Raw genomic sequence first — 71,658 nt, 5'->3', positions numbered from 1 at the left:
AGGTAAGGGGACCCATATCTGAAAACATGGAAGAATATTGTCCTTGGGCTTTAGGATAAGTTCATTAAGGAGCAGACTCTTTTTAAACATTTATTTATTTTTATTTCATATGTAGCAATGTTTTGCCTGCATGTATGTGTGGACCAGGTGCCTGCAGTATCAGTGGAGGCCAGAAGAGAGCGTCAGATCCTCTGGAACTGGAGTTACAAATTGTTGTTAGCCACAATGTGGGCTCTGAGAACCCCAACCCAGGTCCTCTGCAAGAACAGCAAGTGGTGTTAACCACTGAGCCATCTCTCTACCCCCTAGGAACAGACTCTTACTTAATATCAGCCACAGGAGGTTTACCGGGGAGTTCTCTGGGATCACCTGTAGGAAGGAAGACATGGAGGAAGCAGGCCTAGAAGAGATAGGGGGCTGTGGTGCAGGTTCTAGCTTCTGGAAAGCTCTGAAGCCAGGACACTGGGACAGGCCTTTCCATTGCATCAGTGCTTGCCCTGTCGAGGAAACACTGCCTTGGGAAAGCAGTTCTCCTCAGCCAAAGCAATCCACCACACAGAGGAGTCCCATGGGGGTCTGAGAGCTGAAGGCAAAGCTCCTGAGAATGCAGGAACAGGAAGCATCTCCGCGTCCACCACAGGAAGGAAGAGGGCGCTCTTGCGCTGCCGTTGGTCTGGGACGGAAGGCTTTCATGCTGTTAGCCTGAATTCTGCTCTGAGGACAGGGAAAACAATCTTTCTGAGGAAAGCTCCGGTGTGCTGGCGGGGGGGAGGGGGGGGTTGAAATGTCTGCTTCAGGATACTGAAGGGGAGCTGACCAGGAACATAACAATGCGTTTGCCAAGCGGTGTCGGCATTTCTGCTGACTCCAGGGAACAAACGCTTCTAGCAAAATCAAGCTGTTTAAATTTCTAGGCCCCTTGCCCTTGGTTACTTAAGATTTGTCGCCTTCCCTCGGATTTCATTAGTTTGTACCAGGAAATATTCTATATTCTTTCAAAGACAATTTATGAGTCTGTGTTCCTAAAACCCCTCAAACTTTTACCTAAGCCATTTCCTGAACAAGAATTAAATAGAAAGCCATGACTATGGATTTTTTTGAGACAAGGTCTCCTGCATCCCAGATTAGCCCCAAACTTGCTGCTACGATCTGAGTAATGACCTTGAATTTCTCATCCTCCTGCCTCTGCCTGAGTGCTGGGATCACAGGCATGGAGCAGCAAGCTTTGTTTGATGCTGGAACCAAACCCAGGGCCTTGTGCCTGCTGGACAAACACTCTAGTGAGTCTCATCTCCAGCCCCATGATGATTATTTTTTTGTTACAATAGTTACTGATGGTAATGACAGAAATCTAACTGCTAGAAAACAAGACCTGCGTGGATATTACAATATTATAAACTGATTTTTAAAACTACTCCAGGCTTGCCAATGAAGAAGATAAACACTTGCCTAGTTGGGGGCGAATAAACATGACAGGAGTCAGGATTAAACGTACACAGATACGGCATACAGGGAATGACAAAGAAACACTAATCACAAAGCTACGACGAGAAAATGCACAACGGGAGGCTCGTCACCTACAAGAATGACAAAATCCAGGAACTCTGCCTAGACAGGACTTACGCACATGGTCATTCAAAGCCTCAATCTTCTGAGAAAGTTCCCCACATAAGGAGGAATTGTTTTAATGAGAATTCACTGGGATTGAAGCAGGGCCTGGGCACCCAGCTGTGCCTCTTTAAACTAGGTTGTTAGCGGGGTTGTGGTGTCACATGCCTTTAATCCTAGCACTCAGGAGGCAAAGTTGGGTGGATCTCTGTGAGTTCTAGGTCAGCCTGGTTTACACAGCTAGTTTCAGGACAGCCAAGGCTACACAGAGAAACCCTGTCTTGAAGAACCAAAGCAAACAAACAAACAAACAAAAAAACTAGCTTGTCACCCATGAGGAGCTATGAGCAAGTAGCAACAACTTCTTTTTAAAGTATGTGCTGGGCGGTGGTGGCGCACGCCTTTAATCCCAGCACTCGGGAGGCAGAGACAGGTGGATCTCTGTGAGTTCGAGGCCAGCCTGGTCTACAAGAGCTAGTTCCAGGACAGGCTCCAAAGCCACAGAGAAACCCTGTCTCGAAAAACGAAAAACAACAACAACAACAAAAAATAAAGTACGTATGCGTGTTCTGCCTGCATCAATGTCTGTGCACCACACACATGCCTGTTATAATTCAGGCAGTCTGGCCTGCAATGTTCATGTTCTGAGCCCTCATGTTCTGCATCTAGTATGCCAAGGGATTGGTTTAATCACTGCCAATGGCACAGTGAACAAGATAGATATGGTCTCTGCCTTTGGGGCATTTATGATTAAGAATGGTCAATGGACAATTCCATCATGGCATGAGGAGTTCCATGACAGAGGCCCTGGAGGCCGTGCTGAGGCTCCAGAGCAGCCTGAGAGCTGGGCTCGAGAGGAAGCCAACAGCTTGCAGGGATGTATTTCTTGGGCACTAGATAGAGCAAAGATGCCAATCAGAGCCCAGCATGGTGTTGTTGCACACCTGCAACCCCAATACTTTGGAAGCTGGGGCAGGGAGATTATGTGTTTGAGGCCAGTCTGAGTACACAGATAGACCTGTCTGGACTTCTTGGGGGCTCATCACCCTGAAGCAGAACGCATCAGAATGCGTCAGCTGGGGGGAACGAGACTCACTAGCTCCAAATAGGGTATACTAAGGTTTTTTCTTTATTAGAAGGGAAAATTCACGGAACAGGAATGGGGGTCCAACATCCAGGTGTGGAGTGCAGGAAGAGAGGGGACCACGGTTTTTTGGTACCCAAAGCCACGCCCCAACCTGGTCCAGCCTCTCAAAGGTCATTGCTGAAGGAGGGTCCCATCACCCCCTCTCTGTCTCTGTCTCTTTTTGTCTCTCGATCTGTCTCTCTCTCCTAAACAGGAGTAGAACCAGTCCCACCACAAGTTGGCTCTAGTCAGCTCCCACTATTGAATCCTGGAACCCAAAGAGCTAGCCATGACTGTCTCACAGGGATGCATGGAAGTATGTGAGTGTGGCTGCCAGTAGCCAAGGTATCGGAACATCAGACCCACAACCCTGTCTCCTCTTCCTGGAGAGACTGTGAGCTCGCTGAGGGCAAGACTGAGGCCTGAAGCATTCTTCCCTTTATTCTCTTTGAATGTATTGACTGCTGGATAATTACACTTACGGAGGATTGATGCACTTCAATACATATTCTCAAATATGCAATGATCAAGGTAATTAGCATGCTGGGAACCTTCAAACTCCACTCTCAACCCGCATCTTTCTCCAGCACACAGATCACTCAGCATCTGTCTATGGTAGGCAGAGTCCTAGAGTCAAGAGGAGTGGAGAATCACATCACACTGTGTAGCACAGGGAAGGTGCTGCTGCACCTCATTGGTCAGCCATCAGTAAATGTTTCATTCATTCATTAATTCATTCATTTAATATTCATTGAGCATCTACTGCATTACCAGGAACTCTACTAGGCTCTATCTACACACACACACACACACACACACACACACACACACACTAATTATGTATACAGCATCTGCCTTATGTGTATCCCTGAAGGCCAGAAGAGGGCACCAGATCTCAGTACAGATGGTTGTGAGCCACCATGTGGTTGCTGGGAATTGAACTCAGGACCTCTGGAAGAACAGTCAGTGCTCTTAACCCCTCAGCCATCTCTTGGCCCTACTCTAAGCTTTTAAGACACTGGGAGAGCCAGGTAATAAATGACGTGAGCCAGAAAAATATGTAGGGTCTTATGTAAGGAAAAAAAAGCAAGAGAGAAAGCAAAAATAGGAGGTGATGAAATTTTAGATATAATGGTCACCAAAGTCCTCTGCAAAGAAAATCAAAACCCAAAGAAGTGAGGGAGCGGGCCGTGCCAATCGATACCTGTGAGAAAAGTGTTCTGGGCAGAAGAAGCAGCAACTGCAAAGGCTTCATTCTTTTTTATAATTTATTTAACTTTACTTTATGTGTATTGGTGTGAGGGTGTCAGATCCCCTGGAAGTACAGTCACGGACAATTATGAGCTGCCATGTGGGTGCTGGAAACTGGACCTGGGTGGAAGAGCAACTCTGCTCTTAACCACTGAGCCATCCCTCCAGCCCGCATCATTCATTCTTACTTCCCTCTTGGACTTTTTCATTAGTATTCGAATATGCTGTTCTGTCTGTCTTACTTCTCTCTCCACATGGCACTCCATTTCCCTCCTTTCCTTTACAGGAATAAAAATATTTAAAAATCTGTAATCAAAGCTTGCAACTCCTCTTTGCCCTTCGCTCTTGAACTCAGTTCTGTCCAGCGTTGCTGACATGGCTCAATTCCAACTGTTCTTGTCCAGGTCACCAACTTTTTCCTTGCTGCTAAATGCAACAGGCATTTCCAAGTCCTCGTCACATTTCTCTGTGGCGCTTGGCAGCCAGTTATTTCCTCTTCCTTTAAGCATGGGCTGGCCATTTGCCTATGTGCCTCTTCCTGCTGTGTTGAGGGTAGCAGACAATGACATTTCCCAGGCTCCTTTCTTCTCTGATTTCCGGAGATGTTTGGCTGATGGGAGTTACTGGCAGGAGATTGGAGGAGAGAAGGGTAGAAGCCTGAGCATTTCCCTTCCTTTCTCTCTGTTATTAATGTTATCTCCAGCAGTGACTATTCCTCTGGGGTTTCCGCTGGGTAGCTGCTCCCTCCGTGGACCAACTTCCTAGTGGACTGGCATTTCTGCTATACTGGGTAGTCCCTGATCCCATGCTGGCATCCATCCCCCAAACTTAGCCACAGCTTCTGGCCATGAAACAGTCCTAAAGGACTCAATTCTCTAGGACCTTTGCTAGCTATACCTTTATCATTGGCAACCTCATCCTGTCTCATGGCTTTCATTGGCATCTATACACTGACAACTCAAGTATTTATTTCATGTGTATGGGTGCTTGCCTGAATTTCTGCATATATGTGTCACATGTGTACCCATGTACATGTGTACTACATGGCCTGGTTCCTGTGGAGGCCAAAAGAAGTCACCAGACCTCCGGGAACTAGAGTTACATACAGTTGTGAACTGCTGCATCGCTGGTGGGAACTGAACCCGGGTCCTCTGCAAGAGCAAGTGCTCTGAACTGTTGAGCCATCTCTCCCCAGTCACAGACAACTTCCAAACATATCCATAGCAAGTCTTCCACAACTGGGCTGATCAGTCTTGGCTTTCAGTTTGATTAGACTGAGAGATGCTTGGAAGATTAGTAGAACATCCCCATGGCTGTGTCTGTGAGGTCACTGGTTTTAAAACAGGACAGTAGTAGACCCTCGAATAGGAAGGTAAGGGCAGTTAAAGGAGAAAAGTCATTGGGAGCATGCTCTTGGGGCTGTATCTTGCCTGTATGTAATCTTTTTTTTTAAATTTATTTATTTTTTCTTTTTTAATTAAAATTTCCGCCTCCTCCCCATTTCCCATCTTTAAAACTGTTTCTCTCCAGCTTTGGCTTACAGTGACAAAATAAGTCAAGTGTTCATCTGACATCACCACTCAGACAGCCAATAACCATTTCAAAAATATGTCCAGTACATAGTCACTGGCTTTCTTACCGCGCTGTTGCTCTGCATCGAAGAAAATGGCACTTCTGGCCTGGCAAGATAGCTCAGTGGCAAAAGGCACTTGCTATGCAAGCCTGGTGACCTGAGTTTGATACCCAGTAGAAAGAAAGAGCTGACTCCACATGCACACAATGACACCCCCTGAAAGAGAGAGAGAGAGAAAGACGGAGACAGACACACACAGAGAGATAGACAGAGACAGAGAGGTTTTTTAAAAAGAAAATCACTAAATTATTCTATACACATAATTCAAGGAGCTATTCCTTTTTTCTTTTCCTTCCTTCCTTCCTTCCTTCCTTCCTTCCTTCCTTTCTTTTTTTGAGACAGGGTTTCCCTGTGTAGCTTTAGAACCTGTCCTGGAACTAGCTCTGTAGACCAGGCTGGCCTCGAACTCACAGAGATCCACCTGTCTGTGCCTCCCGAGTGCTGGGATTAAAGGCGTGCGCCACCGCCACCCAGCAAAGGAGCTCTTCTTGATTCTTCTCTTCCCCTCACTTCCCACATCTCATCCAGAAACTGGTCTTGAGAGCCGCCCCCCCATCGGTCACATCTCAAATGCACTTTTTTTCCTTTCTCCAGTTTCCCCCTTACTCTTACCTGACACTGGATTGTCTAAATGGCCTACTAACTGGCCTCCCTGCTTCCATTCTTGCCGCCCTACAGGTCGTTCTCCACATTGCAGTTATGACTTTAAAGCAGGAGTCAGGACTACAGAGGTGGCACAGCAGTTAAGAGCACAGATTACTCTCCCAGAGGAAAAAAAGCACCCAAAACCAGCAGCCCACTGTGGCCTGTAACTTCAGGGTATTCAACATCTTTGACCTCCATGAGCTCTTGCACACATGTGGCACACCCACACATAAACATGTGTGCACACACGTGATTAAAAATAAATAAGAGAAAAGAAAACCTGAGTCAGGGGACCCAGGGACACAGGTTAGTGGTGCAGTGCTTGAGCAGAATGTGTAAGACGCGAGGACCAATCCCCACCAGCGCAATTTTTGAAAGTTTCTTTAAAAATTATTCCTTTTATTTTTGTGATTAATATAAAAAGGGCATAACAAGGGCCAAAACAATAGACAAACTAAGGTGAACAAGGGAAAGCTCATGAGACCTCAACTCTATGCAAAGAACTACAGGCAACTAAGGAGCGTTGAGAATGTGGGAAAGTCGTCCCCAGGGACGGGCGCTCCAGTTGGCGCTCCAGTGCCAGCGTACAGCTCTGAAAACAGGCACATCTTACAAAATGAAAGCCATAAAGTGTGCAGTGTTCCACCTTGACTTTAAAGCTTCTAACGGCTTCCTACCATATCTATGATTCCAAATCCTTATTCTGGTCTGCAAGGCCTACTGCGGATTGGCTTCTGTGAACTGGCTTCCGTGGGCTGGTTTCTGTGGACTGGCTTCCGTGGGCTGGCTTCTGCTTGTGCCTTAAGCCTTACTGCTTGCTCTCCTGTATGCAGTCCCACTTGCCATCCTTCTGGTTTCTCAAAGCTTCTTCCCTCTGTGTTTTCCAATGCCATCAGCTGGAATGCTGCACGAATAGCAAAAACCCAGAGACAGATATTGGGGTCAAGCTGAAGATCAGAAAAGCATAGTCAGCCAGTGCCTCTTACTGCTACCTCAGACGGATATGGGCAACCGTGTGTCCATGAATCCTCAGACTGAGACCTATCTCCTCCTGTTTTATAGTCCTCTCTAGTACTGGGATTAAAGGTGTGCACCGCTGCCTGGCCTGCATGGCTGACTAGTGTGACTGCTTGGCATGCTGGTCTTCAGGCAAACTTTGTTAAAATACAATATACCACTATACTGAAACACTTCCCCTTGACCTTTATGTGTGGGCCCATTCCACTTTTCAGATACCACATGGCTTAGAAATAGGCCCTCCCCAGAGCCCATCTCTGATGACCCATAATTCTCTATGATATCACACTAATTTTTAAAATCTTCGTGTGTATGTGTGAGGAGTGTAGGCAAACGCACATGGAGGTCAGAGGACAACTTTGTGCTCTCTCCTCCCACCACAGGTTGTGGGAAATGAACTCAGGCTGGCGGCCTTGCTGAACCATCTTACTGGCCTTTCATTTCATTCAGTAGTTCCTGTTGCTTTGAAAACTGTGAACCACTTTGTTCACCACTAACGTCCCCTGCTCCACAGTAGGGGGAGTTACTAAAAGGGAGTGGATTAGCCTTGAACTTGAAGACACGCATCTTTACCCCTGAGACAGCAAAGCCAAAAGGTCAGAAACATCTAACTATATTCCTCTGCTCTTGGTGCTTTGGAGAGAGAAGTCCTCTGCTAGTGGGTAGGGGGTCTTGCAGGGGAAAATAAAAGTTGGGAACAAAGTGGTCCTGATGTGATATGGTGGGAACAGGAGAGCTAGAGCTGCTAAGTCCAGAACATCGCATTGAGCAATTGACCATCTGTGGTGAGATCCCATCTAACACAAGAACCATACATTCAGCCTGGCAGTGGTGGCGCACGCCTTTAATCCCAGCACTCCTGAGGAAGAGGCAGGCAGGTCTCTGTGAGTTCAAGGCCAGCCTGGTCTACATAGTGAGTTCCAGGACAGGTTCTAAAAGCTACACAGAGAAACCCTGTCTCAAAAATCTAAAGCAAAAAAAAAAAAAAAAAAAAATTAGAACTTTAAAAAAAGAACCATACATTCATGGCACCAAACATTCATCATTTACATGATGAGGTCACTCGACTATCGGGCTATGAGATCACAGAAAGCAGACTGACTGTAAGGCTGACTCTAAAATTGAGAGTTTGCAGGATGGATGCTGTCATATAATCCAGTCTCAGGAAGACAGAAAGACAAATACCACATTTTCTCTCTCATATGTGTATGAGACACATATATATGTATGTGTGTGTGTGTGTGTGTGTGCGCACATGTGTGATGAAACCAGAAAATGGACCGTGAGAGGGGGAAATTGTTTTGAGGAAGGGGATAGAGTAACAGAACACATGCGACATAAAACCAAGAATGAGATGGCTGAGAGTTGAATGGTACAGGAGGAGCAGGGGAATGGAAAAGAAGGGACAGGGAAGATCAACAAAAATAAATTATGTAGAAATGTCATAATGAAACATTACATCTTGCTTGAATTTTTAAAAAACAAGCAAAAAGCCAGGTGTGGTGGTGTGCATACTTAATCTTTACTTGGGAGGTGGAGACAGGCAGGGACAGAGGTTTCAAGGTCGTCCCTGGCTACACAATGAACTTGGGGTCAGCCAGGGCTCCACGAGATCCTGTCTCAAAAAACAAAACAAAAACCAAACAATTGGGCTGGAGAGATGATGGCTCACTGGCTAAGAGTATATGCTGCTATTGGAGAAGACCTGGATTCCATTTCTAGCACCACACGACGGCTCATAACTACCTATAATTCCAGCTCCTGAGGACACAACACCCCTTCTGGCCTCTTTGGGCACCAGGTATGCATGTGGTGCATATACCTACACGCTAGAAAAATACTCATATACATGAAAGATAGAAAATTAATTTTACAAAAGAGAAAAAAGTGACATTTATAACAGCATCAGAAAAAAAATGAAGAACCCAAGTATGCATTTTAACCAATTATCTACAAGATCTGTACATGAAAAATAAAGCACTAACAAAAAGAACCAAACACCTGTACAGATGCCAAGTTTCCATAAAATGATCTTCAGATACTACAAAATCCCAAAATCCCTAGAAAGAACACTGAACATAGCAGCAAGCTGATTTTAAAATACGGGAAAGACAAAAGTCCATAATAGCCAAAAATAACTACAAAACAAAATAAAGGTAGAAGAATCGTGACCAAATGTTCAAAACTGTCCCTAAAGCTGCAATAAGCCAATCAAGACACTCTATATAGCTAGGCAGAGTGGCATATGCTTATAGTCACGGTTACCTGGAAAGTGAAGCAGGAGGATCACTTGAGCCCATAAGAAGTTTACAACCAGTCTACGAAACACAGCAACACTAAAGAAATGAAAACTGGCAAGGTAGTAGAGACTGGGGCTCAGTGGTCGAGTGTAACATAGGTGAAGCCTTGGGTGTGAACCTCACAATTAAAAAGGAAAACAAGTACTGTGTGGGTAAAGTAACAATGGATGAAACATAGTGAGCTGGTGGGTTTGTTGTTGTTGAGACAGGGTCTCGATTATGCAGTCCTGGTTGGTCTGGAACAGGCTGGCCTTGAACTCACTGAGATGCAAAGTGCCTTTGCTTCCTGAGTGCTGAAATTCAGGGTAGGTGCCACCACACCCAACCATGAACTGACGTCTGACAGAACTATAAAAGAGATGAAGGAAAAATAGTCTTGTTAATAACTAGGTGTCATAGATAGGCGGTGGTGGCGCACGCCTTTAATCCCAGCATTTGGGAGGCAGAGGCAGGAGGATCTCTCTGAGTTTGAGGCCAGCCTGGTCTACAGAGTGAGTTTCAGGATAGCCAGGACTGTTACACAAAACAGTTTTGTCTCAAAAAAACAATAATATAATAATAATAAGAAGAAAAAGAAGTCAAAACTAGACATGTTTTTTAAAAATAAACTGACATACAACTTATGCATTATACAAAACTACTTCAAAATAGACGACTACAGATGTAAATGTCAAAAATACAATGTTCAGAAGTATAGAAGATATTCATGATTGAGTCAAGAAAGGCACAACAGAAAGGCTGGAGAGATGGCTCAATGGTTTAACAGCATTTGCTCTTGCTGAGGACTCAAGTTCAGTTGCCAGCACCCACAGAGGCTCACGATCATATGTAATTCCTCAGGCAGATCCATACAAGTGACAATACACACACATACACATAAATTAAAGGAAATAGAAATCATTTACAAAACAAAACAACAACAAAAATAACCCTCAAAAAAGCAGGTTTAAAATGTGTCGAAGATGACAGTGGTGGCGCACTCCTTTAATCCCAGCACTCATGAGGTAGAAACAGGAGGATCTCTGAGTTTGAGGACAGCCTGGTCTACAGAACTAGTTCCAGGACATCCAGAGCTACACAGAGAAACCCTATCTTGAAAACAAAAACAAAACAAATAAATAAAACAAAAAATTCAACATAAAAAAATGGGTAGAAGAGCTGAATACACACTTTACCAAAGATACAGATGGAAAATTAACATATACATATGTGTATTGCAAAAAAGAAACCAATTCAAACTGACAAAGCTCTTGCATAAACATTTCTCTAAAGATGTTATCTAAAAGGCCATATGCCTATGAAAAGATACTCAACATCACCAGTCACCGAAGAAATGCAGTAACAAAGTAACAATACAATAAAATTTCAATATGGGTACAGAGAAATTTGAGCCCTTATTTATTGTTGGCTCGTGACTGTGAGAGATTTTGAAACAGTACATCCAACAAGCTAAGGGAAACAGAATGGAATCTCCTGCAAAAATTACAAATAGCCAGAGCTGGTGGTGCAAGTCTGTAATTCTTGGGAGGCAAAAAAAAACCAGGAAGATCTTGCATTCAAGGTCTGCTTGGGCTAGCAAAACCCCGTCTCAAAAAATTATTTAAATTTTTTTTAGGGCTAGGGATACAGTTCAGTGATAGAGTAACTTGTATAGAATGTGGAAGACGCAAGACCTAATGCCCACTACAAAAACAAAACATACCACCCAAAACCCTAAAACTATCATACTTCTGAATACTTATCCAAAATAACTGAGACTAGGGTGTCCCAAAGTTATTTTTTTTAAAAAAATATTTATTTATTTATTATGTATACAATATTCTGTCTGTGTGTATGCCTGCAGGCCAGAGAGGGTACCAGACCCCATTACAGATGGTTGTGAGCCACCATGTGGTTGCTGGGAATTGAACTCAGGACCTTTGGAAGAGCAGGCAATGCTCTTAACCTCTGAGCCATCTCTCCAGCCCCCCCCAAAGTTATTTTTACACGGCCATGGTAACTGTAACATTATCCGAACAGCGGTCTGCTGACGCGAGTGAATAAACTGTATACACACGCAGGGAACTGTTACACCCTAAAAGGGAAGGTGATTTAGCACACACCTGGACGAACACTGAGGACTTGCGGCATGTGAAGTAGGCCCCTCGCAAAAAGAAGCGCTATATGATTTCACACACAGTAAGTATCTAAATTAGACAGATTCACTAGAGCAGAAAGAACATCATGGTTACCAGGGCTTAGGAGTCCCTTTGTGTCCGGGTTTCAGATTTAGAAGCTGAAAAGTTCTATAGATTTAACTCACAATCATGCAGATTAACACTGTTGAACTACACAATTAAAAATGGCTAGAGGGTCAGGTGTGGTGCCTCTGCTCCCCCAGGTGCCCTTAATTCTAGCACTTGGGGAGCAGAGGCAGGTGGACCTCTGAGTTTGAGGCCAGTCTATTCTACATAGTGAGTGAATTTTAGGACAGCCAGAGCTATAAGTGAGACCCTGTCTCAAACAACAAAAAAATTAAGGCTAGAGAAACTGGACTTGGCAGCCCAAGTCGAGAGTTCAAGGTCACTGCTCAGTGGTAGAGCACTTGAGCCATTAGATACTAGATTCAATCTCTGCTAGCAGCTAAAGAATAAAAATTCCACAGCCATCAGGTTTGCCTCTTTCTAAAGATAGGGGCCGGAGAGACTGCTTAGTATTAAGAGCATTTTTTTCAGGGTTGGGCATTTAGTTTAGCGGTAGAGTGCTTGCCTAGCAAATACAGGGTCCTGGGTTTGGTCCTCAGCTCTGGAAAAAAAATAAAAACTCAGCTTTTTGTTGGGCCCTGTCTTGAAAAAACAAACCAAACCAAACAAAAAACACTTTTTGCTCTTGTAGAGGACCTGGTTTCCATTCCCAGCACCCACCCATGACCTCCAGTTCCAGGGCATCTCATGCCCTCTTCCGACCACTGCAGGTACCAGGCACACGTGAGATACACATACATATAATGCAGGCAAAAGGCTCATACAAAAATTAAAATTTAAAAGATCTTTAAAAATCTACTAAAAGACACTAAGCATTTAATCCTAACACTCAGGAGGTAGAGATAGAAGACTCTGGAATTCAAGGTCAGCCTCAGGTACATAGGGAATTTGATGTCAGCCTGAATTATATGGGATTGTGTTTCAAAAATCTAAAATTAAAAATTAAATCTAAATTAAAAATCTAAAATTAAAAATAAGAGTCAGCCACTACATGAGACCCCATCTCAAAAACAAAAATGGTTAAGATAATAAATTTTTTTAAAACTGTAATAAAAGGGGGCTGGAGAGATGGCTCAGAGGTTAAGAGCACTGGCTGCTCTTCCAGAGGTCCTGAGTTCAATTCCCAGCAACCACATGGTGGCTCACAACCATCTGTACTGAGATCTGGCGCCCTCCTCTGGCGTGCGGGCATACATCGAGGCAGAATGTTGTATACATAATAAATAAATAAATCTAAAAAAAAAAAAAACTGTAATAAAAGCAGTATGTTCAACATCATCTATCACTTGGAAAATTAAATAAAAATCAGTAGATAACTGAGAAAAGCACAGGACATATGGTCCGTGGCAATATGAATCTTAAGATGATCAAAGCAAGCTAGCTTAGTTTATTCAATTCTATTATTTATATTATTTTATTTTATATTTTATTTTTCAAGAAAGTCCTGCTTGCTATAGTGCCCGGGTTGGTTTTGAACTCCTGAACAAAAGTGATCCTAAATGTTAGAACTAGATGCGCATGCCAGCACACCCAACAAGACAGCTTAGTCTTTAAAAAGCTTTTCAAATTCTCTTAAATGACAGTCACAATTACAAATGCCACCATCTATTAGAGTGAGAACATTTCATAACATTTTCATATTTTTGCCACAGTTGATCATTTGCAAAAAGAAAAGAGAGTATGACTTTCCAAAATTTCAATATGGCTCTTTTTATTAAAATTAACACATTTGCTTATAAAAGCATTAGAAATTAATAGAGAAAGTACATCATATTGTTTCAATAATTTTTAATAAAAAGAGAAAAATGAAATGTACACACTCACTTGATATTAATGACATAATGTTTCATGTCTTTATAGAGGAAGCAAAATTTGTAACTTGAGCCAGAAGTTGAAATAGTTGGGATTTATCTAACAGCAAATATTTCAGAAAATATGTAGAAGTATAACCACAGAATTGCTTTAGGGGGTTCTCTAGCTGAATATTTTTACATTGCACGTCACTTGATTTTTCAAAATGATTATGTTCTGATCTAACTATACATACATAGAAATAAAGATTCCACAGGAGAAGCAGTTCAGCATAGTAGAGCTTGAGTTTTAAAGTCAGATTTTTGGCTTTCCCGATCCCTAGCCAGTGGCTCTTGGGAAACTTGAAGTCTGAGCTTCAGCGGTGTTCATTTGAAAAAGGTGAGGACAAGAGTTAACTATCATAGGAGGTATTGTCCGAGAGAGCCAATACCTCTAAAGTGCTTTCCACAGCATCTGACACACACCAAGTACTCAGTGGAGAGTAATGAGTATTAATGCTGCTATTACTATTAGGTTTCATTATTACTAACAAAATAAGCGCCCCTCAAGTCTAAACACACACCTAAAATGGTCTCCAAGGAAGTAAGTCCGTGAGACTAGCAATAATCAGAGGCTGTGGCCAGAGACTTGAAGCCTGAATGTCTGAGGTGGTGTAAGTATATCCAAGCTGTGCACATAGGAATTTGGGGATAAAGTGGAGTAAAGGCAGAGGTCATTGTCTGGTGGACACAGTTGGTTATTCATACAATGTTAATTCTGTCTCACAACTAGGAGAGGAAAGGAGGTGAAGAATTAGCCAAAGGCAGATCCCATTCACTGGCTGCGGAGTCACTGGGAAGGTGACAACATGGTACCAGTCTGTGCATTCCCAGCAGTCCCAATCCTCTTTGGCCCAGTTTTTGCTAGCTCAACTGTACCTCCACTCTAGCCTACTTTTCCCTGCAAGTAATGAAATCAGAAAAGGCAAAGAAAATGACTTCCTGGCAGCACCTCACAAACAAGTCTTAAAAGTGCAATTGGTCAGGAGGGCAACACACTCCATGTTTCCTCACGCCTTGCAATACAGGCAAACAGATAGGAATATGGGAAGAACCACGTGGATACTGACGTCACTGAAGGAATGACACACTTCAAACAGGCTTCTGCAAATAGCAAATGGAAAACAAGACACCCAACAGATAATCTACTCTCACTACGCCCCCTCCTGTGTACTCACACAGTAATTCTCCCAGCTGACTGACTAGCTCCTTTGGGTTACTTAGCAAGGCCATATTTTCATTCAGACCTGAGCTACCCTACCCCTGCATCTGCAATCTGGCTCTTTCTCTTATTTTTGTTTTTGGTGCTGGGGATGCCCTCACACATGCCTAGCATGTACTCCATTACTGAGCTACACCCCCAGCCACATGGCTTTTCCTTCTTTAATTCTGTAGTTTCACGTGGCATGGCTCACATATAACTCTACTATTTTAAGTAAAGAAATACTTCTGCAGATTCGAGTTTCTAACTAATTTCTACCGACAAGAGAATGATTCAAACCCTAGTTAATTCTAACGACAGTTCGAAGATCAGAGACAGAATCTCTTAAAAGGATCCACCTTTTAAGAATTAGAAGGAATTAATTTTAATTCCTCCAACTTTCCTCCCATACCATATTTGTTTTCAAAAAATTTAAACCAGTTATTAGCTTTGAAGAAGAAATTAAAAATCATCAACCTTAGAAACTAGAGACTTATCTAGCCCTAAAGATATCACAGAAGAGGACTGACAGGGAAGCCAGGCACGGCGGTGCATTCCTGCAGTTACAGCACTGGAGGGGCTAAGACAGGAGAATCACAAGTTCAGGGCCGTCCTCCAGTGTGTACCAGGAACTTGTCTCAAAGACAAGTAAGAAAGAAAACTTACTTATACAAAGATTTTGAAAACAATCTACCTCCTAGAAAGCAAGTGAAATGGAGTCAAGGATTTTAGTGAAAGACAAGAACAGCAATGCAGGAAACTCAATGGGATGGTCAGAAAGATTCTTCCTGGGACATAGAAACGAGACCATGAAATCAAGAAGCTCTTTCGTCTTGATCTAAGTGCCGGCCTCCAGTCTCAACTCAGAAAGATCTGAATTATTTGAACTGGTTGTCGATCAGAGTCCCTTTCATTTTTGCTTTCTTGGCTTCCAATTCAGCCTGGAAAGAAAAAAAAGTATGCCCTGATACATCACAATCACATGAAATTCTTAACATTTCTTCTTTATTCTAGTTGTCCCACTTGCCCTTAACTGCTCAGTGTATAAGCCAACTGTGGTTTTACAATCCTTATCCATCAATTCAAAACTCTGGTTCATGAAAACTAGATATAAAATTACATGTGTATGTGTGTGTAGATCATCAACGGGAAGGAGGGATATGTGTGCTAAGAAAGCAGAAGGACAAACAGAATGGAGACCTGTAATCCATGAACTAGGGAGCTAGAGGGAGGAGGATCAGGAGGAATTCAAAGCCAGCTTACATAGCAACTGTCAGGTCAGCCTGGACTAATCCTGTCTTGAAAAAAAACCAGAGAGAATGAAAACAAAAAAGCAGAGGAGGGATAGTATGCAAAGAAGTAAGGAAACCAACCAGAGGGGGTAGGGACATGGGGAGGCTGTGGGGTAGGGACATGGGGAGGCTGTGGGGTTGGAGCATGGGGAGGCTGTGGGGTAGGGACATGGGGAGGCTGTGGGGTAGGGAGAGTGTGGGGTGGGGAAAGAATGAGAACAAAGATAATGAGACACTTCTTATGAAGTGCCATGAAGAAACTCACTAAATATGCTAACTAAAAAACTGAAAAATGTAGGTCCCACCCTATATAGAGATATCATGCTCCAAGTTAATCCCATGGATAAAGCAGAAAACTAGCAGTGCTTTAAAAGCAATCACAGCCCCAATTTGGGTATACTGAGGTAGCAGAACTGTATGCCATCAACTTGGGTATACTGAGGTAGTAAAACTGTACGCCATTAACTTGGGTATACTGAGGTAGCAGAACTGTATGTCATCAATTTGGGTATACCAGGTAGCAGAACTGTATGTCATCAATTTGGGTATACCAGGTAGAACAACTGTATGCCATCAATTTGGGTAAACTGAGGTAGTAGAACTGTATGTCATCAACTTGGGTATACTGACGTAGCAGAACTGTACGCCATCAATTTGGGTATACTGAGGTAGTAGAACTGTACGCCATCAACTTGGGTATACTGAGGTAGCAGAAATGTATGTCATCAATTTGGGTATACTGAGGTAGCAGAACTGTATGTCATCAACTTGTGTATACTGAGGTAGCAGCACTGTATGCCATCAATTTGGGTATACTGAGGTAGTAGAACTGTACGCCATCAACTTGGGTATACTGAGGTAGTAGAACTGTATGCCATCAATTTGGGTATACCAGGCAGTAGAACTGTATGTCATCAACTTGGGTATACTGAGGTAGTAGAACTGTACGCCATCAACTTGGGTATACTGAGGTAGCAGAAATGTATGTCATCAACTTGGGTATACTGAGGTAGTAGAACTGTACACCATCAACTTGGGTATACTGAGGTAGTAGAACTGTATGCCATCAATTTGGGTATACCAGGTAGCAGAACGGTATGTCATCAACTTGGGTATACTGAGGTAGCAGAACTGTATGTCATCAACTTGGGTATACTGAGGTAGTAGAACTGTACGCCATCAACTTGGGTATACTGAGGTAGAACTGTATGCCATCAATTTGGGTATACCAGGTAGCAGAACGGTATGTCATCAACCTGGGTATACTGAGGTAGCAGAACTGTATGTCATCAATTTGGGTATACTGAGGTAGTAAAACTGTACACCATCAACTTTGGTATACTGAGGTAGCAGAACTGTACGCCATCAATTTGGGTAAAGTGAGGTAGTAGAACTGTATGTCATCAACTTGGGTATACTGAGGTAGCAGAACTGTATGTCATCAACTTGGGTATACTGAGGTAGCAGAACTGTATGCCATCAATTTGGGTAAACTGAGGTAGCAGCACTGTACGCCATCAATTTGGGTATACTGAGGTAGCAGAACTGTATGTCATCAATTTGGGTATACTGAGGTAGCAGAACTGTATGTCATCAACTTGGGTATACTGAGGTAGTAGAAATGTACGCCATCAACTTGGGTATACTGAGGTAGCAGCACTGTATGCCATCAATTTGGGTTTACTGAGGTAGTAGAACTGTATGCCATCAATTTGGGTTTATTAGGTAGCAGAACTGTATGCCATCAATTTGGGTATACTGAGGTAGTAGAACTGTACGCCATCAACTTGGGTATACTGAGGTAGCAGAACTGTATGTCATCAATTTGGGTATACTGAGGTAGTAGAACTGTATGCCATCAACTTGTGTATACTGAGGTAATAGAACTGTATGCCATCAATTTGGGTATACCAGGTAGCAGAACGGTATGTCATCAACCTGGGTATACTGAGGTAGCAGAACTGTATGTCATCAATTTGGGTATACTGAGGTAGTAAAACTGTACGCCATCAACTTTGGTATACTGAGGTAGCAGAACTGTACGCCATCAATTTGGGTAAACTGAGGTAGTAGAACTGTATGTCATCAACTTGGGTATACTGAGGTAGCAGAACTGTATGTCATCAACTTGGGTATACTGAGGTAGCAGAACTGTATGCCATCAATTTGGGTAAACTGAGGTAGCAGCACTGTATGCCATCAATTTGGGTATACTGAGGTAGCAGAACTGTATGTCATCAATTTGGGTATACTGAGGTAGCAGAACTGTATGTCATCAACTTGGGTATACTGAGGTAGTAGAACTGTACGCCATCAACTTGGGTATACTGAGGCAGCAGCACTGTATGCCATCAATTTGGGTTTACTGAGGTAGTAGAACTGTATGCCATCAATTTGGGTTTACTAGGTAGCAGAACTGTATGCCATCAATTTGGGTATACTGAGGTAGTAGAACTGTACGCCATCAACTTGGGTATACTGAGGTAGCAGAACTGTATGTCATCAATTTGGGTATACTGAGGTAGTAGAACTGTACGCCATCAACTTGGGTATACTGAGGTAGCAGCACTGTATGTCATCAATTTGGGTATACTGAGGTAGTAGAACTGTATGCCATCAATTTGGGTTTACTGAGGTAGCAGAACTGTACGCCATCAATTTGGGTATACTGAGGTAGTAGAACTGTACGCCATCAACTTGGGTATACTGAGGTAGCAGAACTGTATGTCATCAATTTGGGTATACTGAGGTAGTAGAACTGTATGCCATCAACTTGTGTATACTGAGGTAATAGAACTGTATGCCATCAATTTGGGTATACCAGGTAGCAGAACTGTATGTCATCAACCTGGGTATACTGAGGTAGCAGAACTGTATGTCATCAACTTGGGTATACTGAGGTAGCAGAACTGTATGTCATCAATTTGGGTATACTGAGGTAGTAGAACTGTACGCCATCAACTTGGGTATACTGAGGTAGCAGCACTGTATGTCATCAATTTGGGTATACTGAGGTAGTAGAACTGTATGCCATCAATTTGGGTTTACTGAGGTAGCAGAACTGTACGCCATCAATTTGGGTATACTGAGGTAGTAGAACTGTACGCCATCAACTTGGGTATACTGAGGTAGCAGAACTGTATGTCATCAATTTGGGTATACTGAGGTAGTAGAACTGTATGCCATCAATTTGGGTATACTGAGGTAGCAGAACTGTACGCCATCAATTTGGGTATACTGAGGTAGTAGAACTCTACGCCATCAACTTGGGTGTACTGAGGTAGCAGCACTGTATGTCATCAATTTGGGTATACTGAGGTAGTAGAACTGTACGCCATCAACTTGGGTATACTGAGGTAGCTGAACTGTATGCCATCAATTTGGGTAAACTGAGGTAGCAGCACTGTATGCCATCAATTTGGGTATACTGAGGTAGCAGAACTGTATGTCATCAATTTGGGTTTACTGAGGTAGCAGAACTGTATGTCATCAATTTGGGTTTACTGAGGTAGCAGAACTGTATGCCATTATGTACTGGAAAGCACTAAAAAACCTGGCCCTTAATCCTGACCCTAGAGAGAAAGTAGCAGGTTTAACCATTACTCAAGTTAGGCCTGGCAAACAAGATTTCTAATTTAGTGCTAGACCCCAGTCACTATTTACCAACACAGTCAGAGCCTGGTGTGAGGAAGCTGGCAGTCAACTATACTAGTAACTTCCAAGAGCCTTTGCAAATCATTCAAAGCAAGAAATCCAAGCCAGGACGTGTGCGCCTTTCCCCATGCCACTCACCAGCTCTTGCAGTCGCCTCTTGCTCATGCCTTTGCGCTCCAGCTGTTTTTCAATCACTTTGGCATTCTGTGCATAGGAGTCGGCAACTTCCCTCTACAGGGAAAATGAAGGGCCTTCAGACCAGCGCACTTACCAGGAACTACAATCAAGACCTCAGGAGTTATTTGTACTACTCAAGCCCATAAATTGGAACTCAAACAGCAGGCCTCCCTACACTTCCAATTCTTCATCTTCTCAATAACCCAGGAGACTTCAGGTTTCCATGGTGATCATTTGATAACATCCCTCCATAAAAAACACTTGGCTTGAAATACCAGAAAAGTAACTGCTGTTACTGCTAAGGACAGATTCAAACCATTAGAGCCTGCCTGAGAGGGACTGAAAATTATTCAGTCCAGTACCTTATTTTTTATTGGTTTTGGAGATAGGAACATGCAGACCCTGAATGTAAGATAGTCCCATCTAAACCTCCAGAGTACTGGGACTATAGGCGTAAACTGTCAGATCTGAATCCAGTTCAGTAGTTTTAAAATTAAAAAGTGATGAGAGGATCCACATTCTTTGTTCTCATTTTATAGTAGATGTCCCTCCCATTCAGGGAAACAGGTACTCCCAATAGCACCAAGTTTCTTACTAGGTTTCACTAAGGTGTGAAAGCAAGGCTGCCAACTGTTCTGCTCTGCAGAGGCTCTGACTGAAGTCCCCTTACTCCCCGCCCCCCCCCCCAATTCCAATTCCTGTGAAAGCCGAAGCACTTACAGCCTCTATCTCTTCTTCTTCCTCATCAATGGTAGACACAGTAACAGAGCTGAACTTGCCCATGTCTTTAGTCCGTTTGGTCATCATCACCTAGAAGAGAAGGAAGAGGTATCAAGCTAATCAAGCTAAGGTCACCTCACAAGGATCCATGAGCCGTGTAAGCACATGCATTTGCGTGCCTGTCTGTGTATAGGAACGGTGTGAGAATACCTGCCTCTTAGGGACAGGACAGGCTAACTATCTAAATGTCAGTGTTTTCAAGCATTTCCTTTTGAGGTTTTCGGTTTTTGTTTTGTTTTGTTTTGTTTTTTTGAGACAGTTTCTGTGTAGCCCTGGCTGTCCTGGAACTCACTCTATAGACCAGGCTAAACACAAATTCAGAGATTCGCTTGCTTCTGCCCTCCTCCTGATTGATGGGATTCAAGGTGTGTGCCACCACTACCTGGCAAAAGGTAGCTGGAGAGACAGCTGTGGGTTCTGGGAACTGAACTCTTATATTTTTGGTTGTGAGGCTAGCCTTTAATGGCTGAGCTATCTCTCCAGTCCACTATTGAGGGATTTTTAAGTATATTTAAAAATCATTCTAATTCATTGAGGATTTAATTGTTCCCACTCTAAAAAAAAAACTGAAAAGAGGAAAATAAAAATTATACAATTTGTAACCTTACAAGATTACTGCATATGAAGCAAATAATAAATATCATAGTTCTATAATATCTGGCTATATACAACAATTGCATTTTCTTAATAAATAATATTATAGATGTATAGGTGAAAGTTGCTTTATTTTAAAGCTTAGGGGGCAGTGCTCCAGCTCAGTGGGTCTTGCATAACATGTTCAAGTCCTGCGTATGACCCCCCAGCACTAATGAAACCTGGGACTAAATGTGTAGTTGTATTAAGTCGCCTGTGCCCTTGGATGATAATTACCTTCTTAGGAGGCTCTTGCTTCTGAGTATATATATTGGTTTTCCCAAAGCCTTGACCAAATTTCACTACTGCTCCATTCACGATGAACGTCACAGGCGCATTCTTCGGCTGGGACTGGTAGAAGAGCGGCAGCCCACACCTGCAAATGGCGGAGTGAATCTCTGCAAAGCTCTAGTTCTACTCCCCAAAGCACGACTTACAAAGGAGACTTGCTTTCTCAGAAGACCTTTGTTTGTGGCATAAAATGTTTTCCTTTCCCCTAACGGACTGGGCAAGAATCAATTAGGATGCATGTTGAAATTTCCGATCAGGTTCCTAGGCCTCGCCCATAAGATCCTGGTTTGGCAAATGTCGGGGGTGAGTAAGGCCTGGGACTCTGCTCTTTTCAATGGCATTCCATACGATTATTTTTGACATTAGACAAAATTTGGGCAATGCTATCTAATGCTACTAGTGGCTTTGTAGTAAAAAACTGCTACCATTATACTCAGGTGTCTTGGCACTGGTTTGGGCATTTGGTCCCCTTTGCTGTTTCATTTTATCAGCATCAGAGAAAGTGGACACTTTCTTTGGCTGACCACTATGCTTTTTGAGCTAAAAAGTAGACCTACAAGATATGATAAACCAGCCTCATCAATGCGGTATGGTGAGGAGCTCAAAGCCTTCCTATCTTCTACTTGTTTTCCTCTACTTCAGTGCTCCTACTCTGAGTCTTTTGAGAGCTAAGACACAATTGTCCTTACGAAAAGACTGAACTTAACTGTCAGGTGTAGAGGCTGGCCTTTAATCCCAGCACTCTGGAGGCAGAGGCAGGTGAGTTCAAGGCTAGCCTGGTCTACATAATAAGTTCTTGGATAGCCAGGGCTACACAGAGAGACCCCGTCTCAAAACAACAATAACAAAACTTGAACTCACTAATATTCTTACTATTAATAGCCTAAAGCTGGAAGTTTTCCTTTAAATAACATCCTTTAAGATTTTTAGCTTTATAGTCTACATAATAGATTTTATACATAAACCTGGAACTAAATTATATTGTGTCACATTTTCCATTATGACTCAGCCAATTCATTCCAAAAGAAAATATATATTGACAATAAAATCTATCTAGAATATTCACAGCAACTTTACTGATAATAGCCTACACTGGAAACAACTCAAATTAATTGTAAATGGGTAAACAAACTGATACAATGGAATGCTCAAAAATAAAAACCACTGTGAATGAGTAAAGAACTAACAGGATGGGATAGTCAGCAATTTTAAAAAGATCCATATAACACCTTGGATGAGTCCCTAAAATAACAGACTGAGGAAAACCAGTCCAGAGGCCAGTGAGATGGCTGAGCGGTAAAGGAGTCTGCTGCCAAGCTGGAAAACCTGAGTGTGACCCCCAACACCCACATGCAAGAAGGCAAAACTCTTCTGCAAGTTGTCCTTTGAGTCCGACATGTATTCCGTGCCACGGACATGCGCAGAGAAGAAAGAGACAGGGAGGGGGGGAAGGAGGGAAGGGGGAAAGAGAGAGAAAGACAGACAGGTATAAAGACATGTATTTGTACAGAAGTATTAGGAACAGTGAAGGCACTATGACATAAAGCAGGGGCTACCACGGAGAAGGGTGTTGGAAATGTTTTCTATCATGACGGGGGTGGCATTATTTTATTGTATTTTTCTGTCAAAACTCATCAACTTGAATATTCAGATGGGTACATTTTACTGCAGACATATTACATCTTGATCTTTCAAATTATACTATGTTAAAAAGTCAAGTTTTTGCCTGGTGTGGTGCTGCACGCCTATAATCCTAGTACTTGGGAGGCTAGGGCAAAGGAGCAAAAGCTCAAAGCAAGCCTGAACTACATATCAAGACCCTGCCTCTGAGAAAAAAAAAAAGGCCCTCATTTTCCTTACTTTTGTAATCAGCTGGTCAGGGGTGGATTTAACTAGCATCTTTGGAAAGCATATTAGCATTTGGTTTGAAGGCCTTAGAGATTACCGAGATCAAAAAGAGATTATTTTCCTAACACAGTATGCTTTTACTGACCCATGCTCAGAAAAACCCACACTGTTGATACTTACTTTGCACACTTCTTTCTGTATTGACGTTCAATGCCCTCAGGCCTGCACAGAAAATGGAAGTAAAAATAATGAAAACTTACAAGCAAATCTCATAACCAATTAACCTCCTAGCTCCTTTTTCCCATCATTCATCACTTATCATAACTCATGGTAAAAGTTCAGAAGTTCTTCATTGCGTAGATCGACCAGCTGATTAAGCATGTATGAATGTATAACCCCAGCACGCACTCCGTCTCTCACAAGCATGTACAGAGCAACTAAGAGGGTTGTGAGCAATTAATAATAATGCCAGCTAAGCAGAGAAACGGGAAGTAGTATTAATAGTTAAAATCGTCATTGGTCTTGTAGTATCAGCAATGATAACCACAATAATATAGCAGCAACCAATTATACAGCCAGCAATTTGCACCCATGGCTTCTGAAATCTGTGGACTCCACCAACCATGGACAGAAAATATTAGACAAAAGTTGTGTCAGGGGGTGGGAGATGACTCAGTGAGTAAGAGTGCTTGTTCTGCCAGAACAAGGACCCAAGTTAGAATCCCCAGTATCCACATAAAAAGCCAGCCTTGGCTACGTATGCCTGTAACCCCAGCACTGGGAGTTGATATGCAAAGTCTGATAGCTCACTGGCCAGCCAGCCTAGTTGAAATGGCAAAGTTCTGGCTCAGTGAGAGACCCTGTCTCAAGGAAATAAAATGCAGAGTGACAAAGACACCCTAGCATTCGGCTCTAGATTATGGATGTGTATATACACCCATGCACCCATGTGTATGCAAAACACATACACACACTGCACAAAGTTGTATTAGTACTGAAATGCACATGTTTTCTTGACATTATCCCCTAACCAATGCAGTATTAATAGCATTTCATTGGCTAGGGTAGTATAAATAATCTGGGCCTGGTGTTAGTGAAAACCCATTCCCAGTGACATACTTCCTTCAACAAGGCCACACCTCCTAATCCTTCCCAACAGTCCACCAACTGGGACCCAAGCATTCAAAGAAGCCGATGGGAGGCCATTCTCAGTCAAGGCACCATACTCCGAAATCATTCTCTAGAGAACTTGCACCACTTTACACTAGGAGCAATGTACTAAGAGTTCTGTTTCTCTACTGCCTCACTGATAGTGTATGGTAGTTAAGTGCATCCCAGTCAATTTCACATATGAAAAATTAGATCTTCACGGGTGCAATAGCATGTACCTATCTATAATCATGGTTACTCGGGAGGCTGGGGCAGGAGGATCATAGTTTGAGACCCACCTGGGTAACATAGCAATACGCATCTCAGAAACAAAGGGAAAAGAAAACGAGACCTGTCAATCTGCATTCCCTTCTCAAAACTGAAGGTAGGCATCTTAGCGCCAAAGTGACAGCCATTTGTGCGTTTTTGTTTTATTTTTGTGAACTGTTAGTTCATATCTTTTGAGTCACTTTTTTTCTTTTACATTAAAAAGACTTGCACTACTAATAAGTCTTGCAAGTATTTCTTTCTGTTTCTTATTTGCCTTTAATTTTTTGTTTTGCAATATGTGGAAATCTTTTTTTTTAAAGATTTATTTATTTATTATGTGTACAGCATTCCTTCCATGTGTGCCCGCATTTCCAGAAGAGGGCACCAGGTCTCATTATAGATGGCTGTGAGCTACCATGTGGTTGCTGGGAATTGAACTCAGGACCTCTGGAAGAACAGTCAGTGCTCTTAACCACTGAGCCATCTCTCCAGCCCCCAATATGTGGAAATCTTAGATTGTTCTATAGTGTCAGTACATTTCTATAGTCATAACTTCTTTCTCTTTGCTCTCACTGTCTGCTATGTATGTTAGAGCATAGACAGGACTTCTTCAATCTGAATTCCTACTGGAAATAAAAAATTCCAACCACTTATTCTAGAATCTGCTCCCATTAGTTTCTTCCTCCAAATCACTCTCTAAATAGAGGCAGAAGTGGCTTCCCTGGTCCCACCTAAGAACACAACTGGTTTCTAGAGCATCTTATACAGTCTCCCTCTTCCACATTCCTGATTACACTTTCTTTTTTTTAAATATTTATTTATTTATTATGTATACAATAGTCTTTCTGTATGTATGCCTGAAGGCCAGAAGAGGGCGCCAGACCTCTTTACAGATGGTTGTGAGCCACCATGTGGTTGCTGGGAATTGAACTCAGGACCTTTGGAAGAGCAGGCAATGCTCTTAACCACTGAGCCATCTCTCCAGCCCCCCTGATTACATTTTCAAAGAAGTTCTCATGTGACTTTCTCTACCAATCCTTTGTTTTGTTCATATGGTTTTAATAATCATAATTACTTGCTTTTCCTATTTATTAATTTTTCATCATTTCCATCATCCATTCCCTGAGATCAGACAGACTCTGCCTTATCTCTCTATCTCCAGAGCTGAGCAAAACACTAGATATAGGGACTGGAGAGAGGGCTCAGCAGTTAAGAGCACTGACTGCTCTTCCAAAGTAACTAGGTTTAATTCCCAGCACCCATATGGTGGTTCACAACTGTCTGTAACTTCAATTTCAGGGATCCAATGCCTTCTTCTAACCTCTGTGAGGTACACATGTGGTAAAGAAATAGACATGCAGGTAAAATAACATACACATAAAATTAAAAGAACTGTACACAGAGAAGATATACAATAAATAGTAAATGGATTCATCTGAATAAGGAAACTAAACTGATCATCAAGAAGCTTTTTCTGAGATAAGATCTTATTGAAGCTGCCCAAGATGATCTAGAGTTTGCCTATGTAGCCCAGGCTGGCCTTAAACTCAAAGCAATCTTCTTGCTTCAGACTCCCACATGCTAGGATAACAGTTGTAAGCCACTGCAGCTGGTTGACAAAGTTAAAAGTTTTCTTTTCTTTTCTTTTCTCGAGACATAGTATCTCTGTGTAGTGCTGGCTGTCCTGGACCTCACTCTGTAGACCAGGCTGTCCTCAAACTCTGAGATCTACCTGCCTTTGCCTCCTGAGTATTAGGATCAAAGGTGTGTGCCACCACTGCCCAGCCAAGCTAAATTCTTAAGTGGAGCAATCTCTAATAGCAGCAGAGGTGGCAGCACCACACTCTGTCTGAGAGAGTCACAGAAATTTCATGAAGAGATGGTACTCGAGCCACAGTTCAGATAGAAAGTGGGATTTCATTTGAATGAAATACTCCATATATACATGGTGTATTCATGGAATTGCTGCTATATAGAGAGAATGTCTGATCATCAGGACTTAAAACCCTAGAATTTCCTACCAATATTATAGACATAAAAACACTGCCAGGTTATTCTTTTTTTTTTTTTTTTTTTTTTTTGGTTTTTCGAGACAGGGTTTCTCTGTGGTTTTGGAGCCTGTCCTGGAACTAGCTCTTGTAGACCAGGCTGGTCTCGAACTCACAGAGATCCACCTGCCTCTGCCTCCCAAGTGCTAGGATTAAAGGCGTGCGCCACCACCGCCCGGCAACTGCCAGGTTATTCTATGAACAATTATAAGACAATAAATCAGGTTACCTAGAAGTCCTATAATGAAAAACAAAGACATAGCTGGGTATGGTGGCACTTGCCTGTAAACCCAGCACATGGTAGGCTGAAGCAGGAGGATTGAGTTGAAGGCCAGACTAGGCTGCATAGTGAGAACCTATGTCAAGAAAAAAAAAAAAAAAAAGAGAAAAAAATAACACAAATTATTATTCTCACTTAAGTAGGTGGGAAAGCTGTGTGCTCAGCAACTGGCAAAAAAGAGGAACACTAAGAAAAGACTAGAATTCTGCCTTGGCCAGCCAAAGAGCACAGAGTAAGCCCTTGGAAAAGCTGCACATGACTAGAGCACGAACTATGTCAAAGGGGAGTGTGCTTGCTTATTGGTAAGTTCTAGAAACTCTGAACCGCAAGAGTGCTTGGCTACAAGTCCCTGGCCTAGGCCCTGCCATTAAATAAAGTACTACTTGCTACTAAGTAAGGTTAGTACTATAGCTGATTCATCCTAAGGGTAAGGCTGATCAGATTACAGGGTTTCTACTTCAGTCTAGGGTCACCCAGTAGTTTTCTTGACCAGGTTTGTGATGTTACAGGAGACTGCAGACTAGTTGTATTAAATTGCTGGTGGTTTGAAAGAAAATGGCCCCCAAAAAGAGCGGCACTATTAGGTGTGGCTTTGTTGGAGGAAGGGCTTTGAGGTCTCCTATGTTCAAACTACACCCAGTCAAACAGTCCTGTTGCCTGCATATCAACATAACAGCTCCTTCTCCAGCACCATGTCTGCCTGCAGGTCATCATGCTCTCTGCCATGATGAGAATGAACTAATCCTCGAAAACTGTAAGCCCCTACCTCAAAGAAATGCTTTCCTTTATAAGGGCTGCCATGGTCATGGTGTCTCTTTATAGCAATACAATCCCTAACTAATGCAATTGTTTTCTGTACTAACTGAATAATACATATTATTATATGCATAACTTTCTATAAATATTATATGTAATTATTACAGCGATCCTAAAGCTAGTTGATAATTTTCTTTTTTTCTTTTCTTTTCTTTTTTTTTTTTTTTGGTTTTTCGAGACAGGGTTTCTCTGTAGCTTTGGAGCCTGTCCTGGAACTAGCTCTTGTAGACCAGGCTGGCCTCGAACTCCCAGAGATCCGCCTGCCTCTGCCTCCCGAGTGCTGGGATTAAAGGCGTGCGCCACCACCGCCTGGCTCTAGTTGATAATTTTCAAAACCAGATTTCTAAATAATGGGGGAAGATAAAACATAGCATAAAGTGACCCATGTAATCTGAGCCCTTGAGAGATACAAGCAGGAGGATCAGGAATTAAGGTCATTTTCCACTAAGTATCTTCCTATTCCAGGCCCGTGCTACAAGAGAGACTGTCAGAAAAACAAATGAAAATAAACAAAAAGTTAAAATAATAAGAGAAGAGGGACTGGAGAGATGGCTCAGAGGTTAAGAGCACTGTTTACTCTTCCAGAGGACTAGGGTTCTATTCCCAGTACCCACATGGCAGCTCACAACCACCTGCAACTCCAGTTCCTGTTCTGGCCTCTGTATGCACCAGGCACATAAATGATACACAAGCATGCATGCCGGCAAAACATCCACATACAGAAAATAAAATTTATAAAAACTAAAAGGCACAGAAAAAGTCACATGATACAGGCAGATAATGGAGTGATGCACCGATAAGCCAAGGAACACTGGCATTGCTGGGGAAAAACCCATACGAGAGTGAGAGATGGCTCAGAAAGTGAGGCATTTGCCACCAAACTTGATGACCCACGTTCTATCCCTGGGACCCATAGCCTTCACCTACATATAACCTAGGCTACATGAGCCCCTTTATATAATACATACATACATACATACATACATACATACAAACATACATACACACACATATACATACATACATACAAACAAGAGAAAGTAGATGAGAGAGAAAAAGAAAGGACTGAAGAGTTACAAAGAATTGGACAGAACCAAAAGAAGCTAATAATACAGAGTTAGAAGAAAGGAAAGAGGGGGCTGGAGAGTTGGTTCCGCAGTAAAAGCACTGGTTGCTCTTCTGGAGGACCCGGGGTTCAATATCCAGCACTCACATGGTGGCTCACAACCGTCTGTAACTACAGTTCCAGGGGATCTGATGCCTTCTTCTTCATACATACATGCAGGTAAAGCACCAACACACACACACACACACACACACACACACACACTTTTAAAAAGGAAAGAGTTCTAAGGTGTGTATAGAAGATAAAAGTGGTCATCGCCAGGTGTCCAAAACCACAGAATATCTGTTCCCCAGAATAAAGTCCATTCACTCAATCAGCAAATATTTCATTTTCTGAGCTCCTGTTGTATGCTGGGCACTTAAGACATTTGGAATACACTGGTGCATCAGCATGCTAAAACTGCTATAGTAAAATACCACAATCTGGGTAGCTTTAAGCAACCAAAATTAATAGGCTCAGATTTGGAGGCTGAAGTTTTGAGAGTTGTCAGCTGAGCTATGCTCTTTTGACTTATCCCTTCTCACCTAGCATCTGTGTGTGTGTGTATGTGTGCATATGTGTATATGGAACACAGAGAGAGATGGGGGGTGTCTTACTATGTAGACTAGGTTGACCTGGAGCTCATAGAGATCTGTCTGTTTTTGCTTCTCAAGTTCTGGGATTAAAAGCATGTGCCAGCAGGCCTGGCGTTTTTTTGTTTGTTTCTTTTAAATTTTTGGGTTTTTTTTGTATTGTCTGTTGTGGGCATGGATGGAGCTGCCATGGCCTGCCTGTCCGGAGGTTAGAAGACCAGAAGCTTCTGGTACTTAGTTTTCTTCTTCTACCATATGGTAGTTTCCTCACTGACGTCTTTAATATAGACTGTGCTCTATTCATTCACAGACCTGGTACCTAGCTCAGTACCTGGTACATGTCATGCATAAGCTTATAGACTGGGGATGTTAACTCTGTAGGAGAGTGCTCATCCTGTAAGACTAAGGCCCTTGGTTCCTTCCCGAGCCCTGCAAATAATACCGATAACAACAACTAAAGCTGTAGGTTGTACAAACTCAGTCAAACCTGTAATTGGAACATCACAGCTACCAAATGCCAAGAGAATCAAGTTTCAGTACCATTTTAACAGAGTACAAGAAAGAATTTGCTGCATTAACATAAGTTAGACTACTAGCACAAATGTCAAAATATCAGACCTAACTATGTGAGCTGATTAACACTACATAGAATAATTTACATTCTTCATAAACAGACCTCAACACAGCAGGGAAATAGAGCATTAAGCCCTTACCTCCGAAGATAGGTGGTCTCCTCATCTTCCGTGTTACAAAACTTATGAGCGTGTTTGGCAGCATCAATCACGCGAGACCGGTCCCGAGGCCTCATAGGCAATTTCTCTAATTGACAATCTAAAGGAATGAAGAAAGATTTCGCCGCTTAGAACCACTTAAAAATATCCTGAGCTTAGAGTGGTGGTGCGCGCCTGTAATGCAGGAGGATCACGGGCAAGTTCGAGGCCATTCTAAACTACATAGTGAATTCAAGTTCGACCTGAGCAACTTAATGAGATCTTGTCTCCAAAAAAAAAAAAAAAAGCCCGACGTCTCGCTGCAGCAGTTTCCCGCCACTCACCCAGCACCAGGACCATCTGGCCGCACAAACAGTAGTAGACATGGAGGGGCTTCTCGCCGTCATCATATTCCTCGCGATCCCGGGTGTCAGAGCAGACCACCGACCGGGAAACGACTTTCGGCATTGCTCAAGTGGAGCAGCCAGAGAACTCTAAGGAAATGAAGAGTCGCGCCGAGATGGCGTCACAGAGGCACGTGTAGGACCATGGCTCCTCCCTGGTCACGTGCTGGTGCCGGCCTGATTAACTTCCGGAACGTCCCATCTGGCTGCGATGCAGGGGGAGGCGGGGTAGGGTTGTTGACAGACGCTCCTCTGGCTAGGCAGTTAGTTGGAACAGCTTTAGTTGTCAAACCGCTCAGTATTATATTTAAATTATTTTGATTTCTATACAATCATCAATATTTATCTTGTTTTATTTGTTAGCGCGCTAGTGTGTGTGTGTATTGAGGTCAGAAAACAACTTTCTGATTTCTGTTCTTTCTTTGCACTTTGTGAACCTCAAAAGGTACAGCTCAGGTCTTAAGCACTTTTTTTTTACCTACAGAGCCATTTCTCTGGTCCATAAATATCCATGAATTTATGTAAAACCTGACATAATAAAGGACTATACATCACACACACACACACCCTAGATTCTAGATGTACCTGTAAATATTTTTATTTTATTGACAATATTCAGAATGAGTATCTAATGAAGTAGAAACTTTTTTCTGCTGTACTGGGAATTAAACCTAGGACGTTGCACATACCAGACAAACATTCTATCTCTGAGCTATCCTCCAGCCCTATTTCTTGTTTGTTTCTTTAATTTAGTGCTTTGCCTGCATAGGAAGGCTTTGGAGCCTCTGGAGCTGGCATTACATAAGGTTATGAGTTGGCCTGTGTGTCCAATAGAACCAGAGTTCTCAGGAAGAGCAGCCAGCACTCTTAACTGCTCAGCTATCTCTCCACCTTCCTTCTGTCCTTCCTTTCTTTCCTTTCCTTTTCTTCCTTCCTTTCCCTACCCCTTCCTTCCTTTTTTCTTCCTTTCCCTCCCTCCCTCCCTCCCTTCCTTCCTTCCTTCCTTCCTTCCTTCCTTCCTTCCTTCCTTCCTTCCTTCCTTCCTTCCTTTCTTCCTTCTTTCCTTTCCTCTTACTTCCTCCTTCCTTTCCTCTTACTTCCTCCTTCCTTTCCTCTTCCTCCTTCCTTTCCTCTTACTTCCTCCTTCCTATCCTCTTACTTCCTCCTTCCTTTCCTCTTACTTCCTCCTTCCTTTCCTTTCCTTTTCTTTCCCTTCCCCTTCCTTCCTTTCTTCCTTTCTTTCCTTTCCTCTTCCTTCCTTCCCCTTCCCTTCCCCTTCCTTCCTTCTTCTTTTCTTCCTTTCCCTTCCCATTCCTTCCTTCCTTTCCTCTTCCTTTCCCTTCCCTAACTCTTCCTTCCTTCTTTTCTTCCTTTTCCTTCCCTTCCTTCCTTCCTTCTTTCCTTCCTTCCTTCCTTTCCTTTCTTCTTCCTTCCCTTCCCTCCTTTCCCTTCCTTCCTTTCTTCCTTCTTTCCTTTCCTCTTACATCCTCCTTCCTTTCCCTTTCTTTCCCTTCCCCTCCCTCCCTCCCTCCCTCCCTCCCTCCCTCCCTCCCTCCCTCCCTCCCTTCCTTCCTTACTTCCTTCCTTCCCTCTTTCCTTCATTTCTTTTTATCTAATGCAGTATTTCATTATCTAGTATGAGGTAGCCTTGAACTCATAACCCTCTTCCCTCTGTGTCCTGTATGTTGAGATTGCAAGCATGTATCCAGGTGACCAGCTGAAGCTTCTTTATTTAAAAAGATACAATTCAAATTCTTTAAAAAAAATTCAACGTGGGCACTGAAGGAGCTCAGTGGCCTACCACAAAGCCTGATGAACTAAATTCCATCTCCAGGACCCACATGATGGAAGGCAAGAACAATCTAACTCTATTAAGTTGTCATCTGACTTGTGGGGCACAGAGAGAGACAGAGACAGAGACAGAGACAGAGAGACAGAGAGAGACACACACAGAGACAGAGAAAGAGTCAGAGACAGAGACAGACAGAGAGAATAATTTAAAAATACTAAATTTAAATAATATGTAATCCATTTTTTGAAAGTGTATTAATAGGCAGCCATGGTTGCAGGTCTTCAATCCCAGTACTTGAAAGGCAAAGGCAGGTGGACCTTTCTGGGTTTCAGGCCAACCAAGTCTACACAGTGAGACTCTGTCTCAGAAAAAAAAAATTCAATTTGGTAATAGTTTAGTCAAAACTGTGCAACCAATGCCCTTATATCATTCTAGAACATATCAAAAGGAAATCTCATACTTATTATTAGTCATTACCTGCCTCCTTTCCATTTTGTAAAAAGTAATTCCTTTTTATAGTTTAATAATATCTCATTGTATGGATATACTATTTTTTGTTTATCCTAGCATGACTGGTTTTACCTTGTTTCTACTTTTTTGGCTTTTATAGATAAAGCTGTGGTGGATATTCACATACAAGTTGCAATGGTCATGTGTGTGTACAGGTCATATTCAAGATGGTTATTTTCAACTCTTTTAGTTACATACCTAGTAGTGAAATGGCTGCATCAGGTGCAAGTCTATATTTATTCTTCTAGAACCTACCAGAGTTTTTCAAGGAGTGCACAATTTTACATTGCTATCAGCAGTGTACAATGGTTTTTACTCTTCTCCAGCCTTGCCAAGAATTATTGCTTTCTGTCATTTATTGTTATTATTTCTTCATGTGCATGTGTGCATGTGGATGCCTATGGAAGCCAGAAGGGTGCATCCAATGCCCTGCTCTTCAGCTGGAGTTACCAGCAGTTGTAAATTGCCTGAGATGGATGGATGTTGGGGATTAAACTGGGCTCCTTGGCAAGAGCAGTAAGGGCTCTTAACAGCTTAGCTATCTCTCTAGCCTCCATTGTCAGTCTTTTTTTTCTTATAGCCATCCTGGTCACTATGAAGTGGTGTTTCATTGTGATTTTGATTTGTATTTTCCTGATAACTAATGATGTTGAGCACTTTTTTCATACACTGATTGGTCACTTGTATATCTTCTTTGGATGAATGTCAACTCACATCCTTTGCCCACTTTTAATTAGTCAATTTATTATTGACTTGGAAGAGTTCTTGCAGTGCTGGAGAGCAAACCCAGGTCCTCATGAATTTGGGGCAAGGATTCTATTTTTGAGTTCCAGGGTTCTTGACATGTTTTGGATACTAAGCTTTAATCATGTAGTCATAATCATGTAAATGATTTGTGATTAGAGAAATCTTGCTTGTCTTGTTTGTCCTATGTGTGAGGGACCATCTTTCATCATTCCTTCTTTAACCCAGAAGGCTTCCCAACATTCTCTTTCTGGTGGGTAGATGCCTGGGGAAACACATCGAGACAATTCACATTGCATAACTTCAATAATTCAAGTATCAGTACTGAAATATTTTATTTTAAAGAGAGATCTGACTGAAGACTTCAGGGTTTTGTGACCAGAGGAAAACAAGATATACACCAACTGGAATTTAAAAAGCCATTTACCAGCCCTTCCATAAAGATGTACTATTTAAAATGTAAGACTCTCCTTTTCACAAGCTTATCGGGGTGTGTGTCTGCGAAGAGATGGGTCAGTGGTTAAGAGCACTGGCTGCAATTCCAGACGACCAGGGTTTGATTCCTAGAACCCACATAACCATCAGTAACTCCCATTTTAGGAGATCTAACCCCTCTCTCTGGCTTCCAAGGGCACTAGGCACACATATTGTGCACAGGTATAAATGCAGGCAACACTCTAATGCACATAACAAAAATTATTTTTAACTTTATTAACATACATGAATTATGCTTAGTTACAGATTTCACTGTAACATTTTCATATATGTATTTAATGTGTCTTGGTTCACATTCCTCCATCTTGCCCCTCTCCCACTTCCACTGGAGCTCTCCTTCTTCCCAGAGTTCCAGGAGTGTGTTTGAGAGGTTATTTACAAGAGTATGGGCAATTGACAGTGGTTATATCACCGAAGAAAAGGCCTCTCTTTCAGCAGCCATTACGTGCCTACATGTCCTCAAGAAAGTGTGCGGTCTCATGAGTCCCTTCGCACTCCATGACAGGGTGATGAGGGGCCCAAAATCTTGTGCAAGTAACCACAGCTTCCGGGAGTTCAAAAGCATGCTAAATGTGCCCAGAAAACAGCATGCCAATCGCCCCCAACCCTTCTTTCAACTCTTATATTCCTACCCCCTCTTTGGGGATGTTTCCACAGTTCTGAAGTGGGTGGTTTAGATGTTCCTTTTGGGACTGGGCCGCCAACATGAAGACTCTTACCTTCAGCAGATCACTAGTCACTACCCACAGTAAAAAGAAGCTTCGCCGACCAAAGCAGACAGCAGCTTTACTCTACGGCAGAAACAGAAACATGTAGACCTCGATTAGACAGGCGCCCTGGACCTATGACCTCTCCAGTCTCCAATTTTAAATTTTAAAAAATATATATTTATTTATTTTAGTGTTTGGTGTGTGTGTGTGTGCGCGCGCGCGCGCACGCACTTTCTACCAGGTAGGACTCAGGAATATAACTCAGATTGACAGGCTTGGCAGCAGGCTCCCTGTCTAGCTCATGCTAGCTTTGCACTCAAAACTCCTCTGCTTCAGCCTCCCCAGTGCTGGGAACGCAGGCAAGTACCACATACAAAACAAGGCTGGGCCGTGGTGGCGCACGCCTTTAATCCCAGCACTCGGGAGGCAGAGGCAGGTGGATCTTTGTGAGTTCGAGGCCAGCCTGGTCTACATAGAGCTAGTTCCAGGACAGGCTCCAAAGCTTCAGAGAAACCCTGTCTTGAAAAGCAAACAAACAAACAAAAAACCCCCCAAACCTCAAGACCATCCATCTTTCTGGTTCTGTTGGGTCTCTAGGAGCCCAGAGCTTCCTGCATGTTAGGAAAGTACTCTTGTTACACACCTAGCCCTAAGCATAAGAGAAATATTAATGAAAGTCTTAGAGAATCATTATCTTTTATATTTTTGTTCTGGAGCCCAGCCTTTGATGGCCGAGTCATCTCTCTAGCCCATGAATCACAGTATTTGATCTTGGGTCTTAGACCAATACCGCCCCTTTCATTCCACACTATTTAACACTAGCCGGCCTGTGCTATAGTAATTAATTCCAAGTGCTCTCACTCCTTGCGTGGCTTAGTCTAGCGCTGGAGTTAGCAAACTTTATCTATAAAAAAATAGAGAATGAATCTCTTTGGGTCGGGGAGGGGGGCATGAAGCAAAATCAAGAGCATAGTGTAGGAATTTATATAAGAGGAAATTGTTTTACATAAGCACTTCATTGAAAAATTTTAAAATATAACACTATTTCTTTAATATGCAGATTTAATAATGCAGGCCTACTAACTAGAAAGATGGCATGCTTTTATAAAAGTGAATGGTATTTCTCATATTTAGGGTTCAGAATGAGTATTCTTGATCAGTAAATTGAGCTGCAGATAGTCATAGTTTAACATTTATCTGTAATAAGATTTGTGAATTTGATCTTTGAAATGTTTTTCATAGAGATAAATACTACCATATATCTGTATCAGTCAACAAGGTATTATTGTAATCAAACATATTAATATCTAAGAAGGCATTTAAACAATTCTATTAGTTTATACTTTTAAAAAATTTTATGTGACTGGGTGGTGGTGGCTCATGCCTTTAGTCCCAGCACTCAGGAGGCAGAGGCAGGCAGATCTCTGTGAGTTCGAGACCAGCCTGGTCTACAGAGCAAGTTCCAGGACAGGCTCCAAAGCTACAGAGAAACCCTGTATCGAAAAACCAAAAAAAAAAAAAAAATTATGTGTAGGGGTGTTTTGCCTGCGTGCATGTCTATGCATCACATGTGTGTGGTGCCCATGGAGGCTAGAAGAGGTCATCAGACCACCCTAAAGGTTGTAAGTTGCCTTGTGGGTGTTGGGAATTGAACCCAGGGGCCTCTGCAAGAGTGCCCAGGGCCCTCAAATGCTGAGCTATCTCTCCGGCCTTTATATATGCTCTTGGTGTTCGTTCTTTTTCTTCAGGGTAGGGAATCAAAGACATTCACTTCGCAGCATGCCTCTGCATTGCAGGTTAATAACCTTCAGTACAAGTTTGAACAGAAGTTCCTGAACTGTATGGTTACATTAAATTTTGAAATACAGAGGTTTTTGCACTTGCATTATGACCTGGAAAAATGCTGTTGGAACTGAAATCTGGGCCTGGGAAATAGATCCACTGAAAATTTATAGAAGAATGCAAACCTTTCAAAAACAGTTAAGTAATATTTTATTTATTCTTTGAGAATATTATACACATACATATCCAATGTATTTTGATCATAGTTAACCCTCAGTCCCCCAAATTCTCCTCCCTCCCAACACATCTCAGCCATGCTCCTGCAGACACACACACATATACACACTGAAAAAAATGTTTAAAAAAATGAAGACACAAACATCATAAAAGATCATTTATCAAGTATATAGCAGAAGATAATTTTAAAAACCATTGGGTGTTCTTAAGCAGATGTGGAGGGTGGTGCCTCTCACTCAGAGAACTTTCAGTCTCATCCTGAGCTCGAGGAAATTTCAACTGCTAAACTGTAGGACGGCAGCTGGCAGGGCAAATCAGAAACACTGTTTCCATCTCTGATAAGAGTCGGTGCTGACGATGGTTCCATTCACGAGAGTGACTGAATGACCTGCTCTCAGGGAAAGTTGACCCCTGGGCTGTGAGGAGGTCATTTCTCCAAGATGTCCAGGTGAGGTGGGGGGGCGGGGGGGGGTGAAAGAGTACTTGGCTAACTGTGCTATGGATAAGATGGCCTAGCCTGCTAACTCATCTGTGCTGGGAAACGATTCCATGTTACCACTTGCTGTGACAACGTTGCTTGGATGAGGAGTGTGGTGGACACAATGTCCCCAGGATGCAATTCCATTCCTCAGAGGACACTATTCCCAGACAGGTGTCTTGGGTTTGCAACCTAATTTAGTTCAGGCCCTTGAGTTGTCTTGATTATATAGTCCAAGAAAGGAAGTGAAGGGAGAAAAATAGACAAGACCACAGAAAATGTAAACATGTCTACTGTATCTTCTAATTACTTTCAGACACTTATCTCAAATCTACCATTTCACAGATCCTCCAGGAGAGCTCCCTAGCTTTTCCCCCTCTCTCCTTCTGCTTTCTCCTATCCCCCTCCCTCCTCCCTCTCTTCTCCCCAGTCTCACTCTGTAACCCAGGTTGGCCTTGAACTCCTCCTGCAGCAGCCCTCCCCAATGCTGCATTCATAGGCACTATTCGCCACGGCCAGCTTGCATGGTGTTTCTCAATACGATATACTCTGTACCTCTTTCTCTCTTGGGCTCAACCTCTCACAAAAGCTTGCATTTAATCAACCTTGCCACTCTTGATTTTCCCAGCTGAGGCTTCACTTCATTATTTCTCTGTGGAGAACCTCTCCCTCGCTGGCTGCGATGGTTCACACCTGTCATCTCAGCGCCCAAGAGGTTAAAAGGCGAAGATTGCCATGAGCCTGGCACCAGCCGAGGCTGGGTAACAGTGATTTCAAGGACAACCTGGGCTATAAGAGTAAGACCTGGTCTCACCTCCTGCTGCAAACAACAGGAACATAGGAACCTCTTCCTCTAACCAAGCCAGCCTGCCCGCTGCTCCAGAATATAGATTTGCTGCATGCACTTGCTTGTGTTGGCATCCTTAGATAAACATAAACCATTTGAAGTTTGACTCTTTTACAACAAAACTGAAACGGGCTTGTTTGAGGAACCTTGTCTTGAGCCCACTAGACTAATGGTCCTTAGGTAGAGTAACTTCTCTGCCCGGAGGGCTTCCTAAGCTCCCACTAGAGATCCCACTCTTGCTGTGGAAGGTAGGGGTTGTCTAATGCCGCCCTTTACAAAGGCACATGGTCCTTGATAAACCCACATATCTTTGTCTGGCTATTATGCCAAACATTTAAACTAGAGTCGACAGTGAAGAAATTGACCAAATTTTATTTATTTAGGTACTGGGGGTGGGACAGACAGTCTCACATATGCTAGGCAAGCCCTCAGCTACTGAGTTAGAATACTCCAGTCCTCTGAAAAGAGTAACTACAACCTGAAGCTAGATGTTTTTAAATTTAATCTAATTTTTGGTTTTCCCAAGACAGGGTTTCTCTGTGTAGCTTTGGAGCCTGTCCTGGAACTTGTTCTGTAGATCAGGCTGGCTTCAAACTCACAGAGATCCACCTGCCTTGGCCTCCAAAGTGTTGGGATTAAAGGTGGGCGCCACTACAGCCCGCCTGAGGATTTTTAAAATATAGAGATCATCAAGGTTGGGTCTGATCTAATCAGACAAGGTAAAAAAAGTACACTGGGTTCTCCCTGAAGAAAAATGTTCAAAATGTGAGAAGGAGCAAACGAAATAGAAATAGTGTTTGTGCCTAAATGGAGAACAGGTCACATAGCAAAGAATGGTGGCGGTCGCTGGCGGCGGTCCCAGCTTAGCAGTCAGTAAGAAAATAGGGCCCTCAACACTATAACCCCAGGACTTGGCCGGCAGTTAGTTCATGACAATCAGCTAAGCAGCGAAAGAGGGCCAATGCTCGTGTTCGCGCAAGCCTTGGTTTTTTTTTTTTCCCCTAAGTGTGAAGTAGAAGACTTTAAGTTCCTAGATGAGGGGAAAGGACTTTTTGAAATTTGGTTTTGGAACCTTTTCCCGCCACAGCCATGGCACGGAGCTGCGGCGGGAACTGCTATGCTGGAGGTAAGGAGAGCTAACCATTGCCGGCCGCGAAGGCACTTGTCCTTAAGCACCTAGCAAGATCATTACTGTTGACGTGTGCTTCCTGCCTCCTGTGCGAAAAACAAATTTTGCTGAGCGCCTGATGATTTCTGACCGTCTTCACACGGATGGCTCATCAGTCCCAGGAGCTCGGCAAGTCCCACTCATAATTGCCTCTCCCAAATGTGTCCTTCACCCTTTATACCCAGCTCTGTTAATGGCCACTTCAGATCTCCACTTATCTCGGGGCTTAAAGCTTCAGGCACTTTTGACTTCTTGCCACCACATTCAATCTAGTGCCAAGTGCTCTTCATTCACCCCCGCCTTTTCTCTGATGGCTATAGAAGACTGGGGAGAGAGAGAGAGAGAGAGAGAGAGAGAGAGAGAGAGAGAGAGAGAGAGAGAGAGAGAGAGAGAGAGAGAGAGAGGGAGAGAGAGAGAGAGAGAGATTCAAACTGTGAGCAGGATTTAATGGGAGAGAGTCTCTATTGAAAACTTTGATGCCATAGCAGGTTCCATGGTAAAGAATGCACTTGGCCCCTGGATGGAGAGCGTGCTGATATCTCTCCCCCACAAGAACCCTGCAGCTGCTCTTGGGAGCAAATTTTGATTAGCACAGCCACTTCCCTGCTCTTCCTTCTACCTTCCGAGGATCCCATTAGCTCGGCATTCAAAGTTCCCTGGGATTTAACACAAACCGGCCTTTCCCATAGTCTCCATCCTTCTTAAACGTGTATCTTGTCTGTGCCGACTAAGTGATTTTTTTGGATTGATCTTTTAAACTGCTTCTTTCAAACTGTGATTGCTTCCGCAGGTCCTTAACCTACCCGTGAGTCCTCCCCGCACCTCGCAGCTTTTCCACGCGCGCCCTACTGTTCCTTTCCTTGTGATCTTCTGTCCTTCCAAGGCCCTGCAGCTGGACAATCTCATCCCCGCGACTCCTCTAAACTAGCTGCTTGGCTTGTTGAACTGTCAAGGGGAAATGTGGTTCCAGAGACAAATTGTGAGTGCCCAGAGCGATTGTAAACTGTCTGTTTTATCTGCCTGAAGCTGTCATTTCTACCACCACCCCAATACCATTTTATTTAGGCCCAGGTTTAAAGGTCGGGTTTGAATTGTGCACCCTCATCCCAAAGAAAAGGGACCCAGAGCCCATTTTCATAGTCAAGACCCACTTCTTTCTTTCTTTCTTTCTTTCTTTCTTTCTTTCTTTCTTTCTTTCTCTTTTCTTTCTTTCTTTCTTTCTTTCTTCCTTTCTTTCTTTTTACTTTGCCCACTAGTTTAACCATTGCACCACCAGTCTCTTGTGGCTGTGGGAATGTGATCCAAACATTTGTGCTTTTGAGAATGGGTTTCCCTCTGCCAGCTCTTCCCTCTGCTCTTCTCTTTCAACTTCTCCTCTCCGCTTTCCTCCACCCTATAATAAATTATTCCTTGTCCAAACAAAAGAAGCCAGGGGTAAAGGCATATTTCTGTCATCACAGACCTTGGCAGTCTGAGGTGACTGCAAGGGCCAGCCTCTGGGGTTCATGGTGAGGCTGAATTAGTCAGTGTTACATTGAATGGTATTGTAAGAAAAAAGAGGAGGAGAAGGAGGAGGAGGAGGAGGAGGAGGAGGAGGAGGAGGAGGAGGAGGAGGAGGAGGAGGAGGAGGAGGAGGAGGAGGAAGCAGGGGAAGCCAGCAACAAAATAAAAAATAATTAAAGACTGACATGGTGGTGCAGGTGCACTCTTGTAATCCCAACATTTGGGAGGTGAAAGCAGAAGGGTCAAGGAGTTCAAGGTCATCCTCAACTACTCCGTGAGTTCGAGGTCAGCCTGGCCTACTGGCGGCCGTACCTCAAAAGAGAAAAAGAAAAAAGAAAAAAAGTAAAGATAAAAAGAAAACTTCACAGGGTTCGTCTTCAAATCAGCAAGTGGAACCAGACCGTTCCCCCGTTACCGCGGGTTGAAGACTTCCATTTGCTTCCCAGGGTAGCCTTTCCCAGCGAACTTGGCCACCACCTCCCACAGGGCCATGGGGTGGTGGTGGGGCTCTCAGGCCGGGTTTGAGTGACATAACAACTTTCGCCCCCCCTGGCCCGCGTCTTGGTACGGCCCGTCCGGCGGAAGGTGTTCCACCCCCCCTCGCTTTCTCCTCAGGTTGGTTCAGCCCCCGTCTACTCAGGGGTGGTGCTTAGCCGGCGCCAGACCGACCCTCGGCTTCGGAGAGGCAGCGCTGTCCCTCTAGGCGCTCCCTCGGCGGCTTCGGCTCCCTCAGCTTCCTCAGGGAGCGCAGACCCTGGTTTATGCCCCAGCTCTGACCCCGCTAGAGAGATGTCGACCCCGGCCCGGCGGCGCCTAATGAGGGACTTCAAGAGGTAACCCCCCCAACCCCCGGCCGTCATGGAGAAGGCGGCGAGGGGGCTGCCGGCCGGGGCACAGGGCGGATCCCGGAGCCGAGCGGCTCGGGGTGTGGTGATGGGGGGCCGGCGGCGAGTGGCGGTACTGAGGGGAGCCGCTGTGTGTTTCTGAAGGTTACAAGAGGACCCTCCGGCCGGAGTGAGCGGGGCTCCATCAGAGAACAACATAATGGTTTGGAACGCGGTCATTTTTGGGTGAGTCTGCGTCCCGGCCGCTGCTGAGGGCTGAGGGACCGGCGCCGGCCCCCTCGACGAGCGGCGGAGGGGGATGGGGGGAACAGGGGAAGGGAGTCGGGGTTGTTGGGGCCTAGGCGCCTCCCTGGAGCCTCTGCCTCGATTAGCTCCCTTCCCCGCCGCCGCCGGGGGGGGGGAGCATTTGGGGTTCTAGGGGGGCGGGGTGGGGAGTGGTGGCGGCCGAGGCGGCGGCGGCCTGCGTTGCCTCCCGAACCCCGAGCGGAGCGCGAGGTGGCTTTCCGGGGTGCAGCCGGGAGGCAGGGACGCGAGCCCTTGACAGAACCGCCGCCGCCCCCGCCGCCCCGGGAGGAAGGGGAGCCTCTCGGCGGCCACTGACTGGCGCTTGTTTTTCTTTCTCTGTGTTGCAGGCCCGAAGGGACCCCATTTGAGGATGGTAAGAGAGTTTCTCGCCCCACCTTTTAGGAGCCTACCCCGCGGGAGGGGGGAGGGGGGTCCCCTGTCATCAGCAAGCGCTCCCCCCCCCCCCCCGCTTAACGACCCTGCTCTGCTCTGCCTCGCCCCCTCTCCCTGCTAAAAAGGTCTGAGTGGAATCCAGTGTGTGGCGGCTCCAGGCGAGGCTTGTGCTTCCCCGGAACCGCACCGCAACCGTCGGGCCGGTTGAGACCTTCCAACTGGGTAAAAGTCGCTCCGTGAGAGCTGTGCCCCAGCGCGGGGGTTAAGGCGTGCAGGGCGGGAGGTTGGAGCGGCGAGCCTGCCTGCTGAACCCCCACCCAGGTCAGGGAGCATGAAGCCCGTCCACCAGAGACCGTCTGCTCCGGCGTCCGCTCCCTCGCAAGGGCATGGACGGTGCTCAGCCGCGCTTAGTGTGCGCTTTCCAGGGGGCTGAATGGGTGCGGGATCCTCTGAGGCGCAATTACCTGCCTTTTACGCTCTGACATAGGAGGCTCACGGGCCCCGCTACCTTACAGGTGCTCAGAAACGCCTCCTTTCAGTATAATATTGTTCCTTGGTTTTAAATTCATTTACAGATGGGCTTTTCCTTAGGGTCCTCTGGTCGGGAATCTGACAGCAGCTTCAGAAGTGAGGTTTGCCTTATGGTAGGCACCCCTTTGGCCAGCGTCCAGCCTACTTGAATGCTGAGTTTGTAGCAAAAGGTGTATAACTTAAGCAATTTAGGTCTGACTTTTAAGCACACATACTAACTGCCCTTCAAAAACTTTGTTTTTGAATGCTGCCAGGGTGCCCTATGCCTTTCATTCCTGCATCTGGAAGGCAGAGGAGGTAGAGGCAGGTAGATCTCTGTCAATCCGAGACTACTCTAGTTTACATAGACTCAGGCCAGCCAGGGATACATAATGAAACCTTGTCTCAAAAAAGAAAGCAACAAAGAAAATAAGCCTTTCTGTTCGGCACAGTTACAGATTGCTGTGCAGTTGAAATACTATAACAAGTTCTTGAAAACTCTTCACTTACTCCACTCCCATTGGTCATCTCTTGAATGTCTGCCTATACCACAATATCTCAATCAGAATTGACAGTGATAGAGTTTTATAGGCAGACGTGTGTGTGTGTGTGTGTGTGTGTGGTGTTTTGGGTCTTTTATTTTTTTTATTTTTATTTTTTATTTTTTATTTTTTTGGTTTTTTTCAAGACAGGGTTTCTCTGTGGTTTTGGAGCCTGTCCTGGAACTAGCTCTTGTAGAGCAGGCTGGTCTCGAACTCACAGAGATCCGCCTGCCTCTGCCTCCCGAGTGCTGGGATTAAAGGCGTGTGCCACCACTGCCCGGCTGTTTTGGGTCTTTTAAGGTTTAAATCATTTAAAGAATGATTAAAACTATTTGAGTTCATGAAATTCTTTAGTGTTTGGGGTGCTTAATCTTTCTGTAATTTTTTTCCTCAATGACTTATCTTTCTTTAGTAATGCGTGTGTGCACGCGTGCACCCATACACCCTTAAGTTTAAAGGTGACAACAAAAACATTCATTTTTTTCCAAGACTGAGTTTCTCTACATAGTCCTGGCTGTCCTGGAACTCTCTGTAGACCAGGCTGGCCTCGAACTCACAGATCCACCTACCTCTTCCTCCCAAGTGCCGGGGCAAAAGGTATGTACTACCATTGCCTGACCCAATCCATTTCTAAAACTACTTCATATATACGTTGCTGAGTCAGAAAACTTACTGTGAAGTAAGTTAAGATCAGCCATTCTATAATTTGTCTCAAATACTCAGATACCCTTCAAAAACTGTGGCTAGTCAACCAGAATACTTTAGCTTTCTCTCTACCTCACTGACTAGATAACTGCTGTTGCTGTTCCATGCTGCACTAAAAAGAAAGAAATGATGCAGGAGAGAGTGTTTCTAGGGCACACTACTTTGGTGAATTTAATGTAAGGGCTAGCCAGACTTCTCTACTAGACTGGTATTATTTTGTTTGTTTGCTTGTTTTTTTGAGACAGGGTTTCTCTGTGTAACTGGCATCTTGGAACTGTAGACCAGGCTGGCCTCGAACTCACAGAATGCTGGGATCAAATGCTGTGCCACCACCACCTGACTGGTGCTACTTCTTTATATGTAAGCTTTATGCGTAGGCCAGTGGTTCTCAACCTTCCTAATGCTTCGAGCCTTTAATACAGTTAGTTCCTCATGTAGTAGTGACCCCAACCATAAAATTATTTTTATTGCTATTTTGTAACTTTTTGCTACTGTTATGAATTATAATGTAAATATCTGTATTTTCTGATGCTCCCAGGTGACCCCAATGAAAGGGTCATTTGATTCCCTCCAAAATGGGCCATGACCCACAGGTTGAGAACCAGTGGTGTAGTGGGATTTATTTTCATTGCCTCCCTTCATTTTCCTCAGACTATTTTATCCTAGGCACAGCTTATTAATAGCACATCATTTTGCTAGAGGCAGGCTACTTCAAATTTAAAGGGTGCTCCTAATGTTTAAAGTAGTGTAAATTGAAAAGATACTGTGGAATCCATTATCTACCTTGACTGCTGCCTTTGACATTACTGACTCTGTTTTTGATGGTGTACAACTATCTGTAACTTGGCATTGCTGAAAGGAGTTAAGTTAAATGACAGTACCCATCTCTGATTCTGTTGAACACTTTAGTATATATGCATGTTTCTTCTGGTGTTTAGAATTCTGACTGGCGAAAACAAATTCTGATCATTTTTTATTACTCTTTTTTTTTTTTAATATATATTTATTTATTTATTATGTATACAATATTCTGTCTGTGTGTATGCCTGCAGGCCAGAAGAGGGCACCAGACCTCATTACAGATGGTTGTGAGCCACCATGTGGTTGCTGGGAATTGAACTCAGGACCTTTGGAAGAGCAGGCAATGCTCTTAACCTCTGAGCCATCTCTCCAGCCCCATTTTTTATTACTCTTAATTACATTTGGAGACTTTATAACTAGGGAAGAGATTCGATAGATAAGTGACAGCTGATTTTGCTGTGTCCAATGTGTTTTCAAATTAAAAGCCCTCACACAACTTTTGTTTATTCCTTGATAGAGGTTTCTGAATCAGGTCCTAGTTAAAAAGAGGAAATTCTGAGAAAAAGGATTTTTAAAGGCAGTTTGCTTTAGCTTCACATATTTTAAGAAGAGATGAATATGTTCTGGAAAACTTATACTACCAGAATATTGTAAGGAAAACTTTGTTGAAATATCTTTATATATAAGCTAAATACAAAAGTTATGGGATATGTTCTTTATCATGTCCAAAATTATTGAGATAATTGCAGTTGCTTTTTAACGTATATGTGACCTTAAGAATTTGAGTGTGTATATCTTTTTTAAATAGGTATCTCTTTTTTTTGAGATGAGGTTTCTCTATGTAATAGCCTTAGCTGTCCTGGAACTCACTTTGTAGACCAAGTTGGCCTCGAACTCATAGAGATCCACCTATCTCTGCCTCCTGAGTGCTGGGATTAAAGGTGTGCACCACCACTGCCTGACTAAAAGGTATCTCTTAAAGTCCACTAAGAGTAATAAAGAATTTTCTTTTAGTCATCAAAAAGATTTAAGTACATGTAATTTTCCTCCAGGCTCCTAAGTTAGTAGTCAAATGACAAGAAACGAGCAGAAAAGTTTTCTTTGACACTTGCTTTTTTCTTTATTCCCTCCCTCCCTCCCTCTCCCTCCCTCTCCCCCTCTTTCCTTCCATCTTCCCCCTCCCCCATATGTAATTTGTTTTTTTGGTTTGTCTTGTTTGTTGTTTTTTTGAGACAGGGTCTCAAATATATCACCTCAAATTAAATATATGATTGAGGATGACCAGAGGAACCTAAGAAGTTCGTGATTCTCTTGCCTCCCTCTCCCAAGTGCTAGGATTAGAGGTGTTTGTGCCACATAGGCCATCAGGCCTGACTCTTTGAATTTTCAAAAACATTGAATCTGTTATGTAATTCAACCATGTCAGTCTTTATTGTGATATGCTAGACATGTAACACATTTATATATTTTTTTCTGGCCTCCATGTTTATTTGTGTTGGTACTTAAAAATGGTTTGGCCTCTTCAGAAAGATGAAAAAAAATCAGAAAAATCAGTGAAGATTGTGTACAATGATGAGGTCTAATCTTTCATTATGTTGAAGCCTAGCCTTCTGAAGGTGAGCGCTGGTGTGAAATTGTTTAATAGCCTATGATTTTTTTTTTAATTGCCTTAAATTTGTTTAGATCTCATGAATTGCAATTGAGGGTTCCACTGAAGAGGCTCTGCTTATTTAATGTAATTGAAAGGAATGTTGCCTTTTAAATGTATACATTGTGTAAAATTTGGGTAAGTCAATTTATGAATCAAGTAAACATAAATAGGTTGTTTAACTTCTAAAGGTATCTAAAGCTTTTACAAAGATTGGATTCACTGCCTCTTGTTCTTCTTTCAGACCACAGTTAGGCCGAAGGCTCTAGCCAAGGAATTTGAACCGGCTGCATATATAATCAACCTATGAATATATGTGTTTGCTCTGTGACAGGAAATTAGTGCTACTTAATAATTGAATTTACTTATGTGTTTCTGACTGGTAGTAAAGTTCAGAGTTTGGATTTTTCTCTCATTCAGCCAGGTCTAGATATGTGAGGCAGAATTACAGGTAAAGTAATTGTTCATTTATGAAGAACTTTGACTATACACATTTGCTACATTTAAGCCTCACAACAGTGTTGCAGTAGACACTATTAGCCTTCTTTTGCACATGAAAAACTTGAGGTTTAGTCAAATACAACACCAACAATATATGTATAAGTGTTTTATCATATGTCTGTGTAGCATGTGTGTGCCTATTGCCCTTAGAGGCTAGAAAACGACATGGGATATCCTTAGCTTTCATGTGTGTGTTGGGAACCTAGCCCTGAGCTTGTTCTCTTAAACCCATTGTGGTGTTTCTTTCCTGCCTTTGGGTATCACACTTAATGATGGTTTAGTTCAGGGTAGCTGGGGTCTCTGTGTGCTATTTAGCCTGTCCAGTTTCGCTGGGTGGTGGTGGCGCATACCTTTAATCCCAGCACTCCAGGCAGAGGCAGATGAGTCTATGAGTTCAAAGCCAGCCTGGTCTACTTAGGGAGTTCAGGGCAGCTAGGAGACTATACAGAGAGACCCTTTCTCAAACAATAAGAACCTAAAGGAAAATTTATAAGCATGAAGTATGCCTATTCCTTACTGTTTTGTTCCCTTAAGCTTCTTTATATAGTATCTACATATGGCCTTCAAAAAGAAAACAGTTTCCAGAGTGACAGTAGTTGGGGGAATGTACTTTTTTGGGGGGTTTGAGACAGGGTTTCTCTGTAGCTTTGGAGCCTGTGCTGAAACTCGCTCTGTAGACCAGGCTGGCCTCGAACTCACAGATCCACCTGTCTCTGCCTCTCGAGCCCTGAGATTAAAGGCATGCACTACCACCACTCAGCTGGGGAATGTACTTTTGCAATTACATTTTATTTACTTCTATTTTTATGGTGCTGTGAATGTAACCAAGGGCCTGGACTGAGCAAAACAAAATGCTCTTATTGAGCTACACTCTCAGTGTCATATTTCCATTTAGAAAAGCAACTCCTTCCTCCCTTCCTTCCTTCCTTCCTCCCTCCCTCCCTCCCTCCCTCCCTCCCTCCCTCCCTCCCTCCCTCCCTCCCTTCCTTCCTTCCTTCCTTCCTTCCTTCCTTCCTTCCTTCCCTCCCTCCCTCCCTCCCTCCCTCCCTCCCTCCCTCCCTCCCTCCCTCCCTCCCTCCCTCCTTCCCTCCCTCCCCTCCCTCCCTCCCGTGTATGAGGACTTTGTAGCATTTTTCTTTTTAAATTTAGTTTTTGTATGGTTGTGGGTACACATGTGGAAATCACAGGACAACTTGGTAGAAGTCACTTCTCTCACCTCATGCATTCTGGTAATCAAACACAAGTTGTCAGGCTTAGTGGCAAATGCCATTACCTATTTAGCCATCTTGCCAAGCCCCCATATTGTATTTTAAATTATTCTAGAATTTTGTGACACATTCATAGCAAGATCAGGTTGGTAGTAGAAAATCAAATTTTTGATATTGTTATGTGTCAGATATAGCAGTAGAAAGATAGTATTCTTTTTTCTTAAGTAGGAAGATAGTATTCTTTTTTCTTAAGTAGGAATAAACCTATTAATGACAAATCAACAGGAAATAAATTGCTAGTTCTAAAGGAATTAGTTAAGTTATACTCTAAAGTGTAGGCTACTTTTGTTATTCTCTCCACTAGTGTGAATGATTGCATTGATATTTTAGTGGAGTATTTTGAGTCAAACGTGAGGGTTTTGATAGGCACTGCAAAGTTTGTTCTGACTTAAATTCAATTAAATTTTCATTATAATCATTATTACATGAAAAGAAACCAATGAACATTTTTCTCTGTGTTCCATTTTATTTGTTAATTATGGATTTGCATTTCTAGCAATGCTTTTAGAACCTTTTTGTCCTAGTATACTGGGGACTACTAGAGAAATTTAAGGTAATGCCTGATTGCCATAGGCCTTTGAGGCTTTGCAGGGGTACTGGAGGTTAAAACTAGGGCCCCCTATATAATAGGCAAGTGCTCTCGTACTAAACTGTATCTCTAGTCCTAAGTTCTTTTTAGTCTAAAGGAGGAAGGTCAAATTTGGGGCTCAGTACCTTATCATTTGAAGGATATGTTCAAAGTGACTATCATACAGCAAACAGCAATTTTGTTTATGGTGACTGTCTTTTAATTTTGGAGAATAATGGGAAAATAGCTAAAATACCTTTCAGTGGTGGTTCTTAGAATAGTTCCTTGAGATGTGTTTCTTAACTAGTCTCTTCTCTATACTATATCCCGTCCTTATGTTATTTCACTTAATGATTAAAAATATTCAGAAAGCATTAAAAACAAAGTACATGTGAAAAAAGTGATAAGATTTCCTATTTCCCCTTTTTTAACTACAGGAACATTTAAACTTACAATTGAATTTACTGAAGAATATCCGAATAAGCCACCTACTGTTAGATTTGTCTCTAAGATGTTCCATCCTAATGGCAAGTATTTTATTTTATTCATTTTTTTTTTGAGACAGGGTTTCACTGTGTAGCCCTGGCTGTCCTGGAACTCGCTGTGTAGACCAGGCTAGCCTCAAACTCACAGAGATCCACCTGCCTCTGCTTCCTAAGTGATGGGATTAAAGATGTACGCTACCAGTGCCTGTTTTTTTGTTTTGTTGTTTTGTTTTTTATGGCAAATATTTTAAACATGTTCTTGTAAGGTCCTACAATGCTTTTTACGGTGGTAATTCCAAATGCTGTTGCTTATGTGAAGTACAAGTATTTTGCTTAGGTATCTTCCTGTCTCTGGAAATTGGAATTCATGTTCTTTTACTGTATTGATCTATAGTCCTAGAAATGTAAGAGGATGGTACCATCCTTTGCTTGGAGACTTAACAGTCTGCTGGCTTTATAATCTTTGTTATTTATTTACTAAACAAAAATAAGAATGCTTTGGGGGGGGTGTCCTGTTTAATGACAGGCCAAATTAGGGTAACCGTGTATTTTGTAATTCTCTTCACTAGCACTCAGAAAGGTATTTTTCAACTTCAGGTGCAAATCAGAATTACCATGAAACATTTTCAATACTCAGACCCACCAAACACCGGATTCTGTTAAAAGATCTGGCACTGTTTGTTGGAAAAGTGCTGGTACTAGTCTACAAGATTGTCTTTTACTTTTTTCTAATATTTTTTCATGGTGTTAAGACTTTTATCTTTATGCCAAAATAAAACTTTGTGAATGTTAAGCTGTTACAAATAGGATATATAATTTTCAGATTTGATGGGCTGAATTTCCCACAATTCTATGGAAAGATAACCTGCTAGAAAATGTGTGTGACATTCTTCAGAATAGGCACTGCCCTCCAGTTTTATAGCATGTTATTTTCTGATTACCTTATTTCCCTAGTAATGATTATGACACCATTTTAGACAGTTAACTAGGAAACTTAAACTTCAAAAGCATTCTTGTGCATTTTTGTCTTGAATATGCTTAAACTTTAGTAGTCTTATCTTTAACATACCTACTTCTGTGTTCTTAGTCTACGCAGATGGTAGTATATGTCTGGATATACTTCAGAACCGTTGGAGTCCAACTTATGATGTGTCTTCCATTTTAACATCCATACAGGTGATTTTGTTTCCTTTAATGTGATTACAGTCTTTGATGCTTTTACATTAGTGATTATTTTGACTTTTTAAATTTTGGGATCAAGTTTATTGTATAAGGGAGCAGACCATTAAAATACAAGTCATCAGGAAATATGTGTATGTGCACGTGTATTTGCCTGAACTAGTTGCAGTTACTTTTAGTATGTGGAAGATGGAAGAATTAACTATTATTTGGGACAGCAGTACTGTCATTGATAAAATAGCTGTTCTCAACAACTTCTTTGTCTTGTTGCATTAGGGAACTGATATTTCTCTTTTCTCTGTAGTCTCTATTGGATGAACCTAATCCCAATAGTCCAGCCAACAGCCAGGCTGCCCAGCTGTACCAGGAGAACAAGCGGGAATATGAAAAGCGTGTTTCTGCAATAGTAGAACAAAGCTGGCGTGACTGTTGACTCAGGGTAGAACGAAGAGGCTGGCCATAAGAAAAATGTATATTGATGAATTCATCTGCTTCCTATTCCTAATTCATTACATTTACTTTATTAAAAACAAAATAGCTGTTGTGCTGTTTCTGTCTTCCCTTGCCAAGTTTTTCTTCCCCTTTCTGTCCTCCTGTGGAGCATCAGAGATTCCATTTGAAGTTCAATGTACTGTACCTGGGTTACTTGCAAACATTACTACTGCATATGTCCCTTTGTTGTATCTCATTTCCAACCTCCAGCCTCCAAGCAGTTATCAGGTTACTGTACTTTTTATACTAAGCTTTTAAGAGAAACTGTTGTGTATACCCGTGACCAGGATGTTATTTGTAACTAAATGATTGCTGCTGTGTTTCATCCTGGCCAGTTTTTCCTTTGTGTTCAATTTGGCAAAGAATGTATTTAGGATATGACCTAAAGAAAACAGGAATGCATCCATGTAAACATCTTAAAGGGGAAGGAAAACGGAAAGATTCTATACTCATTTGTAAAGCAATATGAATTACAAGATGGCACTTATTGGTAGCAAGGACTAAAGGACCTAGCTAACAAATGGAAGCAACTTTAATAACTGACATAGTCCACTTTTTGTAAGATAATCATTGTGCAAATGCATTATGTTTCAGAATCCAGGCCTTTGGAGCTTTGTGCTTTTTAAAGAGATGTGAGAACAGGACTAGAAGCTATTGTTTTTTAAGTTAGGAACCAGAAGATCCTCAAATCTTTTTAAAGGAACAGTATTGCCCTAAATAAACTTTTCTTTTTATGACTCAAGGAAGTGAGCCTATCTCTTGCAAACTTTTCTCATTTAAATCCTGAGTTATTGCTGCATGCTTTCAGTGTTTTGAGAACCTTATTGCCCATATCTGCAATTTTCCTTTGGATATCTACACTTTTAAATATACAGTATGGGGCAAGGCTTGTAAATGTTTTGTCTAATATATTTTAATTGTTAATCTTTTATGCATTTATAGCACTTCTAACTTTGCACAAGTAACCCATGTAAAAACTGTACATTTTCAAAAGTTGTAAATAAAAAATAACCTTAAAATTTAGTTCACACTTTTATTAACTTTTTTTAGGGATTTCCTATCTACTTATCTTCCCTTTTTTTTTTTTTTTTTTTTTTTTTTTGGTTTTTCGAGACAGGGTTTCTCTGTGGTTTTGGAGCCTGTCCTGGAACTAGCTCTTGTAGACCAGGCTGGTCTCGAACTCACAGAGATTCACCTGCCTCTGCCTCCCGAGTGCTGGGATTAAAGGCGTGCGCCACCACGGCCCGGCCTTATCTTCCCTTTTAAAAATAAGTACAACAAAAGCAAAATGCTTTCTGGAAATAGACAGCCAGTACTGTTAGCAAACCTTTTTTTAACTTTTCAGTCACAGAGTTAATGCTTTTCAAACATTTTAACATAAATTCAGTGTACATTGTAGGCAATGAACAAAGAATGAAATTATGATAGGTTTTCTTACTAGTATGCTCAGTGACTAAGCTCTAACTTGTTTAGCTTGACAATCCACCTCTTAAAAATCCTCTAGTTTAGTGGGACATGTTTATAATAGGCCTAATTCCAGCATCTGGGAGGCAGAGGCAGATGGATCTCTTGACTTTGAAGGCAACTTGGTGTATAGAGCAAGTTTCAGGCGAGGCAGTTACATAATGAGACTCCACCTCAAAGGAAAATAATAGGGAGGTAGGGGACAGATGGAGAGACAGCTCAGTTAAGAATGCTTACTCTTTTTCCCAGGACCCACACTGGGTTGCTCAAAACTGTTGTAACCCCTGTACTTAGGGAAATCTGATGCCCTCTTGAGGCCTCCATGAGTACTGCACTCAAGATGGTGCACAAAGATACACCCAGGCAGGCATACAACACATGCATAAAATGCTTAAATTCTGTGTTTAAGTTTGTGAGGGTAGGTATCCTCTGACATCATGTTGAAATGCAAGTGAGCTCTTCTCTGAGGAGCAACTAATCTCATTTTAAAGAGAATATGACAGTAACATGCTGTGTCTTATTAATAGTTGGAAGGAAAAGATACATGCACCCCAGTAATCCTTGAAGGGTACTTAGACCTCACTGTGGGGCAGTTCAATCTGCCACGTGAATTGCATTGTTCCACTTAGGACTAACGTCCTCAAATACACTTAATATTTCCCTTTCAAGTCCATTTCTGTTTCAAAGTAGAACCCCATCAATTTTTTTATTTGGTGTTTGAATTAACTTTTTTCACACTGTTTTGGCTGGGCACCTTAAATATGGATAATGCTATTTGAAAAATTTAGGATGAGACTGGGAACAGGCTGATTTAGTAACATTTTATTTTGTACATCTCCTGAGAAACACCATCAATTTCTCGTGGAATAATCCTTTTACAACCTTAACAACGAAGCTGACATAGACATAGCCAAAGCTACCTAGACACTCATTGGAACATTTTATACAAATTACCCTTTTTTCTTCTTTACAATTTTTAACAAAGCCTGCCTTGTCCACATGTAATTACAAGAAAGTTAAAACATATTTTCAAGGTGCCTTTTTTAGACTCACTTTCAATTTTGTACCTTCTTATGTGAGGAAGGGGGTATGCTGAAGAACCAAAGCTGTAATTAGAGTCCTTTATTTAGGACCCACTGCAAGGGTTACTCATAGCAAAGTAAACACATTGAATACTACTAAAAAAAAATGCACCCAATGGGATGATATTTCCACTCACTTTTGCAATCAAGGGGGGGGGTAGGTGTTAAAGAGTGGCTCTGTGAGCACAAGCACATATATGCATATACAGTTTTCAGGTTACATTTAATACAAATAAAACTTGGAAGCACTCATATTCTGTCAAGTTTTATAGCAAAGTTCCTGAGCTAAAAATGACTTCTAAGAGAAGGAAAATGCAAGGACCAAATAAAAGGAAAACTGGAAACTGGAACAGCAAGGTTGTCAGCAGCTTATTCCCGTCAACCTGATTTTTCCACATCAATACTACAGCTGCTCTATCTACCAAGTTATCTGGTCCACCAAAATCAGGAACCCAATTCCTATATACTTAACCCAATTATCACAGAGCCTCAAGTGTAACTAATCTGTTCCATTAGGCTTTTATAAACAAATCTGACTTCTGATTTCATACCACTTTCCTCCAAAACAACAAAAATCATCTTGGGAGTAAAACATATAAAGAGACAAGCAAATCAAGTTTTCACATCTCATAATCTCTAAAAACCATCTCTTGTCATCCAGAAAACCAAAGACACAGTGTTCTAACTACCTGAACCACAACTTTCCAAGATGGGAGTGAATTTTGCAGGTAAAAAAATAGTTATAATCACAAAATCTATGAAAGTTCTACCCTAGTTCTGTTTCTGCTAAAGTATTACACACCAAAATGTACATCTCTTCTACCAAACAAAGAAAATATATACACTATGGAAAAGAGTGCAAAGCAGATGCTGTCCTGTGCTAGTCAATGCAGGTGTGTGGAAGGAAAGAGGTCCACGTATAAAAGGTAATCTATATTTTTAAATACACATTTTACTCTATCTTAGTATAAAGTAGAAAAAGGAGTAGGGAAGCAAAAAGGAATTTACTATGCATTGTGGTATGGACCAGTTACAAACCAAACATGAACCCTGCATATGGGGGTTGAAGAGCTGGCTTAGAGGTTAAGAGCACATACTGTTCTTCCAGAGGACCAGAGTTCAGTTCCCAGCACCCATGGCAGGAGGTTGACAAATGCCTATATTGTCAGCCCCATCTGACACCTCTGTCCTCCATGGGCATATGCATTCACATGCATATAGCTCCCTCCCACACACATTATAAAAAAATAAATCTTTTTTAAAAGGACACTACAAACAACCTAGGAGTCCTTACCATCACTTCTCTGGAGTTAACTATCAATATTGTAATATTCATTTCTTTTATTGCTAGGTTTTACTTGATTCATTGAGATACAATAAAACCACATAAACGTAAACAGCCAAAGATTTGATAAGTCAGAATGCTGGCATACAAGAAAAAAAAAAAAAAAACACAAAGCAAACAAAAACCACGATGAGTGGCAGATTCTTCTCCTATTTGTTGAATCATTACATTTATCCATGTGTGCTGTGACTGAACTATTCTGTGCAACCATCACTTCCTTTGTCCAAAGACCCTAAGTGTTGCTACTAGGTTGCTCTCCAGAAAGAAGCACACTACCATTTTGATCAACTTTGGCTCCTTTTTATTCAGGAAGCATACACTAACTCTTTTTTATTTTTATACATTTTTACATTCCAGAAATAAGCGAAAATAGCAGTTTTAAGTATGTTACAAAGTTGGCTTTGGGGTGTAATAAGCTGTTTGAGAGAGGGACCAGCCAACTGACCTTTTCATCAAAGCACCAATGTATCAATCTTCAGTCTTTTACCAGGCCCTACCACAGCTGTGGTTGCCTTGGATGTGCCGCACAGACCGTGTGAAAGCTACAATGGAGAGTTGCTCTGAGTCTCTCTGCAAGGCACCAAGAACAAACAATTCAAGCTTCCTTTCTTCTGATTGAATCAAGGCTTTTTGGAAACTTTGTGACATCTCTCTCAAGTAGTGCTCTCTCAGCAGGAAGACTAGAATTTGTTAAAAGTCATATATCACAAGATACAGTAAATCACTTCCAATATCCTGGAAATCACAGGGTAGAAGTTATAAATAAACAAACACTAAAATTACATTTAAGAAAGTTTTACATCATTTAGTTGATAAAGACATTTACATGTACAGCACAATTTATTGTTAAATGTTCTATAGTTGGCTTCACACAGAGATGAAAATTGCTAGTACAAATTGACCTGACATTTTAAGTAAATCTGGAATTAGCTGTAGCTTAGAGTCAGCATTTACTTTACATATTGTTACAGATTGCTGTGCTATGCCCTTTATAATGTAAATTATTTTCCTCGGGGTGAAATTGCACTTAGATGGGTGTTTTTGCTTGTACAAACTAGTAAAATCTGAGGGACGGGGCAATGTGAAAGACACAAACAGTAACTGCACAATATCATCTGCTGGGGTAAGCTAATACGAGTGGACAGAATTCGCCAAGTTCCAAACCTAATAAAGCACTACATGAAACGAACAAGGTGAAACATCTTAAGAATGAATATTCTTCAACCAGATTATGTAGTTTTTTTTAATTTGATCTGCCTCACATGGTATTTACAAGATAATTTAGTAAAAACTTAATTTGCTTGGGGCATGACAAGCTCATAATGTCCCACTTGGCCTTCCTGTTTGAGTTGATCTAGGAGGTCTTCCTTCCGCCGTTTTCTACCTACCACCAGGTACCTATCATGGCCCACCCCATGAGACTTACTCTTCAGGCCATACTTCTGAGCAATCTGGTGTATTTGCTTCCGTTCGTCATTAGTCAGCTCTGTGGAGAAGGTCAAATCTGAGTGGCTCTCAGAGCGGGCATAGTTTCTGATGATCTGTTCTATATCTCTCTTAGCAATTTTATTGACCCTCTCTACATCCAGTCCAAGTCCTTCTCGCTTGTGCTGCTCTTTGACTGAGATAGGCTCCCTTATGCCATCACCAGATTTACCCAAGCCACCACCCGTCCAACCCATTTTTCGCAGCAGTTGATTTCCTATGTTATCTTCTTTGATTTGCTGTTTGTAAGCTTCTTCTGCTGAGCGGCCCTGAATTTCATTTCTTGAAATCACATCTTCAACAGTCCCTTTCTTCAGGTTGTTAATGACAGTTGGCTGGGTCTTTTTGAGGGTTTTCACAGCTTCTCCAGCAGCTTCATATTTGACACTTTTCTTCACCCCAACTGCTTCTGCAATGACTTCACTTTCCAGAATCACCTTGCATTTCCAGCGGAGGCCTGTCATCCTCTCATAGACGTATTCAACCGTCATTCGGTTAAACTGAGCTGTATCGTTCAGGGTGCACACAGGATTGGAAGAATTCTCATAAACTACAACATCTTTTATATCTTTCTTCTTTCCCGATCCTTTGGGTGAAGAGCCTGAGTGGCACTGGGAACTTTTGACAGATGGGTAAGTGGGTTGTGTTTTTTGAAGAACCTTCAAAGCTTCGTCAGCAGCTGCATGTTTGCTTGTTTTCTTGGTTCCAAAACCTTCAGCTAAGCAGTGATCCTGTAGGAACACTTGACACCGCCATGTGCGATTTGGCATCATCTCATATTTGTACTCAATTGACATTTTATTGAACGAGGCAGAATTGTTAAGGATACCAATCGCATCGTTTGCATTTTCTGTAATGACAAAATTGGTCCAATGTTTGGCAGAACTATTAAAAATAAGCTGCCCTGAAGCATTCTTTCCCAGTACTACCAGGTCTTCTGGTGGCTTTAGAGCCGGGGGAAATTCATATGAAAGCATGCCAATCTGACATACTACAAGGTCCTCTCCAATGATGTGCTTGAATTTCCGCCGGACAACTCTAACCTCAATCCGCTTCTGTAAGAGTTTTACAGCTAGCTCAGTAGCTCGATCCCTGGACCCATTCTTGCTCCCTGCATAACCTGTAGTTAGATAGATATTTTGGCATCTAACTTCACAAGCATAACCATCTGTGAGAAGTTTTTTATTTTTGGGGATGTCAGCAGGAGGAATTTCTTTTAAAGGAGCATATATATACTCAGGATTTGTCTTACACGCCTGAATGCAACGAGTTAGCATGTAGGTATAATTAATTTTATCAGATCCAGAAGTCATCTCTGGATTAGAAAGGTTCTTCCAGATAGTTGCTGTTAACTTTTCAATAAAATACTGTTTTTCAGCAACCACTGACTCAGGATACATCTGTGAAGGAGAAGGCTCTGGAGGTGGCTGACAGTTTGCCAGCTGGGATGTGCTGCTTGGGGCAGGGTTCCTCCTGTCAAAATACATGTTGGTTGTTACAGGCTGCTCTTTTGTGAAAATAAATCCTGATGAATTACAATACTGAGAATTCCCATCTTGCATATTGAAAGAGTCTTGAGTATAATCTTGGTAGAAGTTTCTTGGCATGCTGACAAAATGTGTTCGTCCATTTACCTCTTTTGTTTGAGGGCCATAAGGATCTTCCTGTCTTTCAGCTTTTGAACTACTAGCTACAAAATGTACAGGCTCAAAACGAGGTCTCACATGGAATTTGGAACCAGCTTGCTTTTTAGAAGGATTTTGACCTATAGAATGAGTGAAATTTACAATTCATTAAAATGGGAATATTTCAAAAGAACCCAGGAAAATAGCACCAACCGTATTATCTGAAGCGGCACTGTTGGTACAAGGTCTGTCCCAGTCACTTGGGTAAAGGGATTCATGTTACCATAAAGACTCTACCACAAGGGGCGACGCTCCCTTGCCCTCCACGCATTAGGGAAGACTCTGAAGAGGAAACAGCTCATCAAATCAAGTATGCAGGCTGCTGCCATGCAGGACTAGCAGAGGAGATTACAAGTGAGCCAAAGCACAAGTGAAGGGAACTCTTCTCCTATACTGGAAGGACGTGCTAGAACAATCTCTTATCACCTGTGTGCAAAGGGTACCAGAACTCCAGCTGACTCTAAGGAAACAGAAATGATGGATGACCAGATGCATTTACTAAATGTTTCTCTTTTGTTTCAGAGGTGAGTGGCTACGACAGTGCTTTACCTGGTTGTAACTGTAGTATCAAAATGAGGTTTCAACCAAAACCTTAGCTCTGACTTGTCCTGTACAAAAGGCTTTATATACCTTTATTTCTAGAAGCGATAACAACTGGAACTAATGGTTAGTGGAGGACACCACATTGAAGTCACAGGGACCTGCTACTAAGACTACACCAGAAACCAGTGCTTTTTCCCGACAGCACTCCTCAGTAGAAAGCTGGTCTGTCCGGACCTGTCCAAGAACATCTAATTGCTCAGATGATCTCAGAATGAAACTCTTCTTTTTAGAGGAAGGTTCCATGGCATAGACTTCAAGGATAGCATTACAGTGGGACTTCTGCACTCTCAGTTCTTTTTAGCATACTCGAAAATTGTACGTAAGTTAGAAATCATTTATCTGGGTCAGACATGGAGGCACACACTTTTAATCCTAGCACTTGGGAGGCAGAGGCAGGTGGATATCTGTGAACTTGAGGCCATCCTACTCCACCAAGTGGGTTCCAGGACAACCAGGGCTACACAGAGAGACTCTGTCTCAAAAGCAAAACTTTAAAAAATCATTTATCTTTGCATAGCATCCAGTGCTACCAGTGTTACTTGAAGCCACATGCTACACTCATATCATTATAAGAAGCTACACTTCTTCAAATCCCACCTCCCAGAAACAAGTTATACTCACCATCATAGGCTGAAAGGTAGCGCTTTTGACCTTTGGAAGGTCTGGGCAGCATCAGATCGTATGACGGCATCTCCCCAATATCAATACCTTCGGCCATCTGAAGAATTTTTTCCATCAAGCGTGGGCTGTATCTATAAATAAATATAATCTACGATTAAAACAAGGCATGGAGCTACTTTTTATAAAGCTTCTAAATGGGATGGTCTTTTATCCCACAGGACTTATCAGCAGGGTATTTTTGTTATGAAAACCAAGGATCAGACCTAAAATATTTACTTGTAGAATGAGAAGTTAAGTTACTCATTAGGCATCAAGAGTAAGGTTTTCTGCATAAAATATACAAACATAGGGGCTGAAGAGATGGTTTATCAGTTCAGAGCATTGGATGCTCTTCCAGAGGATCCAGGTGTGATTCCTAGCACCCACATGACCATTTACAGCTGTCTGTAGTTCCCATTCCAGAGTAGACAACACTGTCTTCTGGCCTCTGTGGGCAACAGGCATGCATGTTGTGCACAGACATATAAGTAGGCAAGAACACAGATATAATTTCTAGCCAAAACCTTATTTTTAACATGTGAATGGAAAACACAAGTATACACTCATGATTTTTCTCTTTCATATATGTATTACAATTTATATAAATTATAACATAAATGTAAATAATTGTTTACATAAAACCAACAATTACATTTATATGCTTATAAAAATACTGAGAGTTAAAGGACAGCTGGTAGCTAACATCCAAATTGTAGCTTCTATCACTTCTCATGAAAAGGAATCATGTTCCTCCGAGAAATGCATGCTTCCAAGTCTGGGGCAGGAAATGTCTAAGAAGAGCCTGGGAGATCTTGGGCCTACAAACGAAGAAGCAGTCAAAGGTCACAGGAGTTGTGCCAAACAGACTCAGAAGCCAATCAGAATAAACTCTTGGCAATATGAGCCAATTTGAGTGTCAATAATAGGAACAGTAGCTAGCATGAATTAAAATATATCAAATATGTTTAAAATCTATTAGTTCATAATACTTACAAACCCATTATTGGTCACTTTTGGTGGATGGAAGGAATCAATGCATTATTCTCTAAACAAGTAAATATTAAAGGGAGGAAGCAAGTATTTGTCCTATAATTCAATGGTTAAACTATATCTTAACCAAAGGGTCGCCACAGAAAATCTCTTAAAGATTTAGTTTCAGTTCTATGTATTCATGGAGGAAGTGTGCACACATGACTACAGGATGCCATGGGAGATGCCATGAGCTCTTAGAACCAGAATCACAGGTGTGAGCTGCCTGATGCATGATGGGAACCCGACTCCACTCCTCTCCAAAATCAATACCAACACCATCTCTCCAGCCCCAAGAAAATCATTTGCAGAAGCATTACAGCTAGCCAAGAAAAACATGAGAGCCCATTATCACTCTGCAAGGCACAAGAAATCTACTGGTGAAGTATAGACAGGGAAGAATCTAGAAATGGTCTCCTATAAAGAATTCAAAACTGGTAGTGGACAAAAGTCCAAATTCAATCCCACAGAGGAAGAGTCTCTGCAACAACTGAGCACCTATATGTAAAAACCAGGCAGGTAAACCTAAGCCTCAGTTTACAAAAGCAGAAAGTGTGTAACTATGAAATTGTCATTTAAAAAAGTAGGAGAAAACCTTCAGGTTCTAGGCTATGCAAGCAGTTCTTAGAATTGACACTAGAAGCATGATCTATAAAAACAAACAGTGTGAGCTGGAGAGCTAGCTCAGCAGTTAAGAGCATTTGTTCTTATAGAGGACCCAGGTTCAATTCACAGCACCCACGTGGCAGCTAACAATTGTCCATAACTTCAGAACTTCCAGGATGCACATGACATAGACATACTTGCAAGCTAAACATGCATACACAGAAAATAAATAAATCTTTAAAAAGGAAAACAAGGGCAAAATGGACCCAATCATAATTAAAATCTTGTCCTCTTAAAAGACTGCAAAAAAACAAAACAACAACAACAACAAAAAACTATAGACTGGGAGAAAATGCTTGTGTACCACGTACTTGACAAGAACTTGTGAGCCCCAAACCCAAGACGAACAAAATCAAACTTTCAAATGAACAAGAAGAATTGGGGAGATGGCTTAGTGGGTAAAAGAACACTTGCTGTATAAATTAGAGGCCCCAGATTCAAATCCCTAGCACCTCTGTAAAAGCTGGGCATAGTCACGAACTCCTGCATTGAGGTGCAGAGACAGGTGGATACCACAGCTGGTTAGCCAGCCAGCCAGCCTAGCCTAAATGGTGAGTTCTAGGTTCAGTGACACACCCTGTCTCAAAAAAATTGCTAAAGAACAACTAAGGAAGACACAACATCCTACTCTTGCTTCTGCAGTGCATTCACCTGCACACATGAATGTATATGTATATACACAGACACACAGAAACAAAGACACACACACACACACATAGACAGATTGCTAATGAACACACAGAAGGATGTTCAACACCATGAATCACCAGGGAAATACAACTGAAAGACACCACTGACCTATCAAAATGACCAAAATAAAACAGTGATGATGCCAAATGCTGGCAAGAATGCAGAGAAACTGGATAAAATGATACAGTTACTCTAGAAAACAATTTGGCAGTTTCTAATAAAACTAAACATTGGGCTGGAGAGATGGCTCAGAGGTTAAGAGCACTGGCTGCTCTTCCTAGGGGACCTGAGTTCAATTCCCAGCAACCACGTGGTGGCTCACAACCATCTGTAATGAGATCTGGTGCCCCCTTCTGGAATGCAGGCAGAACAGTGTGTACATAATAAATAAATAAATCTTTAAAAAAAACCTAAACATGGGCTGGAGAGATGGCTCAGCGGTTAAGAGCATTGCCTGCTCTTCCAGAGGTCCTGAGTTCAATTCCCAGCAACCACATGGTGGCTCACAGCCATCTGTAATGAGGTCTGGTGCTCTCTTCTGGCCTGCAGGCATACACAGAGAATATTGTATACATAGTAAATAAAATAAAATTTAAAAAAAAAAACAAAAAAACAAAAAAAACCCCTAAACATTAACTATCACATGACACAGCAATTGTACTCTTGGGCAAGTATCCCAAAGAAATGAAAACTTAACATTCATGTAAACACTTGTATATGAATACTCACAACAGCTTAGGTCTAACTATAATAAGCCCAGATAGCTTTCAAAGGTGAATGGCTACAACTCTTGTACGAAAACACCAGGAAAACTACATAGCAACAGAAAGAAACAAACCACAGATACAGGTCACAGTGAGGCTGGGAGTGCTAATTCTTTTAAAAGAATAATAGGCAGGATCTTTGTGGTATTGGGAATGTTAAGGGTCTTCTTTAAAAACATATTACAATTGTGTTTCACGGCACACACCCTGGTGCCTGCCACACGTGGCTGTCAGGGAACAACTCTGGAGTCATTCTCTCCTTCCACTTTCATGTGAGATCCAGCGAGCAAACTCAGGGCATCAGGCTTACATGGCAAACACCCTTACCCACCGACCCATCTCACCTGCCCAGAAATATTAAATATATTGACCACAGTGATGGATGATCACATTTTCGGGTGTGATAGATTAAAAAAAAAAACCCTGCAATTTTGGGGCGTTGCTCAGCGATAGACTGCTTATCTAGCATGCTTGAGGATCTAGGTTCTCGAAATGACAAGTTGGACTCCCCACATGTGAAGAAATACTATGTAGAATAGCTTTCCCCATGCGCAGAATAGAAGCAGTTCCTCTTGGTGTTCCAGTACGACGTAGCTGCTGTGCTAACAGCTGTCTGAAGAAGAGCAGGATAGAGTACTACCCGCTGTGTGTGCTTTATCACATTCATTTATTGTGCCTGCAGGGAGCTGCACTTGTGCCGCATTGTGCCCATGGAGGTCAGAGGATCACCTGTGAGAACTGGGTCTTTCCTTCCACTTTGGGAACCCTGGGGATCAAACTCAAGTTGTCGGGCTTAGTGGCAAATGCCTGAGGCATCTCACCACCCTTGGAAGTTTCTTGTCATTGTTTTCTCCCACCTATCCATCTTTCTGTTCTGAGATGGGCTCAATATACAACTCACATGTACCTCAGGCTAGCCTCCCATCCCAACCTCCTGAGTGCTGGCATTACAGGTGTGTGACCACAACAGGCAATTAAAAAATGAGCTCAAGTGGTGTTTGTTACCATGAGCACCTGCCGGCCCTTCCTATTTTCAGAGTCTTGCTTGGCCTAACTAGTAGCATTTGGGAAGAAAGTCCTGAACCTGAGTAACTAGCACAGCTTTTTATGAATACTTGTAAAGTTAAAGATTAACATCTTCCATTTTCAGTGTAGTACGCTCCAAACCCATTAGATGGCTTTCCTTGTAAAGAAAACCTAGTAGTCCTCATTGGCAGATTATGGAAAGCTAGCTCTCACCTGCTTTGCTTCAGACAGCTGCTGGCACAGCAGCTACGTCAGTACTGGAACATGAAGAGTAACTGTTCCTATTTACCCTTATCTGCGCACGCGCAGAACTATTCTAAAGCACCGTCCATTCTGCATAGCACTTCCTTCAGATGTGGGGAGTCCAACTTCTACAGTCGGGTGATGGTGGTCACGCCTTTAATCCCAGCACTCGGGAGGCAGAGGCAGGCGGATCTCTGTGAGTTCGAGACCAGCCTGGTTTACAGAGCTAGTTCCAGGACAGGCTCCAAAGCCACAGAGAAACCCTGTCTCGAAAAACCAAAAAAAAAAAAAAAAAAAAAAAAATCTCTAGCCCTTCCTTCCATCGGAGCCCGACTCTGAGTACGCTGTGCACATGCCAGCTGATGCACATGAAGGATATACCTAGGGCTCCCTCCAGTCACATTCGCTTGTCTCTCAAGTTTCTTTCAGCTTCGGTAATTACTGTACCTATTTATTGCTCCCTATTCATTACAATTGCTACAGAATTCACCATCTCCCAGAGGCTATAAAAATAAACTCTTGCGTAGGTTGCCAACATAGCCAGATTCTGTCCTTTATACAAAAGAATACAAAAGAAGCCCAGCAAGCTTAAATAAGAACAGAAAGGCTATCATGTTATCTGGTGCTTGACTAGTCAAAATACGATGCAAAAATTTTAGAGTCTTTAAAAAGATCACTAGAATTCTATTTCTATTCCCAAATACCCATCCAAGGATAAAGGTCAAGTTATTGCAATCTCCCTTGGTGATTTTTCATAATGCACTGAAAATGATACCTTTAACTCTAAAGAAACCCAACCAAGAAAAGCTTCACATATCAGCCAGTGATAGGTTCAGTATCACTTAAAGGAATACTTCATGTTCTTTTTGTTTGTTTGCTTTCTATGCCCTCCCATTGCCGATTCTTTATGTTGTTACCACATCTATTCTATTTTGGGCTTACCAAGCTGAAAACTGAACTCACAGACTTGAGGCAAAGATTCTACCACTAACTTATATTACCCAGTCCATTTGCGATTTAATGGCTACATAATGTTCTGTATTATGGAATATGGTGTAACATAACATTAAGGCAAGTCAAGAATAATTTTTAAATGCATGCATATATGTGCATTCGATCACATGTTTGGCTGTAAATACTTTCTTTAATTCACCTACCATGTCTAGCATATTATTGAAAGATGATTTATAATGGGCAATATACTTTTCTTCATAGATATCACAGTCTTGGTCACAAGACAGTTGCAGCTATGTGCACAACCACAAGAGAAACATAAATCATTAAACACAATGGCACCTGAAATTTAGGAAATATTCAATAACAGATGCTTATACGATTTTTGCAAATATATTAAATAGCTCTACTAAATCCAAATTAAAATGCTGAGATTAGAAACATAAAAGCCAGATGTAGTGGCACATGACTTATTATTATTGTTATTATTTTATGTGTCTGAGTGTTTCGTCTCTATGTATGTGCACCACATGCATGCCTGGTACCTGAGAAAATGGTAAACCTCCATGTGGGTGATGGGAATCAAACCTGGGTCCTTTGAAACAACAGCAAGTGTTCTTAACCAGAGTCAACTCTCCAGTTAAACACAACACTCCAGAGGCAGAGGCAGGTGAATCTCTGTGAATTTGAGGACAGCCTCATCTATAGAGGTCCGGGACAACCAAGGCTATACAGGGAAACCCTGTCTAAACAAACAACAACAAAAAATACAACAAAAAAGAGGCAGAGGCAGGTGGATCTCTATGAGCTCAAGGTCACCCTGGTCTACAAAGTGAGTTCCAGAACAGCCAGGGCTACACAGTGAAACAGCCAGGGCTACACAGTGAAACCTTGTCTCGGGGGAAAAAAGAAGAAAGAAAAAAAGAAAGGAAGGAAGGAAAGAAAAGAAAGAGAAATAAAAATTAGGGCTTCAAAACACAAAATGTGACATTCAAAACTACTTACAAGATGCTTAATGTTGGGCTGGAGACATGGCTCAGTGGTTAAGAGCACTGGCTGCTCTTCCAGAGGTCCTGAGTTCAATTCCCAGCAACCACATGGTGGCTCACAACCATCTGTAATGAGATCTGGCGCCCTCTTCTGGTGTGTGGGCATACATGGAGGCAGAATGTTGTATACATAATAAACAAACAAACAAATAAATCTTTTTAAAAAAGATGCTTCATATTTCAAGTTAATAATATATGTATAAATTATAGGTGAAATTTTCAAAAAACCCCACTCCACTTTCCTTAGTGACTTGTGTATCGATGTGTAAAGTTAAATTTCACAATATATATCTAACTGGAATCTACTTTCCAAACGCTTCAGAATGCATCAAGGAAAAGAAGTCAAGGTAGCTAAGTTAATTTCATGTCATTTCTCTATTAATAGGTTAACACAAATAAGCAAGCCAGGATTTATATGCCAGAACTGCTTCTAACTCCTATGGATTAAGACTGGAAAACTGAATATGCCAGGTAATCTGGACATTGTGCCTTCTTCTTATTTATTTATTTGTTTGTTTGTTTTTTGAGACAGGGTTTCTCTGTAGTTTTAGGGCCTGTCCTGGAACTAGCTCTTGTAGACCAGGCTGGCCTCAAACTCACAGAGATTTGCCTGCCTCTGCCTCCTGAGTGCTGGGATTAAAGGTGTGTGCCACCACCGCCTGGCTGACTTGTGCCTTCTTAAATGGCTGGATCTCGGTGGTATAGTTTTTAGCTAACGGGCATGAGACTATAAATTCTACCACTCAGTCCTGCAAAGCAAATACAGTAGTAAACACACTAGCTATAATGTGTAAGTAAAAGCTGCACAGACACCCTAGGCCTTGATATGCACGACTATTTAAGTGTCCTATATGTAGCTGATCACAGGACTGTAAGTTTGCATTAGCCACAAGACTAATGGTTTGAACTGCTTTAGAAATTTCTCAGAAAATTCTTGCTGTTCGAGACTCCTAAATTCTGGAATTACAGGCATGGGCCATCACATCACATCACATTTCTTGATAGGTGGCTTGCTTTTATAAAACAGAAAAAGTGAAGGGAGCTTTGAGCTTCTTGGTTGCTTGGATGAAGAAAGATTATTAAAAAGTGGAGTGGAGGGCTGGAGACACAGCTCAACTGAAAGAGTGCTTGGTCAGCATTTACGAAGCCCTCGGTTTAATCCTCAGCACCAGATAAACAGGACATGGCAGGGCACCCCATGATTTCAGCATTCAGGAGGCAGAGGCAAGAAAAGCAGAACTTGCAGAATCATCCTCAACTATGTGGCAAGTTCAAGGACAGTCTGGGCTGCATGAGAGTTTGTCTCACAAAAATGCAGATCGCAAAACTATTTATCCTATAAAGTAGAATTTCTCACTCTGGTCCTCAAGTCAAAGTATAAGGATCATCTGGTAACCTGACAGAAATAAAAATTTTGAGGCCCTTCTTCACACCTTCTGATTTGGAAGTCTTGGAGTAGGGGCCCAGGAACTTGTCTTTTAATAAACCTAACAGGTGATTATTATTGTTATTATTTTAGACAGGGTATCTTTATATAGTCCAGGCAAGCTAAACTCACCATCCTGCTTCACTCTCAGGTCCTGAGTACAAGGATTAAAGTCTTGTGTTAGCACACGCAGTATCCAAAACAGGTGTTTTGCTGCATGCTTATACGTAAGAACCACAATTATAGAGTCAAGAGGACATTAAAGGGCGGGAGAGATGGCTCAATGCTTGCTACAGAAGAGGACCTAAGTTTTAATCCCCAGCACCCATGTAAAACCAGGGCAAGGTGACACACTGCATGGTCTATAATCACATTATTCGTAAAGGAGACAGACAGATCCCAGAGGTTCAGAGACTAGTCAGTCTAAGCTAACTGGTGAGCTTTAGATTCCATGAATTTTTCTCAAACAAACAGTGATAGAGATGACACCCAACCCGATCTCTGGCCTCACAGTCAAGGCTACTCACTACATAAACATATTTCACACACCCGCACGCATGCAGGCACACACATTCAAATCTGTCCCATGGAAATGGCCACTATCACCAAAAGGAATGAAACACGCTCTGAATCCCTAGCACATGAGTTCTTCTTGCTCTAGGTGATAGAATTTTCAGATATTCTTTTTTATCCCATCTCCTGATCAAATGGAATCCCTTGAACAACTAATTAACAATTTGAGTTTACAAAGGGCTGTGCCACTACACTAATGCATTTACTTAGAAAAAAGCAGTCTGAGCCAGATGATGGTGGCGCAAGCCTTTAATCCCAGCACTTGGGAGGCAGAGACAGGCGGATCTCTGTGAGTTCGAGGCCAGCCTGGTCTACAGAGCGAGTTCCAGGACAGGCTCCAAAGCTATACAGAGAAACCCTGTCTCAAAAACCAAAAACGAGCAGTCTGTCACACAAAACAAAAATAACCCTGCCAACTTTGAGAACATAGATTTTATGCACCCAAGGAAAGAGCTAACAAAAGCCTAAAGGAGAAGACCATACTGAGTTGCTAACTTCCAAACTTGTCTTGGGCTCTTCCCATTCTATGTAGAACAGTCAAATATAATGCAAAGAGTTCTTTCCAGTTCATCTATTTCATAGCTCTATCGTAATTGTAGTGATGTAGGCATACTGCAACATGCTGACTTCTAAACAAAGGATTTGCAGATATGCACACACACATCCAGGGTGCTTGAGCTTTTAAGGCCAACTACCATGCGCTTGGTTTGTGTTCATACGCTGGTTATGCATGAAGCTGCTATTCGTGGGATAGAAGCCTGAGATTGAGAGATTTGACCTCCGTCAGTTACCTGCTTTTGTTTATGGTCCATCCTTCCTAAACACGGCAGTTGTGTCTCAGTGGAGAGAGCAACAGACTAGAAATAGTTGTGAGACCTTGCACAGTAACTTAACTTCTTTGCCTTCGTTGATTTAGCTGTAAGAGGGAGGTACTTCCTAACCTCTAGGATGGTGAATAAGATGGAAAGAAAGGGTTGAAAATACGCTATATACTATAAAGCTGTCTATATCTACCACTGCCCAGACATTTACTGAGCAGCTATTATGCTAAAGCAGAATACTGCACACGATTTCTGCTAGGCACCGAAGACAAAGATGTGCATATGAAAAAGAGAGTAAAGTCCTACCCCTCCCAACGTGTATTCTAGCAGGAAGGTAAGTTTAGTTATGAACACAAAGGATGCTTAGCCTCTCCCATTAAAGATGCTTTAGGATTCTGATTCCCTATAGCCTTTTGTGGTATTAAGACTTAGGACTATATAATAAAGGTACCTTTTTTACTGCAAGAACATCGCTAGGGAAATCAGATTTATCTGATGACTAATTGTTGAGGCTTTCCCAGCTCCTCCAGTTAAATGATCACTATCTCTAGAGGCAGAAATTATGTCAACTTAGAGAAGACAGAAAAAATAAAACTCTGTGACAGGGCAAAGCAAAGTTTCACGCTGGGTGCCATGTTCAGCGATTAAGGTAGGAGCAGACAATTTCATCTGCGTTGTTTACAGTTATTCCTAGAACTGATCTGGCTGGATCGAATCTGATCCTTTTCCAGAATTTCTCATCTTCCTAATAAAAACAAATTGACTGTTCGGCAGGAATATTAAAAAAAGACGCTTTTCAGTCTTCTGAAGGAATTAGTCTAGGATAAGGCCAATTTCGAGGTTCTGAAGGACAGAGGACCCAAGCACCCTGGTAAACACACACACAAAACCAAAACTGCGTTGAAACCATACCGCAGTCTCCCCAGAACACAAAGTGCTTTCCAAGAGGCCTGTTTAGAAGCCACCAGATTCTAGGAAAGGAGGAACCAGAGAAAGAGACATATACACCCCTAAGACCTCATCCAGAGGTGAAATGTTAATTCTTCCTAGTCCATTTAAGCATCTTTACAGCAGATAGATTCACTTCTTTGTTTGAGTATGTTATGCGCAAATCTACAAGCAAGCCTGACACTGCAGGTCAGAGACCTGACACACCGCCTCCCCAGGAGAAGACTCTAGGACCCGGCTTGGGGAGGGGTGCAAGGAGAGGAGGGTATTTAATCTAGTGGAGATGGAAGAGAGTGGCCGGGAGACTAGGATTTGAGCTGCGGAGTTTGTCCTCCCCTTGAAGCCCCATCGAATATCCTCTGCAGATGCCGCATCCTTGGAAGACCCTATGCAGGTCTGAGGCTCTGCTATTGAGCACCAATCACCACGACTAACTCTCAATAATCCTCTTCTAGGAGCTACTTCATCTCCATTTCTGGTCCTGGAGGGGCATCTCTGTGCCCTCATGTGCTGTCATGTCATTCATTGCCTGCCACCACGGTCACCCACCCTACCCCACAACCTACTAGTGAAGCTTCTTCGTGTTCTCTAGCAAATCTTCAAATCTTAAGCCTCCAAGCTATCATCATCTGCATCCTGCCCCTGTTCCTATCTGGACCGCTTCTGCTGACCCGCTCCTTCCCTTGGGCTGTCCCGTAACCCAAACTCCACCATCCGTCCCTCATCCCCATCCCCAAGCCGACCCTCGTCACCCATCTCCCACCCTTGTCCCTAACTCGATCGCCCCACACCAGGCTCACCTGCAGCCCAGGAAAACGTGGTTGGTCCAGGCGGCGGAGAGAGCAAGGAGCTGGTCGAGGGCAGCGCCGGGATAGCTGTGCAGGTGCCGACAGATGAAGCTCCGCCGCAGAGCCCACTGCCAGTCACTTTCGTGGCTATAGCGCCACTGCTCCAGCACTGGCTCAGGCGGGGGTGGCGGGAGGGGCGGCAGCGGCGGCGGCGGGAGGGGGGGCAGCGGCGGCGGCGACAGGAAGTCGCCCCCCAGCAGCAGACGTCCTCCAGCCATCTTCTCTGCTTCAGTGTGGGGACGCCCCCCAGGGACGAAGCCGGCAAACTGGCCGCGAGCAATCGAGGCGGTGGCGGGGAGGGGCAGACTTGTGTGAGGGACGCTCGAGACCGAATCTCGGGGGACGGGAGTGTGTGCCTGGGGGCTACGATCACAGGGGGACCGGGAGCAATGATCCCTGTCGCCACGGCGGCCGCACCGCTCCAACTACTGTGGGAACGTGAGGGCTTTTTTATTATACCGGGCGCACACACAGACGGAGTTGAGCCTCGCTACTCCGCGCCTCCTGGGACTCTTAAGACCCACACACTGAGAGAGTAGCGGCAAGAGAAAAAAGAAGCAGCACCAGCACGCCGGCTTCCCCGGCTCAGATGTCTCAGCCTACCTCCCCGCGTGCCACCCCGAGGTTGTGAGACCACTGCGCACGCGCCGCAGCCGGTCTCCAACTTCGAAATCCCGCCGCGAAATCTCGCGTGGTGGACATTTTTTTCCTTCCTGTGACGATTACTCTCCATTGACGCACTCTGGTGACCAGCGGAGGGCGGAGACTCCGGAGAGGGAACTGAAGAAGGCTGTCTGAGGTTCCCGAACACGGTGATGGCATTTAGTCCCTGGCAGGTGCCCGCAGGTGATTAGTTAGCAGTGATGCCTGGCCGTCTGCTCTACC

At 42.6% G+C, this 71,658-nt stretch overlaps 3 protein-coding genes across 3 annotated transcripts; 1 reads left to right on the top strand and 2 right to left on the bottom strand.

The window, feature by feature from the left end:
* Positions 1-13,523: 13,523 nt before the first annotated feature.
* On the bottom strand, positions 13,524-31,065 carry Steep1 (STING1 ER exit protein 1). The gene is made up of 7 exons (XM_057758974.1): positions 30,865-31,065; positions 30,524-30,641; positions 23,730-23,771; positions 21,648-21,786; positions 20,718-20,807; positions 19,959-20,051; positions 13,524-15,815 (listed from the first exon to the last, which is right to left on the bottom strand). The coding sequence occupies exons 1-7, from the start codon at positions 30,986-30,988 to the stop codon at positions 15,753-15,755; spliced, it is 669 nt and encodes a 222-aa protein (XP_057614957.1). The 5' UTR covers positions 30,989-31,065; the 3' UTR covers positions 13,524-15,752.
* A 10,749-nt stretch (positions 31,066-41,814) lies between these two features.
* On the top strand, positions 41,815-52,429 carry Ube2a (ubiquitin conjugating enzyme E2 A). The gene is made up of 6 exons (XM_057758976.1): positions 41,815-42,023; positions 42,180-42,260; positions 42,668-42,693; positions 49,694-49,783; positions 50,829-50,917; positions 51,225-52,429. Exons 1-6 carry the CDS (start codon positions 41,980-41,982, stop codon positions 51,351-51,353), a joined length of 459 nt encoding a protein of 152 aa, XP_057614959.1. The 5' UTR covers positions 41,815-41,979; the 3' UTR covers positions 51,354-52,429.
* A 1,309-nt stretch (positions 52,430-53,738) lies between these two features.
* On the bottom strand, positions 53,739-71,381 carry Nkrf (NFKB repressing factor). Its single transcript, XM_057758973.1, has 3 exons — positions 70,726-71,381; positions 59,698-59,828; positions 53,739-58,553 (listed from the first exon to the last, which is right to left on the bottom strand). Exons 1-3 carry the CDS (start codon positions 70,989-70,991, stop codon positions 56,596-56,598), a joined length of 2,355 nt encoding a protein of 784 aa, XP_057614956.1. The 5' UTR covers positions 70,992-71,381; the 3' UTR covers positions 53,739-56,595.
* Between the last annotated feature and the right edge of the window lie 277 nt (positions 71,382-71,658).

This window comes from Chionomys nivalis, chromosome X (assembly GCF_950005125.1).
Source record: "Chionomys nivalis chromosome X, mChiNiv1.1, whole genome shotgun sequence".
NCBI classification, from domain to species: Eukaryota; Metazoa; Chordata; class Mammalia; order Rodentia; family Cricetidae; genus Chionomys; species Chionomys nivalis.
This window is presented reverse-complemented; position numbering and strand designations above follow the sequence as displayed.

Bases quoted from the DNA above. Each gene is read 5' to 3' on its own strand.
- Steep1 (XM_057758974.1), bottom strand. From the start codon at position 30,988: ATGCCGAAAGTCGTTTCCCGGTCGGTGGTCTGCTCTGACACCCGGGAT. The intron at 23,772-30,523 runs GTAAGGGCTTAA...TTTTCTGTGCAG, and splicing joins GAGACCACCTATCTTCGGAG to GCCTGAGGGCATTGAACGTC. The intron at 21,787-23,729 runs GTAAGTATCAAC...CGCCATTTGCAG, and splicing joins TACAGAAAGAAGTGTGCAAA to GTGTGGGCTGCCGCTCTTCT.
- Ube2a (XM_057758976.1), top strand. From the start codon at position 41,980: ATGTCGACCCCGGCCCGGCGGCGCCTAATGAGGGACTTCAAGAG. The intron at 42,024-42,179 runs GTAACCCCCCCA...GTGTTTCTGAAG, and splicing joins CTAATGAGGGACTTCAAGAG to GTTACAAGAGGACCCTCCGG. The intron at 49,784-50,828 runs GCAAGTATTTTA...CTGTGTTCTTAG, and splicing joins TAAGATGTTCCATCCTAATG to TCTACGCAGATGGTAGTATA.
- Nkrf (XM_057758973.1), bottom strand. From the start codon at position 70,991: ATGGCTGGAGGACGTCTGCTGCTGGGGGGCGACTTCCTGTCGCCGCCG. The intron at 59,829-70,725 runs GTGAGCCTGGTG...ATTTATTTATAG, and splicing joins CACGTTTTCCTGGGCTGCAG to ATACAGCCCACGCTTGATGG. The intron at 58,554-59,697 runs GTGAGTATAACT...CTCATTCTATAG, and splicing joins CTACCTTTCAGCCTATGATG to GTCAAAATCCTTCTAAAAAG.